The following is a 60,948-nucleotide window of genomic DNA, read 5'->3' on the forward strand; positions in this document are numbered from 1 at the left end:
GCCTGTATATTAATCTGTGGTCTAATGGGTGAGGTAATTATAAGGTACTTCTGAACATTCAGCACGAAGCCACACCATCCCTGTAGGTATGGGCTAATTTAACTCCCTCTGAGTACGTATGTCAGTTGATGACAATCCTTAAACAGATAAAGTACTTTTTACAGCTCATTACTGGATCTGGTATGAGAAGCTGTACTGACACTGATAACGTTGAGGAGTTGGAGTAATTAAAGGCAGGGACTAGTAAAACCAGGATACTCGTAACTGACTTGCAACTTTCCAAGCAGTGTAAATGGATAGATGTGTCAGAAGCCAAATTAGCCTGCGTGACATACTTGAATCAATGATACGGCAAATTTGCGCATGCATAATACAGAGCAATTCAATATAAACTGTATAATAGGTGAGCCACAGCTCTCAGCTTTGTTCTCCCTGCCCCATCTTTTGCTTATATGTAACATGCTAGTGCTCTGCTGCTAGACATGATACTTGAATGAGGGAAATCTGAGCCCTACAGTCATGCCATCCAGTGAGCTGCTTGCCAGGGAGAGCAGGGACCCTGGCTGGCAGGACAGGCAGACCTCTCAGGCACAGCCAATACCCCTCTGAAAAGGTCACAGCTTCCCACAGCAAAGGACAGCACAACAGCACCTCACGATGTGCACTGGGAAAGATTTCCATAAAATTTTCAGATAGCCAAATTTGCTTTAACTATACCTAGGGGTCATCTAGTTACAGTTCCTCAGTTGCTTCAGCTCAAAGCCTGCTCCTCTTCATAGTTTGCGTATTATTTTCTTTTTATATCACAGTTCTGTCTCCACTCAAATTACCCATAATTAGGGGATGCAGACTAGGTTTTTGAGAGTAGCAGTCTCAGGGCACTTGAAATGAAGGAATTTAATTTCTGATATCAAAGCTGAAAATTTGAGAGAGTCAATGGCCTTTCACTGATGGCTAGGAACAAGGAAGTATTTCCCAACAGTGAAGTAGGTAGTTCAAGGGAGAATACAGATCTACCATACATCTACTCTGCTAGACAAAAGGGGGCTGAGGATCCTCCACTGCCCACACTGCTTACTTGTTACTTTATTGTGTTTCTCTGTTTTGGACTCTCCAGCCAGCTTTCTCCAAGACATACATTCCCTGGAGGGGGCTGGCCCAAAGAAGGGTAGATGTGAACCTGTCCCTAACCTTTATTTATGAGTAGAGACAGAATTGTGGAGGCCAAACTGTTTTGAACAATGCTAGTAATGGAGAACAAAGTCAACACAGGATGCAATAAACGTAGTTTGATCAGGAGGCTCCTCAAGAGCATCTCAGCCCTGGGAGTGTGGAAATGCATGTGTGCTGCAGGCTTCACCTGGAGGATACAGACAAATCCATCCCGTTAGCTAAAAATATTCTCCATATAAAGGAAAGGAGCTAAGCAATGGTGGAGTAGAGATCCAAGGCTGAATATATCGAACCTTCCCTAAGCAATCCCCTGGGTTCTGCAGGGGCCCTGATCCTTCAGGTAAGAGAATTTAGCCCAGATTCACATTTAAGAGAGAGACTAAGATTCCCTGAGAAGCCTGATGAGAGATTGGCCCTTCCCAGAGAGGTATCAAAAACTGACTCATTCAAAATCTCTCATTCATAATAAACAAGGTGGCTCCTAGTGGACCAACAGTGCTAAATGGAGGTGAAAAGTCAGTCAGCTGAAAGTAAATAAAAATTGATGACAGGTATAAATAAATCAAGAGTTTGGGGAACTCCTTCACTGCCTCATGACTGCCAGCAAGGAAACAATTTCTCACTGTAGTTAACCATAGAAAAACAGGGCGGGAAAGGCTAGACCTCACCACAGTCCATCTCCTCCTCTTGAGGCAGGTCAGCACTCACTTCTTCATGACAGGTTCCTCTCTACCCTGTTCCCAAAGACCTCCACAAGGAAGACCTGGCAGTGTCCCAGGGAAGCTGCTCCAGTGCTTCACAATCCTTACCATTAAAAAGCTTTTCCTAGCATCTAACTAGAACCAGAACTGTTTAAGCCTGTTCCTTGTCCTATCTGCCACATATATGAAGCACAGACCATTCCTTAACTCTCTTTCCAACAGCCTTTTGAAGACTTATCCATCTTCAGCCATCTCTTCTCTAAACTAAACAGCTCCAGTATTTTTCTCTCTCTTCTCCAAGGCCATGTTTTCTAGACCTCTCATACCAGCCTCCTATGCACGTGCTACATCCTTCCAAGAACACAGTACTCAAAATTGTATGTTATTCCACTGAGCCTGCTGAGTAGATCAATCCTTTTTATTCATCCCTGTGGAAGGTATTCCTTTTCTGCAATAACACACCTTAGCTATCACCCTTTACTCCTTAGACCCCTTTCTGCAAAATTGCTGTCTGGCCCCTTGTTTCCTGGTGTTTATGCAGTCAGTTAATTTCAGTCGAGGTGAAGCACCTCATATTTTTTTTTCCTCTCAAATTACACACTATTTTCTGCAGACTCTTTCTGCAGTCTGTCAAAAATAATTTTGCATTCTATTCCTGTCCTCCAATGCACCTGCAGCCCCTCCTAGCTTTATGCTATGTATAAATGTAATAAACACATTCTCTGCTCCAACACACATGCTATTAAGAAAAATACAAAACAAAATCAGACCCAGGACAGACCACAGCAGAATCTCTCTCCCTGGGACCTTCCACTCTGCAGTGAACCACTACTCCCTGACTGTGGGCCTGCCCAGCTGCTAGTAGTTTCATCAAACCAAACTCTCTAGCCTGCATAGGAAAACAGTGCTTTGGACAGTGCCAGAAGCTTCACAAAGCTCAAGCAGTGTAACATTCACCATCTCCCTTTTATCTAGAAGGCCTATTACTCTGCTACAGAAGGAAATCAGATGCTTTGATGCAAGTCATCCAAGGCTATCAAAAGCCATGAACACTTATTTTCAAGCACATCTTATCACGTTATTTGCACATCTCATTAAGGCAGATCTAGGCTTCAACTGATCTGGGAGAGCATTTAAGCAGGCCTGCCTTAAAAGCCAGCGCACCAATGGAGGTGGCAGCTCTTCAGCAGAAACATCTTCTGCAAAGTGACAAGCACTACAACTGCTTGGTGCAGTCTGCCAGCGGCAAGGGAGGCCAGGCGGGATTTTGGCTGAGATGGCACTTCAGAACCAAAGGTGAGCGAGGTTGTTTTAGCTTCGCTTTTAGAAAAGGACACAAAGGAGGTCAAAAAACAAATGACAAGTGGCTGAGAGATCCTTTGGCTTGCAAAGATGAATGCTAACTATGAAAGAGAAGTCATTTGCAATGAAAGGTGAAGAGAGTAAAAACAGTTAAAAGGAAGGGGCTGGGGAGAATGTTTGCCTCCCTTGCCACTACTACCATCCAGGTCACCTTGTGGGATACATATTTTTTGCCCTTTCCCCCCTGCCTTTTATTGCAGTTAAAATTGGAAGGAACTGGGCAGGAACTGTCTTCCCACCTGTGTGTTTCAGCTAAGTACAATACAGCCCTGGTCCTAATCAGGACATCCAAGCATCTTCATCACAGAGATATCAAAGAAATGGGTATGCGATGTGTGGCTGAGCATATAAGAAAGGACAGAGGAAACAACCCCCTAACAGCATGACATATAGATGTGCAAAACTCAAGCACACACTGAGATGGGTAGGTCATGTTCGAGAGTTGGGCAGCTGCTATAAAAATAAGCAATTTGTATTACAATGACATTGGGTTAAGTCCTATAGTCAGGGGAGTTAGGTGTTCACTTCCATTTGAAACATTCAGCCTATAACTTCAAGACAAATAGGCAGCACTCTTGTTTCTAGCAGGTTAGCCATCTGCAAAACTGAAAAAAAGTAAGTAGGAAACAGGCATTCTTCTCGACCTGAGGATCACTCCAGCACCCACTACAATAACTTATTTTCATTAACTGAGAACCTTTTCTTTAAGGAATGGTTGCACAGATCTAGGAGAAAACCCTTACCTCGTAACTTAGACTTAACTGGCTCTTCATGACCCACTTATTCCATGGGATCTTTGGAAAAAAGAGCATTTCCGATGGGTGATACAAAGCATTTCAAGTAGGACCTTACTGTAACTGCACAACATTGTCCTGACTGCTAGATAGACAGCCAGATAACATTTCAATTCCTTCAGCCAGATCCTTTTAAAAAAATCAACGTGTATTCCCACTCTATACCATGCTTAAACAGAATAATAATAATAAATACTAAAACAACCAGATCACAAATTACTCCTTGGCACTCTTCAGGATTAAATTTCCACTTTAATACTTGAGCCCATGTCCTTCTCCCTGCAGCTCTCCAGGCTGTTCTTTCCACACTACTAGACCCGACCTAACTGCAAAAGTAGCAACTCTGAACCCTGATAACAGTAGTTTCAAGTTGGGGGGGTGGGGGAAACCACCTTTGCATAAGACAGCAGTAAATGGGGAGCCAAGAGTATATAGACAAGGATTCCCTGAATGGCAAACAGTGCTTTGGTTAGTAAAGTGGGGTTACGGCATTATTTGTACAAGACTTGGTGTGTGGAAGCATTGCTTGAAAGAGAGCAGTGCGGAAGAAAAACCATCAGGAAAGTAACATAGTGGATGCATATAGGCAACCTCCAAACAGGCAGTGGAGGGGAAGTCAAAGGAAATGGGGAAGTGAAAGAGCACTGTTAACTTTAAACATACAGCTAAGCGGCTTCAGATGCAAGGAACTAAGAGCAGAAAATAATAATATACAGTTAAAAAGCCTGGGGGTTTTAGGTTGGTTGTTTTTGTTTTTGGTTTGTTTGTTTGAAAGAAGAGAAGTATCAAGCTCTCAGGGAGCGGGTCTGATGGAGTGAGCTGCTCTGTACTGGCACCAGATTCTTTCCAAGAGCAACAAGCTTTACCAGGAGGCAGGCAAACACAAGTGCTACTTTAAATCAGGGTTGGGTTTTTTTTTTTTTTTTTTTTGAAATGCATTTGTTCTAAGTAATTTGGTGCTTTAAGGGTCCTGTCTGAGAAGAGATCACCACTACAAATACTGTACATACAAGGAAAGGAAATCAGACCTGATTACCTCTGTGGTTACAGCAGGTAACCACAGTCCAGGGCTGCTCCAAATTCAATAGGCACGTGATGGCAATGATAGACTGGGGACATGCCAGAGAGACCAGGAGGATGAAGGGCACATTAGTCCAGTATCCCACAGTTGCAATCTTCACTAGATTTAGCTTCCTCTCTTCTTACTGTACCATTTGCCCCTCCTAGTGTGAGGACAACACTGCAAGCTGTTTAGCATCAAAAATAGAAACACATAATACATACATAAATTTACACACATAAATAGAAAGGTTTGGCAACCTTTGGGATCATGGCAGATTAAAGTTAATACAAGGCAAATGTTAGAAACATACTTGCTATTCCCCTGAAAAAAAATCTGCAAATTCAGTTCTTAGCTCAACTAGACCTAGACTCAGGAGCTCAAGGCAAAATGAAAGACCTCTGGCAAAAAAAACAAAAAAGAAAAATTTTCTAAAGAAATCAATTCTCAGTAAAGCTTTTTTAAGGTTTTACTTTTATGAACAACTGTCCCTAATTCTGTCTAGTTATACTTTTTATTTAGTAGTTCAATACCTAGTTACTGGTCTCTATACTGCTTTAAGTCATACTGGACTCTAGTTCACAGTGACTATCCTGATATTGGGCAGAGCAGCTCTCTATCACATCTTTTTTGGTGTCATTTCTTCTTTCAGCCATAATTCTTGACTCCTAGATTTGTTTCCGAAACAAAACTCCCTGTTCGTGTCCTCTATGGCTGTTTATTGGCTTCATATCATCTACCAATACTTGCATGACTTCAACCCTTTGTGTTCACCATTCGCCATTTAAAAAACACTTGACTCTGCCTCAACATTCCCTGCTTATGAAAACAGACATTTCCTCTGGTTGTAAATGGTGGGGGGAACAAGCAAAGGGGCTGGTGGACACCTGTGTGTATAAACCCTTCACTCACTTTCTTACATTTTAACACACACTTCAGGAAAATCTTTCATTACATTTTTAAGAGCTGCTACCTAGATTATGACTTACCACCTTCCAAAAATGACTATATGGATTGGCCAAAAGAAAGTAGGCAATTTAGCTCACAGGAAGTTTCAGCTGTTCACTTCAGATTAAATTAAATGAACCTGACACATTAAAGCTCACCTGCAGACTGCAAATTCCAGGGTCCAGCCATCACTATCTGTTCTTGAATAGTTTTGCCTCAGTCGTATCTACCTCTGACTCACAATATCCTCATCTTCAAATTGCTGGTGACGGGGAGAGTATACTTGCTAAGTACCACTACTGCTTACTCAGATCTAATATCTTTCTCCAGACATCTCCTAATAGGCGAACATTTTACCTGACTCCATACAGTGCCTGTTACGTAGAACAGCAGTAATTGAATTTCAGTGGTATTTACAGTTCATATTAAGCAGTTTTTCCAGAAACAACACAGCAAGGCTGCTGATGTCTAACCTGGTCGGCTGGAACAGCAAAGCTTCTAATTAAATCTAGTGACAGTAATAGACTGTTCTCCTCTTTCTTCCTCAGGTACTTCATTTCTCAATTGCCTGCCATGTAACTGCCTCTGCCTGGGAAGAATGGATAGTTCACATCTCCTTTCCTTTGGCCCCGGTCTGCTTTCACTAGGGAGCAGGACATGCACTTTTTCTCTCCCCCAACTCCTCTCATAAGAGTAAGCATTTTTGTCGGGTTTTTTTTTTCCCCTCCAATCAGTTAACGAGGAAATAAAACCTTACAACACATCTTTCACTAGACACTGGCAGTACAGAAGTTTTCTTACACTGCAGCTTCCTACAGTTGGGATAATTGTAGATGGTGACAGTCTTTGTCAGGCAAGGAGGCTAGGCAGGCAGGCAGGCAGGGGGGCAGGCATGGTGCCTGTAGCATCAGTCCTCAGCACAGAGGCACACGCTCCCCACTGAGAAGCAGCAGCACTTTGCTACCTTCTGTCTACAGCCCCTGCACCCCTCCGTGGTGACTTACGGCATCATTCACAGTCCTACATATCTTTTCTTTTGTTTATATCAGCTTCATATTTGGATTTATAATAGTACTATTTATTCAGCTTGCAATTAAGTACCCATTAAATCCCAAGGTGCTCTTTCATCTGCACAAGGTAAGAAGCTAGCTCATTACCTCTGCAAAACAGGAATTTTTTGAATAGTGACCTCACTGCGGGGAGGTCTCCAAGTAATTACTATACAGGCCTTCCCCATGTTAAACATATTAGACCTATTTATAATTTAAAATATAGCTTTATTCCCAACTCTTTCAGTGCTTCATTTTTTTACTTTTCTGTTCAAACTGTTCAACACTGAATTTCTAGCATAAAAATTGTTTTAACCAAATCTGAATAGGTCCACTAACAGTATCTATATACAGCTAAACAACAGCTTTTGGACAAATTCATGAATGCTAATAAAGAACAGCATTCGGTGGTGTTACTAAGGATTATATTAAAACTACTTACAGTCCCGTTGTCTGTTTTTTCCAATGTAAGTCAATTGTTTCACGGAAGTACCACAGTAGAAAGTGACTTCATACATGAAATGAAAACTGGTTCTGTACATAACACACAAAAAAATCTTAAAACGTGACTCAAACTTACAGAAGACTTACAGGATAAGATTTACCCTTAATTTCCAGCAGAGCTGTTTTTATTTCTTGGGCGTATTAAATTAGCATGGGATTCCCAAAGTCTAACATTGAGGTACCTGTGGGACATGAGAACACCCAGTTTCTAAATTCCAGGGTTGACAGTGGTTACACTATTCTTACAAAAAGTTATTTGCCTTTATATTATCAAGAGAGTTACACAACTCCATGCCAACTGCATCAGAAGGCAGCATGTCATCTACAAAGTACAAATTCCTTCACTGCCACATCAAAATTCTTGGTCCTTCGAAGCTCTTAAGGTCCTTCAAAGCTCTTAATCTGTACCATATTTATACATTTCATGTTTTGCTGTACTTTGTTATAAATTTTGCCATTAGTGGTATAAACTAATTTTAGGAAGTTTCCATTCTTATGCATCTTTGATAATTAATACTGCAAGAACATACAAGCAAGCAAGTTGTTTTTAAGGCTTCAAGAAGATTCAGATAATTCCTGCATCAGCTTTGAGCCTTTAAATTATCAACTACACACCAAATGGAGTAACCCTTCTTGGTTGCAACATACTTTGATCCAAGCAAAATAGTCTGAAGAATGATTAAAACACGCACTGAATTAAAAGGTCCCACAGCACTCTTGTACCTTGTCAATTAAACCAAATGCCATACACTTATTTAGTTTTAAGATACTCAAGTCAGCCAATCACTAGTCCTATTTCATCAAGTGAAGTGACAGGAAGTAAGTTTTCCAAACACCTATCTTGGAAAGAGACATACCTGCCATCTATATATCCCCTCTCAGGCCCACCATCAATGACACTACTGTTCAAGCTCCTTCCATGCCTCTCACCCTGCCTGTGACACCTACTCAGCCCCTTCCACATTGCTATTTCTAAGGGAAGATCAATTTTTTCCAATTAGGCAGTTAAATTTGGATTACAAAGCTATAAACATTGCCAAAGTAACATAAAGCAACTATTTTCCATTCTACATATTGCTATTTTAATGTTACAGAGTGATTCAGTCCATACTGAACACTCTAGCCAGCTCCTTGCATACAGCCATCTTCCTGTTCTGCACCTATTCCTCATCCTATTTTAAAGGGATAGTTTGAGGTTTAGATTTACTCTAATGGCAAAAGACTATTTTCTGACAAGCCCATTACTTGTGAATATACTTTACTGAGAACTCCTGGATTTTACATTCTTCTTTTAAAGAGAGAAATGGTTTATAATACTGTTTTTTCTTTCCTGTTTGTCTCCCTCTCCCCATTCAACTACATTTAACAGTTCAAATGGTGTATAAGGACATTCTTGATTAAGAGCAGGATCTAGTTTTTTCTCCATTCTATTCCATTATTTGCACTAACAGACCATTTTAGTCTGTCACTTTCAGCAACATCAAGTCACTTCTGTCTTATTCTCCTTCCCCCTTATTTAAAAAGATTTACAATAGAAGGATGTTTTAAAAAAAATACCTAGTTATGCACCTGGAACATTATCATCCCAGAGAGATTTTAAAAGTAAAATATAAGACTAGGAGCAAAATTATAAGCTAGAAATGAATTGTATTCTCTGAATTATTCAATGCTTAACAAGTCTATTCAAACTAGTTATCTCTACAAATGCATTGAAGGCCACTGAATAAAAGCAATTCCAAGTATACCGACAAGCCCAATTTAGCATGGCAGACTGACAGCAGTTGCTAGTCAACTACAATCCAAAATAATCCAGTCCAAGTTCAGAGTGAAAAAAAATGGAATTTTAAGCAAAGAAACAATACAACAAACAAAAAATAAGTAATAGCAATTTAGAATCAAGTTTGAAACCAAGTGATAAAAGTATCATCACCCAAGTTCTAAGTTTTACACAACATCAAAATCAACAGCATTGCAAGGGGAGAAAAACTAGTACTGAATATTAGATTTGTAGGTAGAAGCACCATTTCTCAAAAAGGGAATATTTCCCTGAATCTTTGTTCATGCCAAGATCAGTTTTGGTCACTTTAGTAAGATGCTATATGCATAATATTTGCCCGAGCTTTTCAACACAGCGCAAGTTCACGTTTTGATCAGGAAATGCAATTGAAAGAAAAAACAACTGAAGAGATGTCATTTTATAAATTTACTTCTAAAAACTTTTAGCTTACCACCTTAAAATTGCAGATTAGTCAATGAGCTTATGCAACTGATCAAAATGATGATGTATAAAGAAAAACACAGTAAAAGTTTTGGGAGACATTTTATTAATGTACAGTTTTATTAGCGATGTACAATAGACATTCTAGTTCTCCATGTGTTTCGTCTCCTTGAAGCATAGTAAATGCTTGTTCATATACAAAACCACACAATGCTTTCTTATAAGGACCAGAAATCATGAAAGTCTAAGTGCTACAGTATATTTTGTAGTGATTAAACATGTTGTCCAGAAGAGTAACCAGCCACTTCAGAGAAGCACTTCTGAAAATGTTTCTGGGCAAGTTCAAATGCACCTGTTCATAAATAATGATTGGTTTGCTCAAGTCCATTATACTGCTAAGTACAACTGTCTCCAATATAAAATACCGTTTCAATATATTTCTCCACATGGACAACTAGAGTCTTGTCATATTTATTTTTAACCAAGGCTAATATAAATTTACAAGTAAAGTAACTTTAGAATTCATTCAGAATAATTATTTTTCAACCAGAAGCTTTGCTTTGGACAATGTAGCAGTATATTGCAAGTGACATTCTGCAGCAGAAGCTGGAGGCTTGCAAACAGCAACTAAGGACTAAATATCAGCAATACACACTTTTACAAGAATTCTGACCATTCTGAATGTTAACATTAAAGATCAGGTACTTTAAGTTTGTGCGCCTGTCAAACAATTTAAACCTCCACACAGAAAAAAGATATCCCACAGAACACAGTATTTCAGAGAACATATTAGACAGCGGCATGACATTTCTCAGATCAAATTGGCAACTGAAATTTAACATCCACCTGAGCTTGTTTTGCTAGGCTTACTATTTCAGAGAGTTTAACCACCTGGAAAAGAGAAAACAAAGGCTTCATTTTAAAACACTCCTAAGTTAACCGACTTGGACCAGATAATCATTTTAAACAAAGTAGTACCAGAGAATAAGATTCTTGGTGTTTAAAAACAACAACCACCACCACAACACACTGACCTAGTCCAGTGCTTCTTAACCACCTTCAATTATAGAATTAGCCAAGCCTTTTGGAAAACTAGCCAACCCTTTTGGAAAACAAAACATCTCACACAGTTATACAATGTCTGGTTCTCAATCTACAACCAAGCAAATATCAAGCTAAATGCTGCAAGTTTACCACTTTATCTACCATGCTGTTGGAGGGCAAGGGAGGTGGGGGAAGGCTGCAGGGTTGCCTATTTAAAAGGGATTTTAGATATCTAGGATCTTTTCCTCCTGTAAGTTTTTGTTACAAGCACTTCTGGACCATACTTCGATACCTTACAGAATCTCAACTCCTCTTGCATAACTAGTTAAAACTTGTGTGGATTAATTCCTGCATAGAATCAAATATTACAATTGAGCAAGAGGATCATTTGGAAAGAGAAGACTCAGAACTATAAGTTTCCCCATGATACAAAATCCACTAGTCCGCTTCTATTTTTTTTGCAGATCAATCGCCTTTTTTGTTGTTACACATTTGTAATATGTTTCCTTCTCCACATTACCTAACTTTAAAAGCATCTAAAATCCTAGTTAACCAAAATCATTTATGAACATCTATTGAATATTTAGGTCAAGAAAGAAAGGAAAAAAAAAAAAGAAAGCTTTTAACATCTCCGGTTATAATCACTGCTTGGAATGCTCAACTCATTATGCTGATTCTATTTGTTTATCCCGCTCATTCCATCATCTTACATAAAGCTGTTTAAGGAATTACCTATGTACAACATACAAATACAACTGTAACCGTTTCAAAAAAGGCCTCTGCAGATAATTTAAGATTACAAAACCAGTTCAAACTCCACTTGCATGGCCCAACGCATTTAATTGCCAGAACATCAGCAGCTTTAAGAGACGCATTACATAGATGCAGTATAGCACAGAGATCCATACATGCTGTTAAGGAAGCTTTCTGTTGACTAAATAAAAGCTTGATCAGCCTAGCAGGACTTTACACTATTCTCTAAAATGGGAGGACATACTGTCAGGACAAGCAGATTCTTCCTCCAAGTCATCCACAGCTGCTTCTGGAGCTTCAGCCCCAGGAAGCAAAACAACAAGTAACCTGCCTGTATATATAACTATCTGATGAGGCAACAGGGCAATCAAATATGTATGGCCTTAACTACGCACACTGAAATATAGTGCTCTATCAAAGGAAATGTTACCTCGTATTGTTCAGCAATCTAGATTTAAGTATTTTCTTCCAATTTATAAAACTAAATTCTTACCCATTCCCTGCCAAGGAGGATGACTGATCTGGCAGTTTACCTGGCCTTTTTTTTTTTTTTTTTTAAACAAACCTATTTTTTAACCTTTCTTTTTGGTGTGTGTGGGGGGGGGGGATATTAAAGTCCCAAATACAGAAACCTTTGGAATGTTATAGCTTCTGATTACACAGTTCTTTGCTTTATAAATGTTGTATCTATTAATTCGTAAAACATTTGCTTCAAGGCCTTGATCATAGCTGACACTGTGATTTATCCTAGGATACTTTTAGTTGACTGAAAGGAGTTTCACTTTTGAATATTATGTAACAGATGCTGTGTTCTGAATGTAAACGGCTCTCTTACCATTTTAGCAGCTTCATCCAAGTCATCACAGGCAAGGATTTTGAGGCTGCTAGCTGTTATTAAAGCTTTGGCATCATCAACCCGTGTACCTTAAGAAACAGATAAAAATGCAACTCTTACTGAACAGCGTACTACTACTACCACAGTATGCACATATACCTAGCGAACTCATTTCAAAAGTAAGCTGGTGGATAAAACTAGAATACAACTACTTCAGTAGTTATAAGAATAGGAAATCTCTATTAAAGTTGTCAGTCTAACTCCTAAATTCTAGGTTTGCCTTATTTTTCCATAGTCTTCAACTTGCCAGGCAACTTGCTATGCAAAATATAAGCTTAAGAATATCTGTCAGTACAGACAGAAATACACTTACCACCCACTGAAGAATACTCACCTTGCAACCGTACCACAATAGGTATTTTTAGGTCCAAATCCTTTACTGCCATAACGATACCTTGTGCAATCACATCACATCGCATAATGCCACCAAAAATATTTACCAGAATAGCCAGTACCTACAGAAAAAATGACAATATTCAAATTAAAAATGGTCGGAGGCATAACAGATAAAAGTAGCACTCAGCCTTTCAACTTGGGGAAAATTCAGGTTCTAGAAGTGCAATGAGGGCCTCCACTCAAGAAAGCGAACATTGTGTTCTAGAGAACAGCAGGAGCAAAAGTAGAGTTCACATCCAGCAGGACATTTACTTCAGGAAAACACTTTTGCAAAAACGCCTCTCCCTGGAAATTTCCACATTTGTCCTTCAAATCAGCATGAGATGCAGGCAATAGCCACTTCCCTTACACAGAATACAAGCTGTAAGTAATTACTTTAAAAGAAACAAACATTTTCTGTACTAACCCACCACTGCCCATTACTAGTCAGGCTCTGAAGTCATGCTCAGAATATTCCAAAGAGAGCTGCTTTCCTTCAAGCAAATCAAACAGATAAAACCTCAGCAATTAAAGCTATTTAACTACTCAGTTTGTCAACAGTTTAATCTTCCCCTTTCTAACATTATCCAAGCAGAGGTATTTTCCACACTAGTCCCTGAACATACTGAAGAAACCACCATGAAGAACACAGAAAATACACAGAACTCATATGCAAGACATTGTTTATATAGTTTACATCAAAAGCTAGCATGTTTAGAGGTAAGACATCTGGACTACTTTTCATTCAGAAGGACCAAGTCTGAGCTTAAGGAAAAGACTTTTCCTACTTAAGTGGTAGAACAGAGGGGTGAAAAGATTGTAGTCAGTGGGTGAAATGTGGAAAAAAGTAGGAGCAAAAAAATGGACAGCCTTAGAACACAGAATAAACTTAACAAAACAAGACATTGTGCAGTTGGCCAACAGCAGCTTGCCATTTTCTTGCAATTAGACTGGCTCATCTGTGTCACATTGCTCTTGCTCCTGCTCCAGAGGGGTAGCAGCAATCTAGACTGGCACATACGAGGCTTCTCCAAACAATCCCTGAACCACACCCAGGTGGAATCCAGTCCATGCCACCAGCAGGCTGTACTGCTGTTTTACCCTCAGCACCAGGATCACAGCTAGTCACCTTTTTGATAAAAGAGTAAGCAGCTGAAGACAGACAGAAAGGAAGAGATAGTAGGAATTGTGCTTGAACAGCATCTCATGAGTCAGCAGACAATGTGGCATTGCAAGAATTTGTCTTCCAAATCATCAATCCCCATCTTTTTCCTCCTTTTTTCTTCTTGCTTGAGGACCATCTTCCTTTTCCCTCAGGTGTTCTGTGCCTGTGTCCCTTACTTTCTCCTCAGTTTGCTGAAAACAGGTGAAGTAAGAACACTCTAGGAAAGCATGTTAGACCAACCCTGCATTTAATAAGAATCTTTCCAAAGGGAAAGAAACTAAGCACTGCCCTTGTGCACACAACAAGCAGACTATTTGTTTCTGGCACCTTCCTTGAAAGGAGAGCAAGAGCTGCACTAAATTCTGGTGCAAAAGTAACATACCATTAACAGTTCCTGCAAGGCACTCCCACCCTGTTACCCCCTTTTTTGCTTGTTTTTAAGAAGTCCCACACTGACATCCAGTTCCCGTTTCGAATAGTCAACTCTTACGTAGACAATCAAGCAAGTCTTCCCATTATCTTTCTGGGATGGTAAAGTTCTTCCCCTGGTTACAACCAATTTATTATTCTAATAATGTTCAAGCATCTCTGGGAAATTTTGAATAAGACAAAGCATTAATGGCATTCCAAGCCCACTGTGAAGTTATTTTATCTTATATTATCATATAATTAGTACCTTAGAATCTTATTGTTTGTGTACAGCACAGAATATCCACCCTGCAACTCCATGTGCAAATCAGATCCAGCTGCAAAACAAGCACCCAAGCCCAAAAAAAAGAATGGTAATCCATCTGAATAGTGGTTTCTGCTTAAATAGCAGGTGGAGGAAATTTCAGACTCAAAAGGATTTCTGGGAAAGATTCAAATACAGCTGTCACTTCAATGGGGGAGACTGAGGGGGACACAAATGGCCTACTTGATATTCAACAAAAGAATTTCTTTCAAAAAGGAGAGAAAAAACTTCAAAACATTTTCAAGCCTTCTTCATCTGTGTCAAGATTTAGCTAACATCTCCATTTTCTTCCCTTCTTAACTTTATGCTTGTAAAACCTGTTTTCTAAAGAGCACGTACTAAGCATTACATTTTAAAGCATAGCTTGTTTTTCCATCATATAGAACCTTAATATGGTAACTCTTCCCTCACCTTTTTATCAGAGGTAATAAGTTTAAAGGCTTCTGTTACTTGCTGCACTGTAGCACCCCCACCAACATCAAGGAAGTTTGCTGGAGTTCCTCCATGGAGTTTAATTATATCCATCGTGGCCATGGCTAAACCAGCACCATTGACTATAAGAAAATAAAGACAACATTTAGGAATTCAGTTTATAAATCTATTAAAAGTCATTTAACATTCATTAAATACCTAAACAGCCTATGTTTCCATCTAATCCTATATAGTTGAGATCGGCTTTTGCTGCATCCCTGTCTCTCTGATCTTCCTGTGTCCAATCTTGCATATCAAAGATCTTCTTCTGACGATAGGCTGAATTACTGTCAAAATTTATCTTTGCATCCATACACATAACTGAAAGGAAAGAAGAAAAAAAAAATCAACATGTCATTTAATGCCATTGCTACTAAAAGAATAAGTCAATTGTTACATGAACATGTTAAGAGTGTGTGAAGTCAAACTTGGTGGCTAGCTCATGCAGTGCAAACTTCAGTTTTGCTGAAACGACACATTTCACAGTACGTTAGACTGCCAGATGCTCTCCAGTTACCCACACAGATAACCAGTTAAGTCCCTTTAACTGCACAAACAGCAAAAATAACCATTTTTCTTCAGACATGCTAAAAAGAAAGAACTCCACAACAAGCTGTTTGATAAATCTGGGCAAATTATTCTTAAATAGTCAGCATCAGATTAATCCCTACAGAAGGCCTTTTTTGGGTTTGGGGTTTTCTTTTTTCTATTTTTCTTTTTTTTTTTAAACCCCTCTTAGATTTCTGCTTCTAGATTAAATATATACAGAGTGACACAGAGAGATTGTGCGCACGCGCGTGCACACATAACAGAAAAAGCTAGCCGAGCTGGAAGGAAAGGTGTCAGAAAAACACACACACACAGTTTCACTTAAATATAGCAGCTGAAATGGAAAATCTAGAGTATTCTTTACATCAGAACACAGTTATTGAGGACAAGGGAGAATTCCCCAACTTCCTCTGGCTTAGCCAACTTCAGAATATTAACCACAGATTCATTGATGCATGTATCTCAGTCTTTGGTACAATGTCCTCTTCAACATAACTCTTGTACATGTACTAAACCATCTATACAAAACTAGTATCTACACAGCAAAAATTAGTATTGGAACTCTGCTCTCTTACAACATTATATTGTGTTTCAAGGACAATACTAATTACTCTTTTTCTGTCTGTACAAATGAAATGTCATTTCCACTCCTCACTACAGATGATATAAAAACAACAAAACAAGAGAAACAAAGGTGAGATACTGCTCCATATGGTTCTAAAGCTCTGCCAATGAGGATTCAATTAAATGAATATGCTACTCTTGGTAGAATGACTTAAAAAAACATAGTAAAGGTGGAGTAATTGTAAACTTGGACAAAGGAGCCACATTCACAATCAAATTTAAAATTGTTATTCCTGAATTCAAGTAAAAACATTCTCCACAGATTTTTTTGTTGTTGAAAGGGGAATTTGCTGTGATGGGTTATTAACTAACTTCTCTACAACTCGGTATGCTAAAAACCTGATAAAAATCAAGAGATCACTTGAACACCTGTTGTCCTTAAAATACATTGTCAAAGTTAGTCATTCTGCTGCATGAGTAGTAAAGGCAAGAGTTTTTTAGGAGTTGCTGCTATTCTGGCTACCTTTTCAGTACCAACTGCCAGCACCCAAGAGAGCTCAAGTTTCAAATCATGAACTTTGAGAAGACCCAGTTTTCAGGAATGCCTTATGCTGGGTACCCAAACAGAAGATGTGGCTTAAAAGCTACTTAAAGTTCAGATGATACTTAGCAGCTAGGAGTAGATACCTACTATGCTTAGATTCCCAGATTCATTTGCTATATCAAAATACAAAGAGAAGAAACATTACCAACTCCTGATGCATCTTCCACCATAGGGTTTATTTCTATCATGGTAGCATCGTATTTCAGAAAAAGACTATATAATTTGATCATATTTTCGGCTGCTTCATCCACCAGATTAGGAGGAAATCCCATTTTCTGGGCAAGCTGAAAGTAGAAGAACGGTTATCTGTTAACTGATGTTCAGGTTTTGATTTACAGTTACAAATTAGGAATCTCCCAGTTTAGCTATTATTTCAGTGTCAACAGAATTTGTAGAAGAAGAACTTCTCCTGTCTTCCAGGAAGTAACTCACTCCCAGGTTTGAAAAGATTGTTTTTAATATTAAAGACTGCACTTATCCAAAAAGAGAGACAGTAAAATTAGAGATAAGATCAGCATTATATACCTTTACAAATTTACATAAAACACTGCCGTGCAGAGTTAGATTTATATTAACTATCACACCAAAAATATTTAAATAACTAGTGCAAACAGTTTAAAGGGTCAGAAAGGGTTTAAGACAACTCAGTAGACGCAATGAATGTACCCTTTATAAAATTTAGAAGCAGCAATCCCATCCTCACTAATGTGTACTTTTCCACATTAACAATTACCCTAACAGCTTGCTCCTTTTTTATGCCTTCTACTATGTCAATGGGTTCCTTAATTATCGCATCAGGATTCTCTGCAGCAACATCTTCAATATTAACACCACCCTGAGAACTGCCTATCAGCACAGGGCCCTAGAACAAGAAGGAAAAAAAAAAGCGTAAATAATTTTATACCATATCATTGAAACTTAGTTCTTCCCATAAGATGCCTCACAACAATAAAACTGTGTTGTTAGTTGGAAAGCCTGGATTTGGACAATTTACTTGTATGTTATTACTGAAGAGAATGTTACTATCTTTTCTATTCAATACATCTATACAAACCCCTTTAATAATACTTTCCAAATAGTAAGGTGTATCTTGGGTCCAATTTCTTCTAACAAGACTGTTTTTAAATTTTGATGGAAAGATTCAAACTAGTAGTCATGTGTTTTATCTTCTAGTTTAACCTATCACCAGAGAAGGAACAACCTTATTTCCCCCTTCTCCGCTCATGCCTACACAAACACACATCGAAGCCAAGGCATTCATTCATTCACCCTGTCATGCTCCAGCTCCAAGGACAAATCTAGATTCACACAACCTAGTGCAAAGTTACTACAGACTATTCCTATTCATTAGGATCATAAGGCTCACTAACTATAGCCATCGCTGAAAATAAATCAAAGAGTTCTGACAAAACAGCACTCAATTATTCCATAATAGAAGAAGTCAGATAGCTGAAACTGACAACATTCTTAGCAGAGAAAAAACAAAAAAGCTTGTCTCCATCTCAGCAGAAGCATCAAGGACTCAATACCATGATATCTGAAAATCTCTCCCTGAGGGAACAGTCCTCCAGCTTACAGTCAAGATATATTCACTTGTGTCATCTTAACTACCTTCTCTCATCACCAGCCATGCATGGATTATGACAGCTGGCATATTAAGGCAGCATTTCCTATTAGCACAGGTTTTAAACATTAAACAGCCTTATAGCTGTTGACAGTTAATTGCAGAAAGTGTGATGGTGGTTCACAGAATGCCTAACAACCACACCACTCCCCTCCCATCACCATCCTTCCAAACAGAAACATGTAGATGGTGAATTATCCTACATCAAGCAGCAAGGTTCAGCACAACATTTCAGGATATTCACATCCTGAACACAGTCAGAAAGCTACAAGCATGATATAAAAATAATTCAACTCATCATTTGGTACAGTTAACCAAAGTGAACAGTTTTGCTTAAGACATAAGAAGTCTTGTTCCATTGATGAATAGCACTTGAGACACCAAGTTCCACTTTCAACCGGCTATTCATATAGGTCTTTTTCCCTCTTAATTGAAGAGGCTTGAAGCAACAGAAATACACAATGTACGTTACTCAGCTTTCACATTTCCTTCTTTTGAAAGGTATTTCCTTATCCTCATCCTAAACAAGTTATAGAAATTATAAGCACATCTAAAAACAAGAAATAAAAACTGAACAGTAAAAATAAGGAACATCCCTATCAAAAAACAATAACCTCCGCAATTATCAATATACATTAATACTTTTTTTTTAAATACAATAGCAAGAGCAAGTCAGGGAAATATATTTGTGTTCTCTCCCTAATTTGCTTAAATCAGTTAAGTAATTTTTTTTCCATAAGTATGCTTGCTTGAATAGCACAAAATTTCAGATTACAAAATCCAATCATTTGCAGTATTTTATTGCCACCTTGTGGTAAGTCTGGCATGGATACTGTAACATTTTGATCTTCCCAGCTTTTATACAGTATGACAGAATACAGGTGCCCAAGTCTCTTCACTGTACTAAAACCCAAGAAATACAATACTTACTTATTGGAAAGAATGCTATGAAGGAAGAGGAAGGAACAAACAATATTTAACTTCTAATTTTGTAAATAAACAAGAGAAGACTAGTCTCCTTATTAATCCACACAAAATTATTTCATACTCATGGCAGAGATACTCCTCTTTAAACTACAAAGAGCTATGCCTCCATAAACTCTTAAGCATCTAGGTAGACTAACCTCAGTTTGTAGGGCTTCAGAAGACAAAGTTCCAAGATCTGCTTTACCATGGCTTTAGTAAAGTTATTTAGCAATTTGTTCTCTTTGCTTGCTAACAGAACAGATTACATACTGACATGTTTCAGGAACAGTTTTGCACCGCAGCCTGAAATCTACATACCCACTATACAGAACCTAAGAACATGAAAGACTATGGCTTTCCTCATCCGGAAGCTCTGAAGACAGACCTCCAGGCCCAAATCTCCTCACCAGTATCTGAGGAGTATTAGCTTAAGAAAGCTACCAGCACTTCCAGAATTATGAGGGATACGCCTGTACCTCTCCAGCAATCTCTGCACACTGGGGGACCAGGATACCTGATTTATCCAGAACTATTGGCTTTTACTTATCCCGTTCCTCACACACTTAAAGAGTCTGCAAGTGTGCATGCGTGTGGAGAGCTGTATTTTTAAATTAAACTCTAGTATAACCACATGGTAGATAAGCATAAACTTTAAAAACAAAATGGAAACAACCGCCTCTTTCCACTCATCACCCCCTGCAGTCATGCAACTCTGAATTTCAGTTGGGGCTATCAACACTCATTTATTTTTCCTTAAATTTAAATTGTAGCAGAACACTTAAAACATTCAAAATGCTAAGGCAATCATATAATCAGAGATACTGGCAAAGGAAGTTCAGCTCATGCATATTTCTGAGTTTCAGATACAAGTGACCCCTACAGTGAACAGTATTTTTTTTAATTCAGCTATAGCAAGTTAATTGAGTTCTATTTCTAGGATTACTCACTTGAAATGACCTTTCCATTGTTATGGCAAAATAGTATTCTCTCCTGGGATATCTGCGCTCACAGATAAACACTTGATTGCATATCCTGCCCTTTTCTCCTGTCTGCTTGGTAAACAACTTCTTTCCAATCATTCTGGAGGAGATATCTTTTGCTTCTTCTGGACTAGAATACAAGAAGCTCAGAATGTGACAAAGAAACCACTGGAAAAACAGAAGTAGCATTAAAAAAATCTTACCTAGTTTTGTTATTTTTAAGCTTAATAATTAAAACATTGGTATTAAACTAATCAACAGCTTCAACTCATTCTTAGCATAAAATTTTGAAGTTTTTCCACTTGGTTGGATAATTTAGACGTGACTTACGAAAAAACTATTTTCACTCCTCCTTTGAGACCACCTTCAAATGTTCCTTTTCCTCTACCACCAGCTAAAACCTGTGCTTTTACCACAAGGTCCTTTGAACCTAGAATGAAAGAAAACCCACAATTTGACATCTGTGACTCCTAAAACAATTTGCCCCAGGCAGAACAAAAAAGGCTCTTTTTCATTTTATTCCCTCCTCCCCAGATTCAAAACACAAATACGTAAATCAAAAATTGTATCATAACTCACATAGGTTATCCTGAAAATCTCAAACCATCCACAGACTGCAGCTTTAGGCTGTTCTGTGAACAAACCTTGGTGAGTTACTATCCAAAAAACATCTTTCATTTAAACACAACTTATCTTCTACATATGCACACACACAACATTTGGAGGCACATGACTTTTGAGTATTAGCATGAAATGGAGGGAAATACTTTCTTCTCTGTGATGAGATTCAAAAAAGACATTTGCTCCCCTGCTCACAGGGGATCTATCTAGAAACCTGCACAAGGATTTGAAATTACTCAAATATTTAAGACTCAAAATATTCACAGCATTATTTAATTTACTATTTTGAGCTTTCCATAGAAGTTTTACATCGGAGAAAGACTCAGAATTTACATACTCAGCAATCAAGACCAAGAAATTCAAATTACAGACACCCTTAGGAATTTGAGAAGAGAGGGTCTTATTTCTCCACCCTACTTTTCATCTCCTACACTAAGTCTAGAATGCAAAAGCTGCTTCTACAGAGAAGTTTTCACGAAGTCTTAAATTCATCCACAAGTACCTTCTTCGTAGGGTTTATTCCTCCCAGCAATAAATACCAAAACATGAACAAGTTCGAACCAGATGCCAACTAAAATTCTGATGAGATCTGACCTGAAACTTTATGTTCAGTTCTGGGCATGATCATAAAAGTAATCTTCAACTGGAAGGAATGGTTACTGAGACAAGCAGTGAACTGAAGAGTTTCTCTTACAAGAAGGGACTAAAAGAGCCTGGCACTTCTTTTAATCTACCAAAGGAGACTGAAGCAGGAACCTGATTACTGTCACTAAGCATACCTGGCAAAGGACAGAATAAAAAGAGGAAAAAAACTTCTACAAGTATATCAGTACACTCTATTTCATGCTATATGTCAGCTGAAAACAAACACCACCCACCAAGTGAAGTCAATTTAAAAAAAAAGATAAAAGAGGAAACATGCTTCTCTACATAGATGATAGTAGAAGGCACGAGAAAAAGACATGGATGCAGAATCAGGAGATTCAAAAAGGAATTAGAAAAATTCTTGGACAACAGCTCCATAAGCATATGCTAAAAAGAGTAGGCAGAGATGTTGCCTCTAATATTCCTAATACAATTATGGATGCTGGGGTTACATAAGGGGTATGGACTGCAGGAAATAACCAGGCTCACATTCTCCCTGAATAGCATGTTCTTTTGCCACTGGGAGAGACAGAATACTGGGCAGGATGCACCACCGGCCTGATCCTACAGGATCAAGCAAGTTAAAAGCAATCAAACTTCAAAGATGTAGCTGAAATTAAATTAAAGGTATCATGACCTGAAATAACCATAACTTGACCCACACAAAAAGCTCATTATGTAATAAACATTTTTTCCTATAGCTCCTATTCAAAGTGGCCCTAAACCCACAGATGACAGAAATGCTTGGTCACACACCTCATCTGCAGTGTAACAACTGCAGCACTACCACACAATCTGACGCTGTCGTTCCCACAGTAGAGAAAACTGTTGCTATACAGCAGCCCTACAAAATTTGGAAAGCATAAACTTACACTATTTTCAACTTAGTGTGAATAGTTGTGCCCTTCCCATTTTATTTACACTGCTTTGAAATACTGCTAGGCTTCTACTTAGATGAAAAAAATAGCAGTTCCTGCACAGAAGCAGGCATCCACATAAGAAGTTACAACAGTTTAGCACTACTCTAACATGACACCTGTCCTGCTTCCTGTCCTCAGCCTTTCACTCCAGTTTACTTACTTATACCAGCACAAGCACGCATGCGATCATATCTTCAAGAATATCAGAAAAAGTAATCACTTAAAGCAAAAGCTAATCTAGCAGGCTTCCACAAGCCTGTGCAACCTGTGATAGCATACGCACAAGGACAAAGAAGTGCACAGGCCAGAAAGCTGGACTGCTGATTTCAGCAGTGGTGGGAAAGGATAAAGCTTTGGCATTAACCCTGGGCACTAGATCAAATCAACAAACTTTTCCATACAGCTAAAGTCTCAGGCAGGCAAGCTACAGGGGCAAATAAGCTACAGATGCAACACAAAACTCAGAAGGCCTTTGTTAAGAACAATAACATTTCCATATTAATAAGAGTTAGTGCTAAAAGCATACATAAATAAAACAGACTGAAAAGAATCGGAAAGCATTCAGAAAATTAAAGTAGACACCAATGAGAAGAACAAGTGCCTGAAATCAGTAAAACACTGAGTTAGCATCTGTTCAGGACAACCAAATCTATATAGTACAGATTTCATCTATAGCAATGGTTTATTAACTAGACAACAAAAGAGAGGAAATGCATCCAGGAAACAGCCTGATTTTATTTCAAGCAATATTGGTATTTTTTGATTGGAAGGAATAATTTCTGAATTCACGACCTGAGCTTTCAAATTAGCAAAAAGGCACCTTCTCCTTACACACATCGATCTAAGAAGCACAACACAATCTTTTAAGTTTACCTCCGAGGCAAGAAGGATTGTTGTTCTGTTATATCTCTGACATCATCTCTGCAAGTAGAAAGTCTGATGGTTAGGACCATGACACTCTCATAAGTATATAAGACTAATGTGTGCTGATAAAACAGGCAATAGGTTTGTGTAAAAAAACAAAATATTAAGAGGCAGAGATAGGTTAATAGCACAAGTGTCAATCAAGTCCTCAAGTGCCATTCAACCGCAAACTTAAGGGTCTCTTTGTTTTGCTCCTAGGGTATCTTCTGCCTCATTAATTCTGTATTTAAAAGCTTTTAGTTCCAGAAAGAATTTTTATTCAATTGCAATGCAAACCAATCTTTTCTTGTTGCAGAGATATAATAAAAATTCTAAGTTTGGACAATATCATTGTATCTATTGGAATGAAGGGAGGAAAAGACGGGCTTGGCAACTAACAACGCATTATTAACAAAAGTCTCACCATAAACAGCATGCCAACCCTTACTCTGAATACACAGGCAGAGAATCTCTTAGGAGCATACTGGCTGTGTTTTGTTTTGGAAATAAATAATAACTATTTAGAACTGAACTTGAAAGTTTCAGATGCTGGAAAAAAATGTGCTAGATGAATCATTACATGCAAACCAAAAGTATGATTACTGAGATAATTATATGCCAGGAATCTTCATACTTTCACTGAAGAAATCATACCAGACAGAAGAGGGAACAAGATGTTTCATGCCTATTACAAAATATTATTTTCTACATAAATGCATTCTTCTGCCATTAATTAAATAATTGCATCAAAGTTTTCATCAACATGCAAGTCAGGTTTGTTTTGGCAATAGCTTAAGTCAAGCAATTAAAATACAGCAGTCAAAATTTGAATCTGCTGGTTAGATGAGTTATTTGAATTAATGAATTATTATCAATATGCTTTGATATTAGGACTTCAAAGGAGTGAAGTGTTATGCAGGCAAGCAAAGGCTGAAGCAAAATGTAACCTTCAGATGTCAAAAAACAGTGTTTACCAGAAATGTAGTAAATTCTGACTTCCTAGACTGCTACTGCTGGTTATCTAGATACTTTGCTCAGGTAAGTAGAAACATACTTGAAAAAGACTACTTCGCATCCTTAACAAATCTGATCACTACAGCAGATTTATTTGAACACTTTCCACGATCAGGGACCTCTGCACAAGTTTGTCTCTTAGAACACCATCCATGTTCTATAATGTCTGAATAAACTCCTCTGTCTAGAGTTTCAGATTCTAAAGACAATCTAAAAGACAATCAGCTAACACATGCAAGAAGATAATTCCCAAACAAGGAAAATTGATAATGGTGAAACAACTAAGAAGTACTAGAAGCAACAAATTAGATGTGAGCTTTCAGTGTGACACAGAAAGAAAAATAAATAAATAATGACAGACTACCAAGGAAGGTGTGGCACACTGAGGAGAGAACAACGCGAGCTTCTGGGCAACTCTGCCTGGTATACCAAATCTTTTGAAGCGCAAATAAAGAAAAAGCTCGTACTTCACCTAACAGAATCATTACACACATTTTAGTAAACTCTGGTTTCTGACTAAATCAAGCCTGAGATCAACAAATTGATTTATAAATCTACACATGCTATTCATTATTTTTTTTAATGGGTACAGAGTGTACATTTAGGCAATAGACAGAAAAAGGATAAAAACACTCAAGAGAATTTAAAGCTCTTAAGAGCCAGATCTATTAATTATGGAACTGTCTGCAGGAACACAGCCAAGCCTATTACTTGAGTCGTTTTGTAGAATATTAACAAAAAGAGATCACTCCTTATAAACTACACTGATAAGTAGATTGACTAGATCTTTTAAACTGCAGTAGCAAGAGCAGCAGTAGAGAGGATTCCATTGCTTTAAGTTGCCTTTCAAAAACTGATTTAGAAAAGTGCAAGAATGTTATGCGCCCAGTTTCACAATGCTTATTCTATACAGCTTATTTTATTTACCAATATTTGAAAGTCAGCCATGAACATGAAGGTCTAGGACTTATATCTTAAAATCCTACAACACTGCCAGAATATCAAAGATGCTTCAAGACATTAATCACCTCAGAAGTCCTACCTCTCAAATCATCAGGAGTCACTCCCTTCTGCCCAAACAACTGTTACTAGAGGAAGGTGTCAGGAGGCATCAAGACTTCATTTACAGGGATACATATACCTGTCATAGGTGCTGTGTCAACAAACAGTTGAACAGGCAATACCATAAGCCTGTAGTTTCAAAGAGCGTGTTCTTGCTGAGCTATGTGCTATCACACTAATGAAGCAGCTGTTCTTCAAGCAATAGTCGTGGGGTTTATTAGTCATGTTCTTGATAGCAAATGCCTATCACCTCCTAAATCAGCACCAGTCATTACAAGTGTTAGCTAGAATGCACAGATAGGCTGACAGGAAACCATAAACTTTGAGGCTCTCATCAAGACATACTGCAGTGTCTTATGAATGCTCTGGAACAGAAGTTATTCAACCCACTTCTTTAACATGTAAGACATCTGTGTAACATATGAAGAATCACATATTGCAAGACCATAAATGACTAGAAAAACATTTTTGGGGGGTTTTTTTCTTAATCAATAAGATCTTTAAAGATCGCATCAGATACAAGTCTTCTCAGCTCCGAGTAGAATGGATTTTCTCAGCAGCACAATTTAGATCTGGGTTCTAAGAGACTGAATGGAGACAGTGAACTAGTGGAGGAAAATTAAGTGAGCAATGACATTTAAAGAAGGTTCAAAACTGTCTCCAGTGACTGAATTACTCAACGATAGTTGTTTTGAAGGAACAGAGTTCTATGAACTAGTACATGATAATACTTCACTTGAAATGAGATGGAGGGCTTTTTATAGGGAAAAGTTCTTTGTGACAAATAACAAATTCCGATGATGATTCTCAAAAGGCAGATAAATATGAAAAGAAAAAGCTATATGAAAACCAATGTTGTAATCATCAGTGTCCAATCTTCCCACTACAGAACAAAAAAAGCTTTTTTTTCGTACTCCTAACAGAAGTTAAACAAAAAGCAGCTGCAGAATCACAGCTAGAAGAGGAATCCGAGTTGAAGAAAGCATTTGAAAAAATCTGGTAGTAGAAGCAGAAGTTGAGCAATCAAACTTTGAAAAGTTAATAAAAAAAGGAAGAATTCTGAAGTTACTTGCTTAAGACTCAACTCATAAGTGCTCTGTCATCGTTGCATCTAATTTCGTATCATATTAGAGGGAATAAGACAACGTAAGTTCAAATATGGCATTTTACTTCACATAAGTTTCAAAATTACTTTACATATAGGGAAGCAATTTGTCTTATTTAGGACACTTCAGACTTTAGCAGAAAAAAAAATTTAGTAAAAGAACCTGAAGAAATGAGGGGAAAGTGGCATGCCTTCTGGTGTCCAGACCACTTCAACTTGCTTCGGACCTCAAGATAAACATAGCTTTGGATGAAATTCTAACAAGTGTTATTATTTTGATGATTTAAGAGTTTCCTCTCTCAACCAAGCTCTAAGAGAAACAGCAACATTAATATGCATCAGCTTGATTGTCCCTCATGCCAGTTAACTTGCAATGATAATAATCCTTGGTTTGGTTGAGCTTTGGCTTTGTTTATACAAGAGGGTTACACTGATAGAGCTGAACTATGATAATCTCTGTTAGTGAAAAGGGTGCATCTGTTATTAACCTAAGCTAGCATAAAAAGTTACCCATTTGTAACTGGAATGAAGTATTCGCAAAAGGAAAGAAAACCAGTGCCAAAAATTCAAGTTTACAGAGGGCAGGTTTCTGACAAAAGGTTATCAGGAGCATGTGGATGAGCTCTAGAGAGACAGAGCAAGGAGCATTACCAACTATCTCTGTAATGTTTTAGGGAAACATTTGAAAAAACAGTTTAGCACACGAAGTGAAGCAAAAGAATCTTATTATCTACTTGCAACAACTCTTATGCAATAAAAGTAAACAATGAGCAGGTGGACAATAAATTTTTTGTCACTCTCTTAGAGATTGTATTTATGTACATACTAAAGGAAAACAAATGAAGAAATGGCTATATTAACAAAGAAAACCAAAATACTATAGGAAAGGATAACCTGTCACTATTCAGAATGAGTTCTGGACAACATTTAAGCAATGCCTCAAAACCCAAGCTCCTGCAGTACATTCTCTATTTGGACAGTCTTCCTTTCTCTTCTCTAGTACCAAACAAAGCCAGTCTGTGCCAAATACCAACTTAAAGGAAGTTCTATACAGCAGATATCCAGAAGCCCAGATTTCCTTAAGTTTTGCTTACACAGGAATGTTAACTCACATACTTCACAACTTCACTTTCCCTACCCCTGAGAAGCTGTATAGTGTCCATACACCAGATATAAGGCATACCTGTGAGGCCGCATGGATGATACAGAGCTATACACTAGCAATCACAGGTATGTTTACTTCGCTATAGGTCTTCTCTCAGAAAAAGGAATGAACAAAGAAATCCTGAGCCACAACATTCTCTTGTTGTCTATCAAATAGCCATAGGCTCATCTCACCTGCTGCTAGTGGGAAGTCTATGCAGATATTAACACAAGCAAAAGGGTATGCCATATTTGTGAAGTTCAGATCATACTACAAGCTCATTCTTAACTAGAGGTGAGAGACTGAATTTTTAAACTATTCTCATAGTAGTTGGAAGAAAAGTATTTTAGCAAGTTTCCTTTATACTGATGAAATTGTAATTTTGTTTCCGCTGGTTATTTTGTAATGGAAACAAGGCAAAGAAGATGAGCAGACAATATCTGAATTTCTAGGACATCAGGTCTGAAGGGAAAGGGGCTTTTCAATTCTTTTGTACATTACAAAGCAGTATAACTTGCTCTAGAAAAGAATTCTTTTTCAGACCTTGCTCTTTGCATTAAGTCTACACACAAAGCAGAAATGAATCTAACAAAATATATAACCTCCAGAATCATGACAAACTTGAATCAATTTGAAGGTCTAAAGAGGCTTAGGCTTTTACGTACGGGAATGGAATATGACAAGTAATGACCTCCATTAAAACCCTGTGATAAGCCTAATACAAGTAAGTAAACTATATGAATTAGTATTGCAGATACAAAGAATAGAAGACACCTTCTATAGCAGATCCAAACGAAAACCAAAAATTTTACTGAGACGCATAGTAGGTAAAGTGGCTAATCAATGGACAGAGCCAAGTCCTAAATTAAAGCTCAAATTAAGTAAGTATTGAAGCACCAGGCAAAGGAGATTGGGTGCTTTTTCATCAGCAAGCCAGCAATTTAGCAGATAACTACAAGCCAACATAGTTCTTCCCTCCAAGAAAGGAGTAGCTGGATTCTGCCAGGACAGCAAGTTCACATTCTGCCCTTCTGCAGTATAAAGGTAGGTATCCTTCGCATTCTCTGATCTGCGGCAGTTCTGGGCTACGGAGGCCATACCTATCACCACCACCGAAGCTATTCACACAAGATTTCCTCTATCTAGCTTGAGAGGGAAAATAAAGGATTTGCACAAACTGGAGTTCAATATACATCTCAAAGAAGTCTAGGTACATAATATGATTTATACTTTCCGCATTCTCTCAAAATACATTCCTTCTAAACAAGAATCAAAAGTTACAGGAAAAGCATTTGCAGAGTTTGGGGTACAGGAATATTAGTGCCTCTAATATATCTTCATATCCTTCCCTGGAAGCAGGGTCAAGTGTCTCCCAACCTAAATTTCAGGGATAGAGTATAACTGCGTAAGCCTTTCTCAATGCAAAAACAAGAGTGTCCTTGTAACTACGTTGCTTAACTGATTCCACCGCTTGCTTGTGCATTGTGCAGTCTTAGGCATTAGAAAACTTCAGATTAGAAAAATGTCAGTATGTAAATATTCAAATCTGCAACAAAGTTTATCCACGGGAAAGGCTCTCTTAAAGAGAAGGCATATTCAGAACTCCAAGAAATGTCTTACCGGGAAAGACAGAAAAAGTAGTTACACCTTGCATCAACTCCCATATCTATATTGTATATGTTCTCTTTAGTATTATACCTATTTCTTTTGCTATTTTGTAAGCTTCTTCTGGTGTCCTTGCAACTACTCCATGTGGAACAGAAATGCCAGCCTCCTGCAACAGTCCCATGCTCAAGTATTCGTGTAGTGACAGCCTCCTCTGTTGTTGCTGTTGCACCTGAAACCCATGGTTATTGAGTATTCCTGGGCTTCCACCAAGTACCTGAAAAGGGGAGGGGAGGGAGGGGGGAGAGGGAAAGAAAGAAAAAAAAAGACTGTACTTTAAACAAACTATTCTCTTGTTTAGGTTAAAAAAAGTCTATTTATTAAACAAGTACAGTTTAGTGTACCAGTGCAAACATTTGAACACTTAATCCTATGGTTCTTGTACATTATTCTTCCATGTTAGTCACTCATGTCAGGTCTAGGTTTTTACTGCGGCAGAGCTGGGGCTGTTGCTAGCAGTAACTAGTGAGGGCTGGCAGGGTTAAAACATCCTTGAGTGTATAGTTAGTATTTAAGAACTTCAAGGAATACATCTGTAGGGGAAAAAAAATCTTCAGTGAGCTTGGAAGAATAAGAAGAGAGAAGAAAAGCACACAGAATAGATGTGTTCAAAAGTTCTGGTAGATTGTTTTCTGCCAAGCTAGGGGAAGCAAGCTCTGGGGAGGAGAGGCAGTAAGAACTACTTTACATCAACCTCAGAGGTTGTACATGGCATGGTGCATCAAATTTGCTACAGAACAGAATGTCCAGCCTTCATATAACCATTATGAAACAGAAAACTAGAAGTAACCAGTTTCAACATCAATACTGAATCAGAGGGTTGACAGAAGTGCAGGGAAACTAATATTTCAAATGCTAAGTAAAAGAAAACATGCTGAATATTTAGTCCAGGAAACTCCAGTGTCGAGTAAAGGATTCTTAATTTCTTCTACAAAACTGATGCACAGGACTCTGAGAATTTCTGACTCGATACTTCATGCAGAGCAATATCAGGAGAAATCAATTTTCTTTATAAAACCTCAGAAGTAATACTGCATGAACAATGCCTCTTAAAAAGAACAGCTACCGATCGACTTTAAGAGAGAAGTTTCCAAAATATATCTTGTAAAATAGCTATATTTCATAACAAAAAAATGCCAACCATAACAGTCAAAAGTATTTGTGGTATTTTATATTTCACTGTAAAAGAATATGACCTTAACTTTACTTATACACAAAACAGTAAACCTACTGAATTCAGCCGATTTATCTACATTGATTAGAGCTGAAAAATTAAAGGTATAAAGAATACAAAACAGACTTGGATACAAATAAGACTATATTTGAGTTAAAAATATATATATATTATTGGATAGAAGTACCACAAAAGAATCAATCTGTATTGGTAAGTTCTTAGCAAACTAGATTTTATTTTATTTTAAATATAACAGGCATACTGACAACACAAGAATCTTACTATGGCATTTCAGGCTAGCAAATCGTCAGAACCTATTTAATCTCCGAAGGATTCCTCCTGCAAGCAGCAGGCTCTTTTCTTGGCATCAGACCCAAGCGAGAGGTGCTGATTGCTGTGGCTGCTGTTTCTGGAGCTGACTGACACCCCCCCCACCCCCGCCGTGCCCTCAAAGACTGCAGCGTAACACGAGAGGGCAACACGCAGCGACCTTCCTCCGCAGGGGGAAGGAAAGTCGCACAGAGGATTTTACACTTTAGACCCACTAGCTGTCTTCTTTTCCTTTCTTCTTTTTATTATTTTCCGTGGGTGCTGTAGTCAAGAACGAGACCACGCTCCAAAGGACCCACGGGAAACGAGAGCAGGCCGAAAGGACTGCCAGGGAGAGGCGAGGTGGGAGAAGCGCTTTTACTGGCACAGCCCAGTCTCGCGTGTGACTCGCATGGCGGCGGCGACGGAAACATAGGGATTTTCAAGTAAGTCAGGAGAGGGGGGGAGGGGGGGGTGGAAAGGAAGGAAACGGGAAGCACCCGGGGAAGACCTGTCGCAAGCCACAACGGGGCAGCGGCCGGGGCCACGTACGCCAAAGGCGGACGGACTGACAGACGGCTGCGGGGAGGGGAGGCAGCGGGCGGCCGCTCCCTCACAGACAGCGACCCCGGCGACGGCGGCCGCGCGCGCCCGCCCTTCTCCTCCTCCTCGCTCCGTCCCCCCGCCGCTCCCGAGCGCCCGCTACCTTCACGGTGGCGGTGCCCAGCGCGCCGCGGAAGCCGTTGCCCCTCAGCCCGGCCGACACCCGGCTGCAGATCATGGAGGCCGCCATGGCTGAGCCCCTTCGCCCTCAGGTGCCCCTCTCACCGCGCATGCGCTACCATCGAGAGGGGGTGGGGGACTAGAGGGGACGTGCTCGCGCCGCTCTAACAACGGCCGGGGGAGGCTCTATGGTCTCCCTCGCTCGGGCGCGGCCGTGCTGCTCCCTGGAGGGGAGGACTGCGGCAGGGCTTCCCGTCTAGGTCACAAGGGGACACCGGCCATCACGTCTACTCCGAAGGTATTTTTTTCCATATTTTAGGGTGTCTTCATGCAATAAAGCAAACAAATCAATTGCCAAACTGAAGACCTAATGTTTATACATAAATATTTTGAAAGCCATCTTTATTCCCCCTGTCTACCAGACTTGGTACATGGTACAAAAAAAAATAATTTCTGCCTCATGCAGCTTAAACCTGTGTGTCTGCCTTTGCAAATCAGTGTGCCTGTATTTACCCTGGTGAACTTAAGTCATTTCATTAACAAACTAATGTAGAAGACAGAACTCTCTTCAGCACCCAGTGAATACAGTTTGTGAGTCACAATGAAACAATGTTTTTTCTTTAAAAGAAAACATTTAGACAGACTAGTGGCCTGGGAAGCCAGAATGAAAAAGTCCTCTACTAAGTAAGAATTTATATATATAAATTTCCTTCTAAGTAAGACAGAATAATGCAGTTATTTCCATACATAACGAATTTCAAAGCTAGATTTAATCTTAAGGAAAGCAATGCAGGAATTGTAATCTTAACCGCGTAACTTAAGGAGCTTTGTAATTGAAATTACCCAATAACTGGTTAGGTTGCATTTTTTCTTCTGAAACTGGAAGTGTGCTATAATAGCTTTCCTTTAGGCAAGTATTACAAAAGACATAGTAACAGTAGTTCAGTCGTTTCACTTCTGGTCCTCCACTGTCTTGGATATGCTGTTATTATCTTAGCGTTGCAGGGAACTCAGTAGAGTGCTTAGATACGCACCCGATCTGTCCAGACATTCCAGGCATCAGTACATGTCATTGAACCTGTAATAAACTGCAAAATTCTGATAGACCCTCCAAAATTTTCCACTGCAGCTGGTAAAATCTGAGACATTTCCTTGACAAAACAAAACAAAAAACTCTCCAACTTTGTGTTCTTTCTCTTCCAAAATACCTCTCCGCTGTACACACACTGACTCTTCTCAGATCACCAGACTTGCCTGTGGCTCTATCACAGGGTAGTACTTATATGTCATTCCCTCATATAAGCTCCAGGGAATTTCATAATGCCTACCAGGAATCTCACATCGGGAGGCTCTCCGAAATGGCTTCCCCTCCTGGAAAGAGGAAGAAAGAGCAGGTAGCAATGAAACAAAATTACAAAGACTGTGTAAAAGTTTGGCAAAACTTAAAACATAAGAGGGATATGCAGAGCAACTGTAGAGAGACCAGTACTGACTGGAGATCAGGAAGCTCGGCTCACATCCTGACTCTGTCAGACAAGTCTCTCTGTGCTGGTAATTCATTCTTGCCTTTGAAAAGAGTTATAAGACACTTTGAGTACAATTACTATATATATGAAGTATGTTATTCTTTTCACTAGGGTTGTAAAGTGAACTTATCCTTCCAGTTATGTTGTTTTAAGATGAAAATAAGGTTTTTATCTCGTACATCAAAAGAAGAAATGTTACATTTTCTTGCAGTATTAAAGGATTTCTATAAAGATCCTGGCAGCTGCTGCCATTTTCTATAGTCTGATAAACAGCTGCATGGAGAGCTCTAATTATTTGGATGTCGTATTGTTTGTTTTCCTTGTCAGCTATGAGATCTGGTCTAACCAAGATTTATTCTGAGAATGCATGAATTTGTGTCTTTGCTTTCTCTCTGATCACCAGTGCCACCATCTGGCCCAGACCACCAGTACAAGGTGGTCTGGAGTTAGGCAACTCAAATCATAAAAACATCAGTTCTTGGAAATTATAAATTCACCTTTTCTTTGTTTCCTTAGAGAAACAGGGAAAGATAATGATCTTGGTTACAACCAGGTGAATTCCTAGTAAGTCCAGTTAAAGTAACTCAGATTTGCACAGGCTCAGCCAAGTTCAATACCTGGCCACCACCCATGCAGAATGTAAAGTTTGAGGAAAGGTGAATGCACTGTAGGTTGTGATAGATATCCATACGTTTGGCCACATCCTCAGAAAAATTTAGATATAGATTCCTTCCTTTGTATTCTAAGTTTAAAATGCTGAGATTTCTTGCTAAACTCAGAAAGAATAAGGATTTTTAACACAGGACTAAGGCACTCATAAGCCCTTTCTGAGGCTGCATTGAAAGCTATAAAGAAGAAGGGAAAATCCAAGTTGCAAGTGAAGGAGAAGGAGCACAGAAGTTTTAACAGAGGTCCAGCTGTTTGAGACCAAATAAATCATCCCAGAAGCCTCAGGTGCTATGAACTAGATATGAATTTGCTTTATTATGGATTTACTACATCTACCTTGAAATACTGGTACACTCTGACATGTTTCCCTGCCTAGGAATACCACCCACCTTATAAGCTCCACTGGACACCATTTAAGTGGAAAAATATTATGACAGTGGGCCTTGCCAAGGAGGACATCTGTGTGAGATAGCCAAAGCCTTTGCTAAGGCCATGAGTTTAGAGGGTGGAAAATTTCCAAGATCAAAAGGAGAGATTTAACGGGGACTTCAAAAGCATCCCAGCAACTGTGGAGGAAATCTCACTGAGCTTTCTAGGATCCTTTTAGTTCGAAAGGGATAGAAAGAAGGAGCTCACTTTCTCAGTATGGTCAGTTAATAAACTGGTTTACCTGCAGGACCAGCCGAGGTCAGAGGAAAAAAACTGACCTGAAGCAAAGGGAGAAAATCCTTCAGTGATGCCTGCACTCCTTTACAGAGCAGCTCTTGCAGCCAGTGTATACACCCATGCTGGTCTGCCTGCTAATCCTAACCCATAAGCTCTGAGCTGGCCCCTCACCTGTCCCCAGGCTGACCTCCATGCACTCCCACTGCTCTCTCTCCTGAAGGGCAAATCCCCCTCCTCCTAAAGAGCTTGTATCCAGCCATCACAGCATTCCAGTTGTTTGAGCTACCCCACCATGTCTCCATGATCCCAATGAGACTGTAGTCCTGTAACTGCATGCAGACTTCTAATTCCCTGTTTGTTCCCCATGCTGCATAAATTGGTGTACAGGCACTTCAGAGGGGCACCCCACTAATCTGACTTCCTAGAAAGGGCACGAGAGCTTTCCCCATAATGGGGTCCCATAGGCACTTCCTTATTTACATGCATTGGGGTGATTCCAATTTAGCCCTGTTTTGTTCATTAAGAGGTCCTTTCTGCTTACATACAGTTTTCTGTCCTTGAAGAGGGCCCCATGGTCATAGAAACCAAAATCCTGTTGTCAACACCAGCTATGCAACCAATTGCTGGCCTGCAGAATCTGTTGTGTCCTCCTCAGGCCTTTCCCCCTCACTGGCAGGACTGAGGAGAACATCACCTGGGCCCATTGACCCATTTGGGACCCACCTGCCATTGACCATTACTCCCAGAGCCATGTAGTCATATTTGATACTTTCCAGCTCTCCCCTGACTGTTTCATTGGTGCCCACATGGAAGAACAGCAAGGGGCAATAGTCCAAGGGCAGGACAAGCCCCAGCAGCTTCTCCACAACATCCTTAGTGCAAGCCCCTGGCAAGCAGCAAACCTCCCTAGATGGCAGGGCAGGTCTGCAGATGGGGGCCTCCATCCCCATCTGAGATGGGGGCCTCCATCCCCATCTGAGCAGGTTCCAGTTATTCCACCTGTCCCTCCAATGACTGTCACATAGAAAAAGCAATCCAGTGTCCTTCCTTGAAGATGCTCCAGAGTCTGCCCTAAAAGGATTCTGACATTTTCACCTGTCCTTGCAACAGGCATTTGTAAGCAGCCTGAGGTCTGGATGGGCACAATTGTCTACAGGGGACAATGCGAACATTAAGCACCAGCTCACCTTCTCTCCCAAGACAAGAAGCAGGAAACATCAAGGGAGGCTAGTAGGTGAAAGGCTCAAAGCAAGCAAAAGGAGGTGGTTCTTCATGCAGTATGTAGTTAAGCTGTGAAGGGCCTTGCCAGAGTTCCTGCAAATGATGGAAGTTTATATGGGTTCAAGAGGAGTCTTGATAAGTTCAAAGAAGAGAAATCAGAAGAGGGTTAGTGAGTACACAGACACCACCTTTACCTTGACAAGTCACTGAACCACAAACAGTTAGAAGGTAGGAGAGTAGTCAAGAGCTGTATCATGTTTTCTTGCCTATTCTTACTTTCTAGACATCCACTTTTGACCACAAGGTACTGACCTAGATGAATTTTTGTCCTGAGCTAATATAGCTGCTTTCTGTCCCCGAGTGCCCTGGAATTGAGTACACACAGGAGCTTTATAGAACCTGGGAAGCAATCAATCTTTGCCAGCCTGTGAGTTGCCCTAGGTCACTTAAAAGTTAATAGCAGAGGTGGAAATAAACCATGGAGTTGTCTCAGTACCTACAGTCATTCTGATGACACAGTCTTATCTGTTCACACCAGAGCAAAGAAATAACAGACAAGCAATGAAGACACCTTCTCTCAACACAGTACAGCTCCAATTTGTCTGTATTATTTTATTGCTCTTGCATATGCATGCCATTAGTCTCTATGAACTGTTGTAAAGATTGTGACCACAGTTGGGACAGGAGCATATCTCAATGAAAAAGGATACTCTTAATGGAACCAGATACAAATGATAATTCCAGCACTAGTGTAAAAAAGAAAATTCTGGTCTCAAAAAATACAGGAGTTCATGATAGTCAGTGAAGGTAATAGGAATCAACTTTTTTTTTTTTTTTTTTTTTTTTTTTTTTTTTTTTTTTTTTTTTGCTCAGCTAGGCCCTTTCTAAAGTACAATATTAAAAGCAAGGATTTTCTGTTCTGTGAAGAGGAACTATGCAGTGCAGAAAATCTTACAGCTCTCATAAAATCTAATACAAAAAGGTAACAAAAAACACTGTTTGAAGTTTAATATGAAGCCAGGAGGGTGGAGAATTATGCAGAACATAAATTTATAATAAAGGTAAGGTCAAGGCATAGACAAAGGTAAAATAAGTAGGCTAACTTCTGTACATTTTCCTTTCTGTTATTTGGAAACTCTTTCTTAAGCAGAACAATTATCTGTGGAAATGTTTTGGCTGCAGGTGACAGGTTTTTAATTCTTTTCCTTATTCAGTATTCTCCAAACCTTTAACCTTGGTCCATCAAACCACTAATTACTCTCACTGACAGGCCTGTGGCAAACTGAAGATACTGTGAACCATCACCTATATTTTGTCCACAGATTTCATAACAAAGTTCTGTAGCACTATCCCATTTTACAGCTCTGGAAGAGACCAAGTTTAGAAGAAAAGCCTGGAAAGGAAGTCAGGCCACAGAGGACCTAACCAGTAAACCAGCCAAGTAAACTCTTCCATCCTTTCTTCTACTTCTCTACCAAGAGTAGTTGCTATTAATGTAGGGACTGCCACATACACAAATAGAACAAATTAAATGTGCAATTGTCAAGCGTATAGCTTTGCAACCTTATTAGTATAATATATATCTTCAGTGCAATTTCATAGGTTTTTAAGATAGTAATCTTGAGGAGAAAAAAGCAAAAATTCAGTCATGGAGTTATCCCATCCCCATAGAAGGAGATAGCTGTAGATTACCAAGTTGTCCTAATTACCATCTTTCCTAATTTTAAAAGTGGCATTTGCTACTCTAGATATATTTACATGGTTAACTCAGGAACCACAGGAGCATAAAGCAGGCTGGGCATCTTCATGAAAAAGGCTCTGGCACATGATTAAACTAAGGCTAGTTATCAATAAAACAGCCCAGCAGAGAAAGGGGACAAGAGCTCCTGTCTTACAGGTGACCATGCAGCATCCTACCATGGTAAAAAGGCCAGGATTTTCTCCCAGAAATATGGAGACTAGATACCCTTTTGCCATCATTGTGTCTCAGAGGCAGTCACTGAAAGCTTATTAGATCATGTCCCAGCTTTATTACTGTGTGAGCAGTTTTTGACTGAACGCTCACTTCTGAAGGTGACTTGAACTCATCCACCTACATGGAAAGTGACAAGGGCAGCTAGTCCTCCTTTCTCAGCTGTGAGGCAAAACTACCTCCCAGGTCCATCTGAGAGCATTTCAAGGACAAATAACGTTTAACAAGGACAGTACGTTTAAGCTGGAGAGACTGGAGTAAGCCTGGTGAGGTGAATTATAACTCAGAGAACTGTAAGCCTTTGAAAAGTTCTACGCACAAATGGCACAGGGATTTACTGAGACTAACTTCAATAGATTTTCATCCTTTAACCACTGAACCTCATTTTTTCTCCAGAAGGGTTTTTCTTCCCCCCGCCCTTGCCCCAACCCAGGTTGTATTTCCCCAATTTATCTCTTAGAAACAATTGAAGTGGGTTTGCTGATACCTTCCCCCCCCCAAATCGAGGCAGAGGGTAGACATTCTAGAAATTGACGGAAGTAATATTTATAGTTTCGTAAACTTACCATTCTTGGCCTTAAGGAGATCAATGATCTTCAAATCAGTGGAGCTGCTTGCGTCAGTGTTAGGAGCTATTCTTTTTTCGATGAAATTAAAAGGTAAATTATTATTTAAATCAAAAGCTGTAAACCTCTCAATGAATCTCTGTACTTTGACAAATAGTGAGTACATGGTTATGGTTTGTCAGAAGAAATCTTCTCTGTTGCCAGAACAGAATCACAGAATGATTTATGCTGGCAGGGACCTCTGATGCTCTGAAGGCATCAACTCCAAACCCTCCTCCTCCCCTCATGCCACCCCCTGCTCAAAGCAAGGTCAGCTCTGAGCAGGTCACTCAGGGCCATGTCCAGTCAAGTTCTGTGCATCTCCGAGGCTGGAGCTTCCACAGCCTCTCAGCGCAACCCATTCCAGCGGTCAACCACTCTCACTGTGAACATTTTTCTTCTTAACACCTAACCGGAATTTTCCCTTTTGCAACTTGCCCCCAGTGCCACTCTTCCTAACACTGTGCACTAGCAGAGCAAAGTAAGTCTCTAGGAGACCCACTTTGGCTCCCAAATGAAAGAAGTTCTGGAGCTGCTTTACTAGGCGAGAGTCAGCTCTCCGCATAGTAATATGTAAAGGTAGAGAAGCACATTGTATCCATTTAAAATTGCAGCAGAGTATTATCAGTTTCCTAAAAAAAAGTTCTCCAGGATTTTATTATTTATATGTGATCAGAGCTTATCTGTGTTTCAACAGTATAACAACATATCCCACATTTCTTAACTTCTGCTACTGATTTCGGTCAACCTGTAATATTACAGCAAAAGATTATTATAATTCCCATAAACACAGGGCTACTCCTAGACATGAACTGAGCTATTTTAAAATAGACTTCTTGTATCTACTCCTGTTATGCGCTGTGCAGATTGCATCCCTATAAGTGACCCTATAACTGACTTCTTAATATAGCTTCCTTTTGGTATTAGCAGTAACTTAAGAAAATTCACTTTTATAGCCAAGTTAAAGCTTACATGCTTTACAGGCAGTAACATTCATGTACGCTGTCAGAATACCAGCACTTCTATTATCTATTCCACATATGCATTAGGGGAGAGTCAGATACATACACAAATGCAAGCTACCTTTAACTGGACTCAAATGTTGCAGTCAATCCCTTGCTTTCCGCAGCATGCAGTTGTAACAGACTAGAAATATTGTGATATCTGCAGGCAAAGCAGACAATGGAAAGAAAAAAACTGTGGGAATGGCTAACACAATAATACCAGTATGTCCTGTGTTGTCATGTATGTTATTTTGCTGTTGTATTTCCCTCCAATACATCAGGAATATTGAAAAGTTAAAATACCTGGCAATTTAGCGGAAGCAGGAGGTATTGAGACTATGGAATAAACACTGAGCTGTTTCTGCTAAAATGGCAAGTGAGGAAACAGCTAACAATGCTAAAATTTAAGTTTTCTGTATTAGGTTTCAGAATAACAACCAGCTGCTTGAATGCAAGTGAGGGAGATTTCACACATCTTTCAGGCTTATGTGTCAGTCAGTCTGCAAGGATAACTTTGATACAATGCATTGCTCTAACATTCCACCCAGCTTCTGAATGCCAGCTTTATAATACAAAACATTTAAAAATAATCCTTACATCTTCTGGTACATACTTCTGCTAAGTGAATGTGAATACATAGTAAATTCCACAGTGAGGGAACCACATGCATAAGATTCTCAGAAAGACAGATGTTTTCTGTTTGTGTAGTTGTTTTTCGAGCAGCTTTTGTACAATATTTGCTTTTCTGAATGGCTGTCTGTATATGTGGTCTTCCTAAGGAATGGCAGCATAGTCATTTTAATCCGATATAAATCTGGCCTATCACTAACAATATCAGTCCCATCACTCTTGTCCCCAGTTGCTTATACTCACCTCCTCCCTTGTGCCAGCTCAATCACTCATGCACCTGAGCTGTAAATCATAGCAGGGAACAGATCCTTATGAAAACTATTTTTTTTTTCCAGTTTACTGAATTAGGTTTGGTATCACGCTATCTTTAGTTTAATTTAACTCTGTCCTATCTCCTCCCTGTTTTGTCCACAGCACGCTGTAGGACAAATTCACCAAAAAGGAATTTTCTTCAGCCAAATCAGTTCCTTCCTCCGGTTCACTGCACAGCCACTTCAACAATAGTGCTAGCAAGAGGAACAAGATACAAGCACTTGGGCCTGAAAAGTAGGCCTCTGGTTTTCAATAGCAGCCTGGACACATGCCGGATTAAATACAGTGCTGTTTATCTCACCAAAGTGCTTTGTCATGCGAAGTATTAATAAACAAGTTTATAAGAGCACATAAATCATAGCCTTGCAAGCTCTTATTTGTATTACTATAGTAGAAGATGCATTTTTACTTTTTAATTCTTGGGTTTTTTTCATCTCTTCATTGGGTGTCTGTTCTCCATCATGCTCAGAATAAATTTACTTCACAATGTGCAAAACTTCTGAGTGCATGCCCATATGTGTAGATAAGTCCTAAAAACAAACTAACTGGGACAGATTCAGTCAATAAAATATGTTTTATGTTCATACAGCATCCTTTATGCTAATGATCACAAATATAAGATGAAAAAAAAGGAAGATTTTAAAGGCAGTAGTGAAATAAATTGTTTAATGTGCTGGAGGAGACAGGTCACCTCCCTGCTGTATGGAGTTTGACCTTTCCTATTGGTTGCTATTAACACACACTCTCGTACTTTTGAACACCCCTCTAAAAAAAGTGACAAATGACCTTCCGGATCTTTAATAAAGGGCCCTAGTCATTGCACTTTTCTGTATCTAATCTTTTCACCTTGTGTTCAAAGACATTTTCCAAAAGCATTAAGATCTTAAAAGCTGATCCTGAGGATCTCAAAAAACCCTATGAAACCTATTTTAAATGAGCATGAGCTCGGAGTAGTAGAAGCAAACATATCACGTGGAGGGTGGGCAGAGAACAAGTTAAATTAATAGCTTTGAGAAGGTAAAGATGCCTAACCAAAAAAAAAAAAAAAAAAGATTCTGGAGACTCCTGAAAACTAAGACAAATGTGAGTGGATTCTGATCACTACGAAAAGTAATGATAAAGACAAGATTCTATGCTCTCACCTTCGGAAAGAGAATAGCACAAATTTACAGTTTAGCAAGTCCCTGAAGCCAAAGGACTGAGTGGCGACCTGTGACATCCACAGAAAGAATGGCAACTAACAGCAGGAATCTGTCAATGGAGAGACATGAACTTTACCAAAGGAAGGGTCAGGATAAGGACAAATTCTGGGTACCTCCTTGCAGTGCTCAGGTTAGACTTGCCAAAAAGATTATGAAAGAGAATAGAACCTGAGCAGTAGTGGAGGGATAACGGAAAAGAATAGGTAAGTTCACCAGTATAGACAAATAAGAAGTGAAAACATAATGTCTCCTCATTCACTTTTGACTAAACCCTTCCACCTGAGAGTATTCTAAAGCGATATATACGGTAAGTGGTAAGTGTTCTGAAATGATTTACCTCACAGTAGGCAATTAAAGACATTTGTATAAAAGTCTGTTTCAAAACCTTACAAAAAAGGTTATCTTAAACTCCTGCAAAAGCATAGTACTTCATATCCTGATTGTGATCAATAGGCTGATGGAGGGAAAGGGAAAATCTTAGCCTACTCACAAATATTATAGGTGTTTATAAGAAATAACAAAGTTTTTACACTTAGTAATTATAATTATATTTTACATAATTATCTTCGTATTAAGATATAAAAAGATAGGATATATATGAAGATACATAACTTTTGTGTGAAATGGCATCCTGCTACCATCCTAACAAGCATAATGACCATACTTTTTGTATTTTCAATGGTATGAATAGAAAGTGGGCCATAATCAAACTTGTGTTGTTTGGTGTGAGGAAGAGAAAAACAGTTTACATTTGACACAGAAAGTAGAAATGTTTTTGCTGCTGGTCAAGAAAACAGCCTTGTGATGTTTAAATAAGTTGGACTAGAGTATAGTGAGTAAGGAGTCTTTGATAAGATTTTTATAAGATCACTGTAACCTTAACTTGTAAATGCAGAAGTAATATAACTAGCTGGTGTTTAACCTGGAGAATAAGATACTCTAGCTGTAATGAAAGAGACACCAAGGAATGTGTTAATTAGTTTGGTTTATAAAAGGTCACTTAACTTGGCACTTTGGCCAAGAATTTTTTTTTAATTGTCAGTAATTTAGGGTGTGGGCTGTCATTACAGCTAAACTGATGTAACAGCCAACTGCTGCCAAAGGGCAGCCTTGCTTCTAGTACTCCCAGAGGCACACTTCTCACATTTCCTTCATGCCAGCACTGGCACGTATCTGATTCTGTACTGAGACAGTTAGACAACTAATACACAGAAAACTAACCACACAAAAAATATAAATGTTCAGGCAATTTGCCCCATGACCTTTATCAGCAGGAAGATCAGGCAAGTCACAGAATCACAGAACAGCTGAAGGTGGAAAGGACCTTTACAGATCATCTGGTCCAACCCCCCTGCTCAAGCAGGGTCACCCACAACAGACTGCCCAGGACCATGTCCAGATGGCTTCTGAATATCTCCAAAGATGGAGACTCCACAACCTCTCTGGGCAACCTGTGCCAGTGCTCAGTCACCCTCACAGTAAAGAAGTTTTTCCTCCTGTTCAGACGGAGCTTCCTGTGTTTCAGTTTGTGCCCACTGCCTCTTGTCCTATCGCTGGGTACCACTGAGAAGAGTCTGGCCCCATCCTCTTTACACCCTCCCTTCAGATATTTATATGCATTGATAAAGTTCCCCCCTCAGTCTTCTCTTCTCCTGGCTGAACAGTCCCAGCTCTCTCAGCCTTTCCTCATACGAGAGATGCTCCAGTCCCTTCATCATCTCAGTAGCCCTTCACTGGACTTGCTCCAGGATCTCCATGTCTCTCTTGCACTCTGGAGCCCAGAGCTGGACCTGTTACAAGACAACCCTGAGAAGCTCAGAAAGAATGTTTGAAGTAGGTAGATTTGGATAACTTCTTAGATAGAATTTGCCTAGCATGAGTAGCCGCACACTTGCTTAGCATGAGTAGCTAAATTTGCTGAAGCCTTAGGCCGCACTCCTAGTTCGGTAAGAAAGGGCCCCAGAGCTGGTGCAGGCTGGAAAGATAAGGGAGTTACAAGCAGTCTGCATTCCTGTGCCCCACTCTCCGAAAGGGAGGATGTCAAGGCTGTGAAATAAGGCCTGTTTGGGCGCCAGGACCTTGGGAAGCAAAGCCTCCTCTCACTGTTGAAACAGTGTTAATTAAGGGGTCTGGATTATGTCTTCTTCCTCAGGACCTTGGGAGATAACATCTACTGACCTAGCTGGGGCTGTGTTAATTGATCAGGACCTTGAGAAGCAGGGGTGGACCCAGGGAATGAAGAAATCACTAACCAATCAGTGTAAAAGGGAAAGTCGCAAATCTGGCAATTTGTTTGTATAAATGCTACCTGAAAAGTTGGGGGGGTATGCTTGATTTGTGGGAAATCACTGAGCACCCAGGCTTGCACAACTCTGAAATAAATAAACAAATGTCTCTCCTGAGTGTGTAATTATTGGCTTATTGCACACCGGGCAACGAATCCGCTTTTCGGACAACAGACCCAGCACTCCACATGTGGCCTCACCAGGGCTGAGCAGAGAAGGACCACCTCCCTCAACCTGCTGGCAATGCTCTTCCTAAATAACAAACTTCGCCCAAAGGGAACAAGAACAGACCAACATAGATAGGAGTGAAGGAAAACAGCATCTAGTAATTAAATTAGTTGCAACATCAGACAGCACTTTTATTCTGCCAGACCACAAAAGTTGTGAAAATGAAGGGAAACAAATTTGCTAGCAGAGATGTGATTGCTTCCTCAGTTCTATCAGTAAGGGTTACGCTGCCTCTTGATTTTTGTTTAACTAAGGTCATGATTTCTTTTTGTAATGATTTCTAGGTGACATCAGAGATGAACTGTGTGCTAATGTAACAAGAGCTGCTCTTTAATTCTGAAGATGAATGAAATCTGGAGTCAAAGATCAGTTGGCATCCCAGTCTCAAGGAAATTGTGTCGAACCTGTTTTTTGTTCATTTTAGATGCCCCACAATTTCACAAACATATTTACCTCTCTGCAACTTTCCTAGGCTCTTAGTATGCAGGGGCAACCAACCAAAGAGGAATCCAGAATTTAACCATTTTTACATGTTGGTATTTCCCCCTCTTGTAAGCTCATTCTTCATTTTCTTGCAGAAGTTACTGTTGTGCTTATATTGCAGGCAGCTATAGAGAAGCATTAAAAACTGGGTCAAATCCCCCAGCACCTTTTGTCTGTGGGGTTTTTTTTTTTTTTTCCTGTAAGCAAGGCACGTCGATTTCCCATAGCTGTGGGGGAAAAAAAACGAACCTAAACACAGCCGTTGGGATGGCTGCCCGCAGGATCACTGGGCAGGCAGGACACGCCGGTACTTCCCGTGCTGCGCAGCACCGTATCTGCCACCGCGGCGCCGCCCGTAACGGCCGCGCAGCCGCCGGAGCCACCCCGGCCCCGCCCCCGCCGGCGGAGGGCGGGGCCAGTGGCGGGGCCGCCCGCGGTTGCCATGGAGGGCTCGCGGGCGGGTGAGACGGCGCCGCCGCCGCGGCCCGGGATCGGCGTGGGCGTGGTGGTCATCAGCGCCGAGCACCCCGGCTGCGTCCTGCTGGGCAAGAGGAAGGGCCCGGTGGGGGCCGGCACGTACCAGCTCCCCGGAGGCCACCTGGAGTTCGGGTAGGAGCCGCCAGCGCCCTTCAGCGCTCCGCCGAGGCGCGGGGAGCAGGCTGCCCCCCCTCCTCACAGGGCGGCGCCCCTCCCCCCTTGTCCCTCCAGGGAGAGCCTGGCCGAGTGCGCCGCGCGGGAGGCGCTGGAGGAGGCGGCGCTGCGCCTGCGCAACGTGCGCTTCGCCTCCGCCGTGAACTCGACATGCGCCGCCGCGCGCTACCACTACGTCACCGTCCTCATGAAGGGCGAGGCGGAGCCGGGGGCGGAGCCGCGCAACCGGGAGCCCGACAAGAACGAGGGTGAGGGGCGCGCGCGCGCGCATATCGGGTGGCCGTTACGAGCGTTGCTCTGGGGACGGTGCCGCGTGTGAGCGGGAAGGTCAGCTCTGCCCGGCCCCCGGGGGAAGGCCGGGCTGGTCAGACCCCGGCGCTCGCACCCGCGCCCCATGTCCGCCAGACTGGCGAGGTTTGGAGAGCCGGGAGGTGGCGGCAGAGCACGGGGATGAGGCGGCGGTGACGGTTACAGCCCGCTGAGGAGGGCCCGCTCTTGAGCCAGGCGTAGGCAGTGCCTATGACGGAGGTCGGCGGTAGCGGAGGGAGAGCGCCCAAGGTTACAAAATGCCCGAGCTCCTAGCGCAAGGGTGGTGCCGTGAGCTCTTAGAAGTGCGGTTCTCCGCCTCTACAAGAAGAGCGCAGCCCTTAGGCAGAGCTGTCTCAGCAGTTCTGATACTCCTGGCGCGGTAACCTGCTGCGTGGTGATCAGAAAGCACTGCAGTAGATACAGGGAAAATGTTGCCCTATTTTCACCATTTTTGTATGTAAAATGGATGCAAATATACTCTGGAATGAACGATGAATATTGTGTCATCTGTGAATATTAAAGATGCCCCCTCATTGTTCTCTATCATCTCTTTGTGCTGAACTGGAAAAAAAAGATGAGCCAATGTATGCACTGTGTGTTAGAAACACCTTTTTACGGAATGATATACATGTTCTAGGAGCCTCTTTGGATTTTATATGTGGGATTTTCTCATTAACAGTGCAAGACATTATGCTGTGAACGCAGTGAGAGGCATTGTTATGGATGTGGTAGATGTATCAATACCACTGCTCGGGTTTCTCAGCATAGAAAACTGCAGGCACAGCTGTTTCCTTACTCAGTTCTAGCTGTATACAGTTTAATTTTGAGCACTTTTTTTTTCTTTATACCACATGACTTTGATGTAACCAGGTAGGGGAGAGTTACAGGTACGTTTCTTCTGCAAATCTGAGAGGACAATAATTTTCCATGGGGAGAAGGCATAAGGGGAAGAGAGTAATAAATTTAGACTAACTGCATACAGAACACAAAGTTTGAATATGTTATTGATAATTTCTGCACAAGCACAATTCATCTAGATTTGCAGAGGCAGTATTGGTACATTATTAATTTTTACACTCTGTCTATTTTACAGGCTGGGAATGGGTTAAATGGGATGAATTTCCTCCAGCAAATCAACTGTTTTGGCCCTTACGCTGTTTAAGAGAACAAGGTTACAATCCTTTTACAGAAGATCTTGATCACCTAAAGGGGTACACAGGAAGTCACCAACTAGCATAAAAATAATTGTGTGTTATATAACAGTTTTTCATGGACAGATCTGCCTTTACAGTTTAACAGATTAAAAAAAGATGTGTCATACTCCCTCTGCCCATGTGAAAATACTACCTGTCAAAAAATGCCAGATGTTTCAGTGCTTTCACCTTATTTCACGTAACGGTTGTCTCTCATTCAAGGGCTAGATGGGGCTCAGCAACAAGCATATTTTCTAGTTGTTAAGTAATTAATGTTTTCTTTTATAGAAAAGTCATAGTGTTTTAGCTGAAAAATCTTCATATAGATGAATATCCCTTTGGAAGTCAACAGAGCTACTCACAGAAGCTTACTCAGTTGGAAAGAGTTGTAGCATCAGGCCCAAGGGAAACTGATTTGTTTAAGCCACTGTCCTGCTTTTTATGTAAAACTACTTTATATATCATGCTGCTTTCCTGTAACTATGTGTCTTGGACCAATTGTTAAACTTAGCCTTGCCTCGTAGCTTCAGTTAAGATACTGTCAACATCCATACTGAACAAAAGTCACATTTTCTAGAGAATGTCTCATATTCCTGCAGACAGTAGTATATACTGGAAAAGCAGAGTATTATAAACATAGAAATGCTGCTCTGGCCTGTAGGAGGGAATGAAAATTCTATGACCCTGTCTGCCACCCGCTTTTGTTACAGATGCTTTCTTTGCAACCTCAGTTACATTAGAACTGTTAACACAAAATCTGACGTGCAACAAAGAAAGGTATATTATTTGTCTCCGGTGAATGTATACGCACAATTTTCATGAGCATAAGTGAGAGTGGCAAGCATTTAAGGAGAGAGTATGTCTCCTTAATATATGGTTAATGGTAAGAATATTACTGTAAACTGCATTGCCCTATCTTCAAAGTATCATATTGTTCCTAACCTAATAAAATAAGTTAAGTGGAAATAGAAATTCCTTTAACTTAATTTTGAAAATGCATCTGCAGAAGTGTTTCAGATCTCAGCAGTTTATCTTCATATGTTACTACAGCTCTTAATAGTTTAATGGAGAGGTGCCTACAGTGGCCTATTAGACTGATAATAGAAACATTGTACAAACTAACCTTATCTACAGGTGTAGCTCTACAGCAGACTATCATACTTTTTGGCTAAAGAGGGTAGTCAGCATTAAACACTGCACAGATGATCTTTGTGGTTACTAGGATTTGATAGAATTCTTAATCTTCAGTTTGATGTGACTGAATGATTGAATTAGCAGCGAATGATATCATAGAACACAGATATATATGTAAAACAATGAGTTTACAATTTGTCATTTTTCTAGAATTTGTAACTGAATTTGATTCTTTTTCAGCTGTAGTAATTATGACTTCTGCCATGAAATTTAGGATCAGAATGGATTATGACTCAAAGAATTTCACAAAATTGGCTATTTTCTTCGGTGTACTTTTAAAACACATTTTCTGTTTGTTTCCTTTATATGCATACACTGTAGAAAACATTCTGTGATACCCTTTAATTTCATTTAAATAAAACACAAATACAATATTGAAAGATTGAATTTGTCTGAAATTACAAATTGACTTGTCAGTTCTAAAAAAAAGAAAAGATTGAAGGGTTTAAAGCATTTGCTTGCTTTGCACATATATTTCTTAAAGGGAGGTGGCTTTTTTTGCTGAGAAGCAGGCAGAGCAGTACAAGATGCAAGAATGCTGTTGATACCAAGCCTCCCACTTAGAATTTTAAGTATTCTTAACTTACAACTTCCTGTGGGATGGATATTCTTTCTCTGAAGTGGAAAAAGTAGATCCTGCTAAAAAGCAGTTTTGAAATGGAAGATCTCACTGAATATTACCTTACTACAGTATCTCTGTACAAAACTTATTTTTCTACTCAAAAAGTGGAGGTTTTCTTCCCCAAAACAACATTTTGTACATTGAAAAGTATTCCACTCAGCTGTCAACAAAGAGGCTGTAGGTAGGAAGAGTTGGCAGATGTCCAACCCATCTGTCCCAAAGAATAATGAAAAAGATAGTAATTCAAATGATTTGGTGCTATTTTAAATTTTAGAAGGCATCTAAGTCCTTGATGTGAAAAAATGAGTTACTGGAAAATTGTATGTAATACAATAAATCCTTTATTACATGTATTGTTTATATTCATTCTGTTTGATGTAAATATACAAGTGAAGTTGCTGAAATTAGGAACAGAAAGTATCTTCATATGTCAAGGTTATTGTATCCAGTCTAAGTGGACTGATTAAATGACTACAGCGCATTACTGCAATCAGCTAGCAGCAATCTGTGACTTAAATAACTTGTTTTGAATGTATCTTGCATTTGTACTTTTTTCAGAAAATGTGATTCTCGGCAGTTTTTAGCTGTTAAGACCTGTTCATTCGAACTAAATGTTACATTTACCTTGATTTTTGGTACTTTTGCTAAAGAGGAAAATACATTAGATACACATCTCAGCAACTGGATATGCACTTAAAAACCTTTGTGATTTGCTAAATTGCTTGTAATAGAATCCACCTAAAAATGGCATTACAACTACAATATATACAGAAAAATACTGCTGAAGAGCATATAGTTGGGAGCACTGATGCAAAGAAACTGACTGGTCAGGCTGCGCCTTACGTCCCAAGTCTGATTTTATGTGCTAAAGTAGCAAAGCAAACAGTGGGCAGAGCTGTCTCTCTTCTAACCTATTTCTCGGATGTAACATTTTGGTCCTGTATAATCCTTTAATAGACTAGTAAACAGCGCAGGAAGAAAAGCAGTCATTTCATAAAGGTCTTGCCTCTGTTCATTCTTACTTATGTCTGAAAACAATCACCCACCTTCACAATATTTTAATTAATGAGTCAAATGAAGTAGTCATTATCAGAGTTTTCAGTTGACTGAACATTACATTTTTAAAGAGTACTAATTATTTCTATTTTGATTTCATTCCAAGAAAAACCTGTACTTAAAAATGAGGTTAAAGAGAGTAGTGAGCTGTGGCTGTGTCATAAGATGTGTCAAGGAAGGGGCTTTTAGGGAAGAAAAGACTAATGCCATGATACAAAGCATTAAGAAACTGCAGTTTGCAATATTGTGTATGGTTCTGATTGTTCATGTTTAAGAAAAACAATGTGAACTAGAACAGGGTAGGCAAAGCTAACTAGAATGGTTATCTGAAAGGCCACTCATTTGGACTAACATAGAATTAAAGGGGAAATACAGTTGCTCTGTAAATACATTTAGAGTAAACACCAAAAAGGAAAAGATAACATCGTCACAAAAGTTAAATATATATATACACACACACACACATATATATATATATATATATATATATATAAAAAACAGCGTTCTAAACATACTTCAAAAAGGAATACCTGAGACGCAAACAAATTACCCAGCTCCCTCTTAAAAGAAAATCCACTACCTAATATCGTGTGATCGAACCTGACTGCTGAGGTCCTTTTCATTCCTACATCCCTATAGGACCTGCACACGTTGGTCATGCGTCATAGTGTTACAGGCTGAATACTGACATCTGTATTTGAAGGATTGTCTGAGCAAATGAAGAAGAACAACTGCAAGATGGAAAAGCAGAGTTCTGATCAGGAAACCTAGTTGCAGAGCAGAAACCTGTAATTGGCATGAGCAACAGTTAGCCTAAGTAACCTCTGATCAAATCAGAAAAATAGAGAAGAGTAGCTGTCATCACATGACTCCCTAAACAAAACAGAATGAGGTAAGTAAAGCCAAGGGAAGCATTTTTGGAAAGATGAAAGAACATTGTAGCTGAGACAGGAAATGCAACTGCAAATTAGCAGTTTCAAAGAACTGAAAAAAATGTAGATGACAAGAATAAAGAACTTGTGAACACTTTGAACTGAGAGGAGCTGAACCCATAGTGTGCCCCAAAGCATGCCATCTCCAGGGTCCCAGGATATCTGACCAGCGCATGGGTGAGGGTCTTGTGAACGGGTACTACACATTGCTACCTCGAGCATTCCACCGTTGTGTGTGGGTATCCAGTAAAGCTCAACTGCTATAAGGACAGACCAACTTTCAGTTGCTGACTGCTCAGCTGCTTCTATTCCTGACGTAGCGCTTTGGAAAAGGGAAAATGGAGTATAAACTTCTGAAATTCGCTCAATCAACCACATACTGGGATGAAGTGTGGTGAGTAATGAAGTTACATGACAACTCATTTAAGATTTAAGTTTGCAAACTGAAATGTAAAGTTACACAAAGCTGAGTTTATTTATGACAAATCATTTATTATATATTACAATAATTACAAATATTTTTATTACACCTTATTGCCATATTTTTGTTCTCAAAACACACAAGATGATCAAGAACATGGATTTAGGCAGTAACAAAAAATATTAAAATTACAAATTTCATGCCTCATTTCTGTGCCATAGAAAAGGCTATCATCAAAAGAGTAAAGTTACTAACAAACATACAAGGGGATTCCCCTTACACCTTTTTTCCCAGGAACTTTTGTCATCTAATGTATAGTAAATATATATATATATACACACACACATACCTCTTGCAAACATACACACTCACACATTTACATAATCACTGGAAATTTGACATCTCTCCTCCAGCAGAAAGCTCCCAGTCATTTTGCTTGAGCATCTAATGGAAAAAAAAATCTAAAACGAAGTCCACGGTTTTAAATTAGTCACCCTATTTCTGAGCCAGCTGTATCTTTTCCCTACATAGGGCCACCAGCATAACAAGCGGGTACTGCAGTTTGTAACGAACAGCATCCAACCTGCCTTCACCACAGGAAAGGTCTACTAGGGATACTGTCCCTCTTGTACCTAGTCTGAGTCACTGCTGCTGCTTGAGGAGTCTGTTGACATAACTTCTACATCATCTTCATTCTCTTTATTGTGTCCTGGAGGCTCCAACATAAAGTCATTACTATGATTAGGAGGTAGCATGTTCATTGACATATCACTTGACTGCCAAGGATACTGAGGAGCAAGCACATCTGAAAAAAAAAGGGGTATAATCAGTGAAGTAGCAGCTTTTTATATTCACAAATTCAATGGGACTGCTCAAACAGAACTCCAGTTTACAAGGAAAACAAATCGTAAAATCCTCACTGAGTTTTGGACAGCTGGAACCCTGAAGTAACAGCTGGAAAACATCTCACAATGGAACCATTCCATCACTGTAAAAGTCTCTTCTGCCAGAGGCCCAATAATATAGGTGGCTCTTAATCTCTCATCACTCCACTTCAAAACAGTATATATTCACACTGAGCTTTTCATCTTCAAAGCACAGTTTGAACTGACTAACTTTCACAACCACAGACAGTAGTGAAAATGGTCACCTTCTGTCAGTATGCAAAAACAGATAAAAACATTAGATGACAAAAATAAAGTTAGGATAGGCCATAGAAATTCGAACTTAAAGGTCTTGTCTGAATTTGGCTGAAGCATCTTGCTTATCATACTTCCAACAGCAAACACAGTGCACCAAGTGCAAAAGACATTCCCACTACAAGACCAGGGTCCCAGTCAGAGATACTTGAGATGGAGGGAAATGCCCTGCAGTGCCCCAGCCAGGCCAGCTTCGGTGGCCCCCTCGTTATTTCTTCCAGTCTCTTACATTCAAAGCCCTCCCAACCTGTATCTCCCCACAACCTACTGGAAACCCCTCAGCCCTCCCAACACTTCCTGGTCCTTTACTTCCCTCCTTGCCCCAAAAACACCTCCCATTTCAGAGCCACAGTGTGTATATACATGGCCATTTCTGCTCCCTTCTTTCTAAACTATGGTCCTGCTGCTGTGCTTCAGATCCTTCCCTCTTACTACTAGTCACTGCAGCTGCAGTCCATTCATAGGAGAAACCAGCTATCTCCTGCTTACAGCAAGAATTAAAAATAACTAGACAAGAGTCTGAACTTAACAAAAACCCACCCACACAGGACTTCGAGGACAGAAAGGGAGGGCACTGCCGGTGGGGGATGTCATATAGGGTAAACATAGCTCACTTGGCTGCTGCCCGACTCGGAAGCACCCAGACTCCACACACACAACAGTTTTTAATCATTAAGTCTCCACACACCTGAGACTCCACATGTTGAACCACAGCCCCAGCTCCAGCCCCCTAATACTGAATACTGTATTACTGTACATTACTGCACATTACTGCATTATCTAGCTGTACAAATCTGACCCACCAGCAGACTTGAGGACACAATTCAGCCTTTATGCCAGTTTCAGGCCTGCTTTGGGAAGACCAAGAATAGTACTGGGTGGTTTTATTCCTGCTGAGGTAAAGTTAGCTGGTTCAAATAGAATTGGCTAAGTGTGTAAACCAGTGTTTTAGATCCTGTGGCCATGCTTCAACATTTCAATCATTGCATTATTAAACCAGAGTGAGAGTGTACTGAAAAGCCTCAGCTTTGAGGCCATCAAGCAGCCCAGTGGCTGGCTCACAGTTAGACTCAGTAAGGACTCTTGAATAACTAGACATTCCTCTGTGGAAGTCTCCAAAAGGACTAGATCTCAAAATAAGCATTCTCAGGATGTGCCTGCCACACACCAAGATTCAGGATCCCTACATAAAATGCCATGGCAGCCTCTCTTTTAAATGAAGTTGTTTTGTTTCCCTCTTACCTGTCAGTCTAGTAATTAGAGGATCTGACAGTGTTGAACCTGGGTTCCCTAACTCCTTTGCTTTAAGAGTTTAAATCCCACATTTTCCAGCCTCTAGGAAAAGCCCGAAACAGTGAGCTTTCAGTTCTTACAAAGACAGCATTGAAAAATGAAAGGAGCAAGTCTGAAACCTCTAAGGCAGAGGAGCTGCCCTGAATCCACTCTCCCAAGCCTTGGGCAAATGCTCAAACTCCACTATGCTACAGGGAGGAGATTACCTCAGTATCTCTGACAAGATTTCCTAAGAGAAAGACATACGGACCCATCCTCAGCATTTCCCTCCTGCATTGCTGTGGGCAGTTTTCAGACTTCTACCCCTTCTATTCAGCTCACTAACCTCAATCCTATTTTGGAGGTACCTCACACAGGTTTCTCCATTTTATCCAGGGCCAGAAGTTCAGAAAGGGAGATGACACAGAACTTTAATTGACTTTTCAAGAGGTGACATTAGGATTAAACATATGACTGGAAATGCAATTTTTTTAATGCACTTACAATAAAGTTTTTTAATAAATTCAGTATAATTTTTGAAAACAAGCTTCTCATAACTACTGCAAGTGGCTAAACAGACAGGTAAGAACTGTTACAGACCTTCTCCAAATCCAAATTAAGAATTTTGCCATACTTTAGTCTACCCCAGTAAGATTAAAGCTGCCCGACACACAACTAATGCACTGAATTCTTCATTCAGTTACTGCAATTTACTGCTAAATTGTATTTTAGCATGAATGAACAAATCCCATTAAAGTCAGGGGAAGTGTCCATTTCATTAATCAATCAGGGATTTAACGTTACTTCCTACACTCGAGGCCCTGCCTCATCAACGGACCTTGTCAATGTCTTTTCAATCTGGAACTTCTAACCGGTCTTGCTATACAGAGTATAGACTTAAGGGGAGGTAGGGAGAACAACCACCTCTTCTGAATATACCTTTCACAATTCTGTACTTTCTGTTGTCACTGAAAGAAAAGTTTGCCATGGGAATGCTTCTTTTTAACATGATTTGATATCACTTAATTTAGAGCAATTTAAAATAAATGACCTGAAGGCTAACTACCTGAAGGGATTTTTGTTTATATTGACTTATGGTCTAGTTTCTGCAGTATGACTTAGAATGAAATAAAATAGCATGGTGCGATTTCTAACTGATTACTTCATTTACTAGGTCTTCACTGCTAGGGCAGTGAAGAACTGCTAGTTGGCCGTAATTTTCATTATTTTAGCTCTGCCTTCCCATTGCTAAGGAATACTTATAACTGCTATGATTACACAATGAATAAAGAAAAGCAACACACAGCTGAGATTCCCATACCTGGTAGTCTGCCTGCTGCAAGTGCATCCCCTGGTAAGTGTCCATTAACTCCATTGGTGGATGGGTTGTTCATCTGACCCAAGAGGCCACTCCTCATTTCCAGATCAGTAGGATATGGCCTACGCGGGTCCCCTTAAAAAGGAATTGTTTTTCAATAATTAACAATTGCCTTGCAGCTATTATCTTTTTCTTCAGTGCTTAGTTCACTGACTAAAAAAAAGGAGCTACTGATATTTTTTGCATCAGCAATGAGCATCACACCTATGCCATTAAAAATCCCAGTCTGTGTCCTTCATTTAGACTGTCCTTGTTCATTCACATTTTGCACAGGTAGCCCTTAAGAAACGCATGTTTAGATAATCTCTTTGTTCTCCCCGCTACTTCATAGCTAAACAACAAAGGTAGGAATTGGAAGGAACACAATCTCATCTGGACAAGTGGGACAATTCCCCAAATTGGGGCCTGGCATAACAAAATCCCTACTTCTGACTCCAATGATTACTAACTTCCTCCGAAAAGGATATATAAAGGGGGGGGACGGGACACAATCAGGCACATGGAAAAAGTCTTTAGCATTCTTGGTTCTAGCTTATATTCAACATACAGGAAAAAAGCAAGCAAGGGACAGCAGAGAATGCCAGTTAATGGAAGTCTGCAGTTTTGTAGCCTTTTAAGGCTACAAGTCTACAGGACTTTGGATATCCAGTTTTGCTGGAAATATGTTTGCAGGTTTGGCACCTGAAAACAATATATGCCCCTAATAAGCCAAATAAGATGTTTTTCATTATATAGGAGCATTTTAAGTCCAGATACTGGCCACACTTCATTACGGAAAAAAAAAAATTGTCATAAACATGATAATTACCTGGTACCCATGTTAGAGGGGCACAAACAGCATTGCTAGCACTGATCCTATGGGCATATTTAATTATTTCTTCAGAGGAAATGGCACCTGGAACAAGTAAAGGAAAGTTAACAGATTCTCAAGAGATTACATCATTCAATTATTTTGGATTATTTGGCACTTTGACAAAGATTGGAAATGTCATTTTTTTCAGACATAAGGGGCATGCCCCAAACGCAGTGACTGCTTAAAGGATTCTTGGACTCTACAAGGACAAGCTTTGCAGTGAACTGGCTCTACAGCCATGAACTCCATATACCTTCCATGTCAGCAGTTGTTCAGCCTTGTGAAATACACAAACCAATCTCTTAAGCAGCATACTTCACAAGCACGATCTATAAGAAAACTTCAGCACCTGCTTCACTGTAGAATTTGCCCCTGCACGCATATCTGAAACTTCTTTTTTTCTAGCAGTTGTTAAGCACACATGTAGCAACCCTTCTCTACTACATATGTAGCTGTATTACAAGTGATGCAATCTTTGTGAAATACCTTAATACTTTAGATGAAAAAGTTACAATAAAACAATAAAAGATACTATACTGAACACAAATAAAATGCATCCCCACTAAAAAAACCTAACCCACTTAGCTTGGCAAGTGCCACAGAGCAGCAGTACTTGCAACAAATACAAACCAGTATCACCAGCTAGTCGGTCTTCCATATAAAATGTTATTGTACATGCACACAAACATACTCCCCCTTTAGTCAGTAAGCCTACTGAGACAATTGCCTTTGGTGAGACATTCAGGTAATTAGATACACTATTACCAGTGCAAGAAGAGCCTGGAGACACTGGCTATTAAGATATGTTTGCCACAGATATAATCATTCCTAAAACATACTTTCAGTCTTTCTTCTGATGAAATGGTTTACAGGCTCATAATGAAATGGAAATGTATTTACACAGAAAGCATCTGAAATCTGTGATTTTAGAATTTAAAAAAAAAAAGAAAAAGAAAGAAAACCTTTGAAAATATGAAACTCACTAGCAACCTTCCTTACAAATGCATTTGTGTAGTATGTACCATCATGGAAACTCACCTTTTCTTGCCTTTTCAATTGATTTCAATTTCTCCTTTGCCTGATAAACAGCTGTTGCCTAGTTGTAAAGGACAAAAAAAAGAAACTCCAATGAATCATTAATTTGTAAACTTCTGCACAAAAAGGGCTCTGTGAATAGAACCTTGCATTTTATTACATTTTAACAGATAAACTATTCAGGGAACATTTTCAAAATATGCAAAAGTAAACTACATTTGGAAGAAAATTAACATTATAAAACAAAACTGAATACCCTGATAAGTAAAAAGTATTTGACTACTAAAAAGAAAAACCCCACTACACCATTATGAAATGTTAATCTTTTCAAACTAACACAACACTGCTTTCTCCAGAACCACCTTTTCACAAGTAGGTGCTCAAAAGCAAGCACATCACCTACAAACTTACCAGTATGTGCTCTGCTTCTTTTAGTTGCTTCTGCAGCTGCTGAATATCACTATCCCTCTTTTCTACCATCTTTTCTAAAAGTTGCATTTCATGATGGATTTTTCCCTGATCAACTGCCAGCTTCATTAGCTCTTGAAACTCTCCATCTCTCTGAATCAGCAGCTCCAGGATCTGTCAGACAAGAGTTTCATAAAACTTTTAATCTAGCTAGAGTAACAGCATATCCACAATCACGCAGCAAGGAAGAGCAACTGACACCTACATGAGTATTTCAGTTTGCATGCAAAAATGAAACAAACTTCTTGCTCTGTTTGCAGAAACAACCTATGAAGCACACAGTAAACAACAAACAAAAAAAGCACCAGGAGGACCAGCAATATCATTTTAGTGTGGCCAAAAACTCATCATCATTATTAGTCTAAGTATACACAGGGAAAAGTGAGAAAAAAAGAAGGTAGTAGAGTACTTAAATATACAAAAAAATACAGTTAATAAAGTCAGTTTACCTGGCTCTCTTCTCCTGGTTGTGGAAGCTTCTGGTTTCTTGAAATTGCCAAAATTTCAATTAGCTCTCTGAAAAGAAAACTACGTTTATACAGTTTTCTATGCAATTTTTTTCTATGGTATTCTTTTCTATTCTATTTAGGAATCAGACTAAGTCATCCCAAAATTTTCAGAGTACTGACACCCTTACAAAAATATTCACACACTTGAATATTTTACAGTTTTGTAATATAGTGTCAGGGATTTCTCAGCTTAGAAAGAAAAAAGACATGCTCCAATCATGAGACTATTCACCAAATTATTTTTTCTCCTTTGAGCTCACAAAGTTCTCATGTGCATTTGTGCTCAAGAAATGTGCTAAGTTCTTGCCAAACTGAGTAAGACATAAGCAGAAACTGAGAGAAGAAAAAAGATAATGAAATACGTTCATACTCTAGTTTTATCACCTTTGTTTATCACAAGAGGGCATGAAAGTTATTATTTTACTTCTCCTCTTCTCCTCCATTTTTACAACAGAACAAGTTTCACACTTCGATTTAGAGCAGTTAAGCCTATGCTTTCAAACATCTAAAGAGTTTGTTGTAAAACTATTATTATTATAAAAAACAAGTATTCCCACAATGGTACATCAGCTGTACATTAAATACACACAGAAATATCAAGAAACTAATAATATTCTGGGACTAGGTTAGACAGACATCTCAAACAAATCTCTTAATTGTGCTTCTGTATACCCATTTACTTTGCCACCATTATGAAAAACTGCCAGTAACCTCTAAGGGGACTCGCTAAACAACAAGACCATGATGCAAAAGGCACTTGGTGTAAATGGTGTAAGTGTGGCAAATGTAAATGTGGCTTCTAATGGTGTGGACTGAAGTTCAGTGCTGTGCATGTGTAACTTTGAAGCAGACTTCTTGGAGCAATGCTGATTCTCTGCTTTGTCCAGTGTCAGCAACTCAAGAGGGATGTACAACTAATACAGTAGTGGGGCCAGAGCCTTAAAATGACAACAGGTACTTTTCCAAAAGTCTGAATAACCCCTTCACCAACACTTAAAGCTCTAAATAGAGCTTTATAGAGCTGAATAGGATCATCTTCCTGTTCTGTGTCTGAGCGGCACCCAACCCAATAGCACCTTGATCTACGTCTGCACTCCCAAACACTAAAATAATTTAAAACAATTAAAGAATAATGAAGCTTGTGATGTTCACTCTCATATGGATTATCACACCTGACCAACAGTGATTAGTAGCAAATAAAATCTCATGCAAGTAGGCAAACTAACACCATCAAGGCTCATGTCATGGATGTCCGTAATTCCATCCTGTGGTAGCTTGGTAATACACAACTGTAGATTCATTTATATATACATACACATACATATACACACATATATATGTATATGGGCTATAGATTAGGCACACATCATGACTGTGAAAGACCTATTATCACAGCGCTTCAACACTTTGCTGATCAACAGGAAGATTCACAAAAATATTGTTGAAGGATGCTCTGGATTCATTATGATTAGTCCCCAAATCAATAAACATTTAGATAAAGAGTAAAACTTTTTTTCCCTAAAATGCAGGATGTTCTCCCCAGTTCCAGCAACCCAGAAGTCACAAGAAAATCTAAAACTGAAAATAAAACCTAACTAGAAATCAACTGACCAGTATATTGTCCTTGTCCTACCTGCAGTAATCAGAAAGAGCGAACCAGCCACAAAACCAGTTTAGACTGCTCCCTCTGAAAAAGTTTAGCTAAGCTCTTGCTCTCCTTGAGAGGAAGGCGATAATTAGCAACCAGTTTCACCGCACTGCCAGCTGTGACTCCACAACATGGTGGACAGCTCGGATGGGGAGCAGCAGCCCAGCCTCAAGAGCGCGGGCCGCCTACCTGAGCCTTTGCATCGCTCCAAGGACACGCTCTGCAGCCGGCCGGGGCAGAGTTTAGCGGGCAATAACCAGACGGCTGAAGTCACGCAACACCATCGACAAGCCTCGGACACGAGCACAGTTTTCAGCGAATAATAAAATGCCTAAAACCTCGGGGGGGGGGGGCACGCTCTCGAGAGGAAGTGCAGGTGACAGCCCAGAAGACCGGCAAGTGGGAGAACAAGGAAGCTGCCCGTCCCGCTCTGAAAACACGAAATAAAGTGTAGTATCTCCGGCGCGGCTCTCGAGAAAGGGCCCTGCCGCCCGGCAGCACGGGTCCCGCTCCGAGCAGCCGGCCTGCAGGCTGTGCCGCGGCCCTGGCAGGGCCAGGACCTCCCCGGCCCCTCGTCCCAGGGGCGCCCCGGCTCGCCCGCCGCCACCGAGGCTCCGCGCCTGTACAGCGCCGAGCACCCTCCCGCCCCCGGCCGCCGCCCGAGCCCGGCGGCGCCTCACCGGGCGCGGGGGCAGCGCGGTACCTGGCCAGGAGCTCCAGATCCTCCAGCGCCGCCAGGAGCCGGTCCCGGGTGCTGCTGCGCTCCCCGCCGCCCCCGGTCGCCGCCGCCATCACGATCCCGGGTACGGACCCGAGGGAGAACCAGCCCCCGGCGGCGACGGCGCCAGGCCCGCGCTGGCTAGACGGCAGCGCCCCCCGCGGCGGAGGTACGCGCTGCAGCCGCCCCGCCCGCGGCTCGGCCCTCGGCCGGCGGCGGGCGGTTGCCCGGGCGGCGCATGCGCAGACCGGGAGGGGGGGGAGGGTGGTTCCCTCCCCTCCCCTCCCCTCCCCTCCCCTCCCCTCCCCCCAGCACGGCGCGGCCCGGCGCGCGGCGGGGCGGGCGGGTAACGGCTCCCGTGAGGGGAGGCGGGGGCAGGGGCAGGGGCCGGGCGGCGCCGCGGGCCCCGTGGGGAGGAAGGGCTGAGACAGATCGCTGGAGCTGGCCGTGAGGGAAGGGAGGGAGGGCACATCTGCCCCTCCGCCCTGGCGGCTTACAGACGTGTTTGTAAACGCCCCTCCTGGAGCTGGCTTGTGACTCGAGGGTCAGCGCGGGCTGTTTCGAGCGCGCTTCCAGTGCCCCGGTTTTCACGGAAGAGCCGCTCAAATGAGATTCAGATGTACCCTGCGGACACGGAAAACAAACTCAGAGAGAGGGCTTGCAATGGAACAACGTCATAACTTTTTTAACTATCTGGTCCCCGATGTGCCAGAATCCCCTAGGTGCTTTTTTTCAGTTGGAGGAAGGAATGGTGTTTTCCTAATGACTTCAGAAAATTAAGTGACTGATACCGAAAACGTGACAAAAACCCAGGCTTTAAATCGGGCAGAACCCTGAACTCCTAGCTCGGCTTTGTGTCATGCCAGCAAC

The 60,948-nt window shown here is 40.3% G+C and overlaps 3 protein-coding genes and 2 long non-coding RNA genes across 6 annotated transcripts; 2 read left to right on the top strand and 3 right to left on the bottom strand.

The window, feature by feature from the left end:
• Positions 1-9,895: 9,895 nt before the first annotated feature.
• SUCLA2 (succinate-CoA ligase ADP-forming subunit beta) lies at positions 9,896-31,959 on the bottom strand. The gene is made up of 11 exons (XM_026108421.2): positions 31,801-31,959; positions 29,645-29,828; positions 20,863-20,962; positions 20,500-20,662; positions 17,696-17,824; positions 17,108-17,246; positions 15,405-15,566; positions 15,186-15,328; positions 12,836-12,956; positions 12,442-12,530; positions 9,896-10,700 (listed from the first exon to the last, which is right to left on the bottom strand). The coding sequence occupies exons 1-11, from the start codon at positions 31,885-31,887 to the stop codon at positions 10,626-10,628; spliced, it is 1,392 nt and encodes a 463-aa protein (XP_025964206.1). The 5' UTR covers positions 31,888-31,959; the 3' UTR covers positions 9,896-10,625.
• LOC112988161 (uncharacterized) lies at positions 31,139-41,244 on the top strand. Of its 2 annotated transcripts, none has more exons than XR_010387245.1 (2): positions 31,139-31,540; positions 40,525-41,244. It is a non-coding gene; the product is annotated as an uncharacterized LOC112988161 (long non-coding RNA). The 2 variants fall into 2 exon arrangements; XR_003260468.2 differs by lacking the exon at positions 31,139-31,540 and adding an exon at positions 31,944-32,115.
• LOC135327149 (uncharacterized) lies at positions 32,125-39,356 on the bottom strand. The gene is made up of 3 exons (XR_010387246.1): positions 38,438-39,356; positions 35,866-35,992; positions 32,125-33,188 (listed from the first exon to the last, which is right to left on the bottom strand). It is a non-coding gene; the product is annotated as an uncharacterized LOC135327149 (long non-coding RNA).
• Positions 41,245-45,014: 3,770 nt separating the features above from the next.
• On the top strand, positions 45,015-48,942 carry NUDT15 (nudix hydrolase 15). Its single transcript, XM_026108481.2, has 3 exons — positions 45,015-45,229; positions 45,329-45,519; positions 46,674-48,942. Exons 1-3 carry the CDS (start codon positions 45,063-45,065, stop codon positions 46,817-46,819), a joined length of 504 nt encoding a protein of 167 aa, XP_025964266.2. The 5' UTR covers positions 45,015-45,062; the 3' UTR covers positions 46,820-48,942.
• Positions 48,943-51,028: 2,086 nt separating this feature from the next.
• On the bottom strand, positions 51,029-60,270 carry MED4 (mediator complex subunit 4). The gene is made up of 7 exons (XM_026108496.2): positions 60,064-60,270; positions 57,653-57,719; positions 57,147-57,317; positions 56,739-56,796; positions 55,656-55,742; positions 54,791-54,922; positions 51,029-51,803 (listed from the first exon to the last, which is right to left on the bottom strand). Exons 1-7 carry the CDS (start codon positions 60,150-60,152, stop codon positions 51,631-51,633), a joined length of 777 nt encoding a protein of 258 aa, XP_025964281.1. The 5' UTR covers positions 60,153-60,270; the 3' UTR covers positions 51,029-51,630.
• Positions 60,271-60,948: the final 678 nt, after the last annotated feature.

Source organism: Dromaius novaehollandiae, chromosome 1 (assembly GCF_036370855.1).
Source record: "Dromaius novaehollandiae isolate bDroNov1 chromosome 1, bDroNov1.hap1, whole genome shotgun sequence".
Classification (NCBI taxonomy): Eukaryota; Metazoa; Chordata; class Aves; order Casuariiformes; family Dromaiidae; genus Dromaius; species Dromaius novaehollandiae.

Coding starts and splice junctions, on each gene's coding strand:
- SUCLA2 (XM_026108421.2), bottom strand. CDS start 31,887: ATGGCGGCCTCCATGATCTGCAGCCGGGTGTCGGCCGGGCTGAGGGGC. Junction 20,963..29,644: donor CAAAATAGCAAAAGAAATAG/GTATAATACTAA, acceptor CTTTCATTCTAG/GTTCAAAGGACCTTGTGGTA. Junction 12,957..15,185: donor TTATTACCTCTGATAAAAAG/GTGAGGGAAGAG, acceptor TTTTTTCTGTAG/GTACTGGCTATTCTGGTAAA.
- NUDT15 (XM_026108481.2), top strand. CDS start 45,063: ATGGAGGGCTCGCGGGCGGGTGAGACGGCGCCGCCGCCGCGGCCCGGG. Junction 45,230..45,328: donor GGAGGCCACCTGGAGTTCGG/GTAGGAGCCGCC, acceptor TTGTCCCTCCAG/GGAGAGCCTGGCCGAGTGCG. Junction 45,520..46,673: donor GGAGCCCGACAAGAACGAGG/GTGAGGGGCGCG, acceptor TCTATTTTACAG/GCTGGGAATGGGTTAAATGG.
- MED4 (XM_026108496.2), bottom strand. CDS start 60,152: ATGGCGGCGGCGACCGGGGGCGGCGGGGAGCGCAGCAGCACCCGGGAC. Junction 56,797..57,146: donor AAGAAGCAGAGCACATACTG/GTAAGTTTGTAG, acceptor CTTTACAACTAG/GCAACAGCTGTTTATCAGGC. Junction 51,804..54,790: donor TGCAGCAGGCAGACTACCAG/GTATGGGAATCT, acceptor TTTTTTTTTCAG/ATGTGCTTGCTCCTCAGTAT.